The following is a 72089-nucleotide window of genomic DNA, read 5'->3' on the forward strand; positions in this document are numbered from 1 at the left end:
TCAAGTGCAGGTCAAGCACATGGGTGGCAAAGGTAGAAGTAGACATATTCTTAAATCTGGACTGATGTTTGCTTGGTGGAATCAGAGATGACTGTCCTCGGAATTTCTGTGCACTAACTCCCTATTTTACAGATTTTGTTCTCAATATGTATTGATTACAATCCTAATATCCTAATGTAAATTGATTGCAATCCTAATATCTTAATATAGAATTATACACTTCAACACTCCCCTTCAAGTTGGAGCATATAAGTCATGCACCAAGCTTGCTACAGATAAAATCAATGCGCGGACCCCTGAGAGATTTAGTGAGGATGTTTGTTAACTGGTCGTTGGAACTGACATGACTAGTGTTAATACATCCAGATAGAACTTTTTCCCGAATAAAATGACGATCAATTTCTATATAGAACTTTTTCCCGAATAAAATGACGGTCAATTTCTATGTGCTTAATCCTCTCATGAAATACTGGATTAGAGGCAATATGGAGAGCAACTTGATTATCACAGAGTAACTTTATTTGTGACACTTCTACAAATTTCAACTCTTGGATCAGTTGCTTTAACCAAATGAGCTCACAAGTAGCTAAGGCCATTGCACGATATTTAGCTTCTGCACTTGATTGAGCAACAACGACTTGCTTTTTACTTTTCCAAGACATTAGGTTTCCTCCAATAAGAACACAAAAACCCGAAGTAGAAGGTTTACTAGATGGAGACCCTGCCCAATCAACATCAGAATATCCAACAATATGTGAATTACCCCTGTTTTCATATAACAAGCCTTTGCCTTGTGCACCCTTTATATACCTTAAAATCTGAACAACTACATCCCACTGACTATTACATAGAGACTGTAGGAACTGACTTACAACACTAATAGAAAAGGAAATACCAGGTCGTGTGACAGTGAGATAATTAAGTTTATCAGCCAGTCTTTGGTATCTTCTAAGATCAGCCAGTGGCTCCCCTTGTCCAAGTGAGAGTTTTAAATTAGGATCCATATGAGAGTCTATTGGTCTGCAATATGACATTCCTGTCTCTTTAAGAATATCTAGTGCATACTTTCTCTAAGAGATAACCATACCAGATTTGGACTGAGCAACTTCTATACCAAAGAAGTATTTAAGAAGTCCTAAATCTTTGGTCTGAAAGTGTCTGAATAAATGCTTCTTCAATTGTTCAATACCATCTTGATCACTTCCTGTAATGGCAATATCATCAACACAGACAACCAGATAGATACATTGCCCTGGTGATGTATGTCTATAAAAGACAAAATGATCAGACTCGCAACGAATCATACCAAACTCTTGGATAACAGTACTGAATTGTCCAAACCAGACACGAGGAGACTATTTCAAATCATACAGAGAACGACGAAGTTTGCATACCAAGGTAGACTCCCCCTAAGCAACAAACCCAAGAGGTTGCTCCATATAAATATCTTCCTGAAGTTCACCATGAAAAAAGACATTCTTAATATCCAATTGATGTAGAGGCTAATGTTGAATAACAACCATTGCTAAGAATAAGCGGACATAAGATATCTTAGCAACCGGGGAAAAAGTATCAAAATAATCCATCCCATATATCTGAGTGTAGCCCTTGGCAACTAATCGGGCCTTTAAGCGATCAACTTGACCAGCAGGACCAACTTTGACTGTATAAATCCAGCAACACCTAATAGTCGAATGTCCTAGAGGTAATGGAACTAACTCCCATGTGTGATTATGATGCAAAGCAATCATCTCATCAAGCATTGCCTGACGCCATCCGAGATTAGAGAGTGCCTCATGAACATTTGAAGGGACAGAAACAAAACAAAGCGTGGACACAAATGCATAATATGATGAAGATAAACAATGATAACTTAAAAAATTATAGATCGGATGAGGGTTGCGAGTAGACCGCATACCTTTACAAATGGCAATAGGAGACTGATCATCAGGACAGAGGACCGTGGCATTGGAGGAATCAGGAGCAAGACTGCCATCGACAAGAGCCTCAAGGACGCTAGCTGGATAGTAGTACCTGTAAATGGAACAAGACTATGGTCTGTAATAGGAGACTCGGTAGTAGAAGGTTGTAGGGCTATGACAGACTTAGGAAGATTGGTAATGTACGGTATGGGAAGGACCGTGGTTATTGACTCACAATCTAAGGTAGAAGCAGAAAAGAATGGAGATGACTCGAAAAACGTAACATCAACATAGAGAAAATATCGATGTGTTGATGGAGAATAACACTTATATCCTTTCTGAAGACGTGATTACGCTAAGAAAGTACACTTAGTAAATTTGGTTACCAGTTTGTCTTGACTATGAGGGAAAAAATGGACAAAGCATGTGCACCCAAAGACACGAGGAGGGATAGAATACAACGATTGATTAGGAAATAAAATAGAATGAGGTACCTTGTCTTTGAGGATAGAAGAGGGCATCCAATTTATTAAGAAACAAGTAGTCAAAACATGGTCCACCCATGTCACGTCCCCATTCTGACCGTGGGGCCCGGCTGGACGATACCACTCTACGTGACTCATTAGGTACTATCCTTCCCTTAAGGGATTTCTGGTGAGTATCTAGTGAGTCACGTAGAGTGGTATCACCAAGCCGGGCCCCACGGTCAGAATGAGGACGTGACAACCCAAAAACGGAGAGGGACTCTATTATGTAAAAGCAGGGTATAGGCAGTTTTAATGAGATGTCTGTTTTTACACTCAGTAACCCCATTTTTTTGTGGGCTATAAGCACAAGAGGACTAATGAAGGATTTCTTGAGAAGACATGAATTTAGTAAAGGGATCAGAGAAATACTCGCGAGCATTATCACTGCGTAATACTCAAATAACAAAATTAAATTGAGTCTTAATTTCCGCACAAAAAGATTCAAAGATGGAAAATAACTCGAAACGAGTTTTCATTAGAAATAACCAACTACAGCGTGAGTAATCATCAATAAAGGTAACAAAGTACTAAAAACCTAAAACAAATGACACACGACAAGGTCCCCACATATCTGAATGAACTAACTCAAAAGGGAATGCAACCCATTTATTGACACGCTTTGGAAAGGTGTTACGAGAATGTTTTCCAAGCTAACATGACTCACAATTTAAAGACGATAAATTAGATAGACCAGGATGCATCTTTTTAAGCTTTACTAAACTAGGATGACTCAAATGATTATGAAGGAGTGCTGATGATTCAGAGACCATGCATGTTATAGATGGTAGATGGAGATGATAGAGGCTTTGTGACTCATGTCTTACGCCAATTATCCATCCCGTGCCTCGATCCTGTATAACAACAGAGTCAATATCAAAAGATATAGAACAATTTAAGAGTGGGTAAGTTTACTGACAGACACAAGATTAAATGGACAATTGGGAATATAGAGAACAAAGTCTAATTATGAGGATGGAAGTGGTTTGGCATGACTTATAGCTTTAACAACAGCTTTGGAGCCATTGGCTAAAGTAATAGATGTTAAAGATGCAACATTAGTTAAATGAGAAAGTAACTGAGGGTTACCAGAAATGTGATCAGAGGCACCCAAGTCAAGAACCCAAGGTCCAAGAGAAGAAGATTGAGTAAGGCATGCAACTAAATTACCCAATTGAGTGATATAGGCAATAGATGAAGAAGACTGTTTATTTGCCTAAAACTGGAGGTATTCTTCATAATCAACCCTAGTGAGAGTTAATGATGGTTGAGTGTGTCCTTCAGAAGAGTCAGAACGAAGGTCAACCTAAGCAACATTAGTGGTCCGAGTAGGGTGACCATGTAATTTGTAACATTTTTCCTTGGTATGTCCCCAACGATGACAATAACTACACTTAGGTCGTTTACTTCAACCACGATCTCCCTGCTCTCCTTCATAAGTAGTTTAAGACTGAGAAGCCAGAGCAGAAGAGTCAACAGCGATAGAACTGTGGACAGTACTTAGGGATGAAACCTGAAGTAATGTAGCAAATATTTCATCATGAGATGACACAGTAGCGTTAGCTAAAATCTGATCTTGTACAAGAGTGAGATCAGAACCAATATCAGCAAGGGTTAGAACCATGAAGAATTTGTCTCATTGTGCTAGATCTTCTGCAGCAGATTTACCAGCGAGTAGGAGAAGATTGTACTCTGCCTTGAGGGAGGTCATCTTAACAAGAAAATCTGACATACTCATATCCTATTTTTTTAGATGAGTGAGATTGGATACAACGAAATACAAGCATTGAATATTATTGGTATATTGTGGTTTAGCCTGACTCCATATCTCATAACATGTGCGGTATGTTTTGTAAATGGGATGCAGATTAGTGTCAATTGACTGTCATAATAGACTACACAATAAAGCATCAGTTTTGATCTAGGAAGACTTATTTGATGTGATTTTTGTAGCCTTTGTGGTCAAGTGATCTTGCAAACCTTGATTCGTACACCATAACTTGACAGAAGCAGCCTAAGAAGAATAATTCGTACTCCCAATCAACTTATCAGTGGTGATTAGTGGGAGTGACAAGAAGGAAAAACCATCGGAAGTGGAGCTTGAGCTGGAAGTAACCATGATAATGAGCAAATCTGACCGGAAACTAGAACCAGAGGTAACACTGATCAAACAAACATATTAAAGACATAACAAGCTGTCTAAAAAAAAATTAGCAGAAGATCCGACGAGGACAGCAGTGGAATCCGGTGAAGCTGTCGGAGTTTGACGTCGAAGGAAGTAGAACCTTAGTGGGTTTTGCTCGTCATTGTCTTCTGAACAAGCTAGTGCCGGTGGTGAGAACTGACACTCGTCGGAAGAGGAGATTTGAGTTGGATCTATCAAAAAGAAACACTGTGCATGCGGTGGTTGATGACATCGATCTTTGTGAGGTTTTGCCGACGAGATGGAGACGATGAGACGTGTATGGTCAAATGGAGGTTCTAACCACTGGAGAGAGATGCCCAATTGTCGCTAGAAAAAAAAATTTAAAATTTCTGACAACCTAGCTCTGATACCATGTGAAAATCAGAGAGAACTAATAGTGTGTTTTATTACTTGTGTATTGATAAAAAATAATACATCAATATATAGGAAAATAAAGAACTAATCTAAGAAACAAATAATCTAATCTAGGAAATGAATTATCTAACTTCCTATTTTACAAATTTTGTTTTCAATATATATCGATTACAATCCTAATATCCTAATATAGAATTATACACTTCAACACACTGTAACAAGTCGGCTCGGTCCACAATTTCCCTCCTTGAAAACTAAAGTGTGGCACTAGATTGAACTTGTGAAAGGCTGTAAATTTACTGAAGTTATCAATAAAAAGCATGTATTTTACATTTGAGAATATTGTGTATGCCCATACACATTCTGAAGTGCATTACCATCACTTACCCAAAACACATTTAAGTAAAAGACAACAAACATTTTAAATTGCACTAACCTGGCGAACTTGTTTGCTTTTAAGTAAGGTACTCATCTAGTTCAAATTCAAATTCACAACAATCTTGAGCTCCCAGGGTCCAAAATATCAACTCAGTCGACAATGTAGTTAATAACATATACACACAGTTTTCATCACCAGGATATTTTGCAAACATCAACTTATGACAATCGTTGTCAACATGAGGAAGAAGAATTTCAACGCCTGACAATAGATTCATCAAAAAGATTTGGATTTGCCATTGATAGTCAGGATTCAGTTTCACCATAATCAACCATCAAAAGATCCCATAAAACATCCTCTCGTAAGATTTGGGCATCTCCACGAGTTGCAGTTTATTTTCAAACATATTGAAGCAACTCCTTCTTGTGGTTTCATATTGGCCAAACATCACCAGCCATGGAAAACCTTTCAACGGCTTAGCAAAAATCGGTTGGATCACAATGCCTCTCCATGTCTTGCAAACATTACCAAAAGATACATAGTCACTTATAGCTAATTTATTTGAGGCCATCTTCTTAGAAGTTGTATGTGTCCCATATGATCAATTTAGTTGTGTTTGTGACTTTGTGTAGTGTTGTGTGGGCGAAAATTGGGTTTATAAATGAAGGGTAATTTTGTAATTATAAAACTATAACAAGGGCAAGTAGGTAATACACTGAATCCGGGGATATTTTGTAATTATTGAAGTAACAAAGGACAGAAAAATCTTTATCTTAAAATGATACTTGTACCATTCTTGAGAGACTTTATATCCAATTTTTCTAAGTTTCTTGTCAAATTATCAAATACACATAATTTTGATCATTTATTAAAAAAAACAATATTTCTTATCAAATGATAAATTATGTCTATTTAAGACATAATTTTTTTTAAGTCTCTTATCAAATTATCAAATAGAATTTAAGTTAAATTCTATATAAATAACTACAATTATGTTCGTAATAAACGGTATTTAAATAACATAATCATTTAATTCATTTTTCCTTCGGGCTATGACCACCTCCCGACTATTTTAGGGAATCCCCACCCCGTTCGAGCGAGGCGGGCCAAATGCCAATCCTAGACTAGAAAATGGAGAGTGACATCATCGATAAGGTCGGAGAAGCACGTGATTTGAAAGTTGTTGTCGCTACTATTAGTATTAGCATTGTCTTGCTTCATCAACTTTCATGCATTCAACGGAGCAAAGGACTTGATCTAAACCTAGAGCTTTATCCGCCGTTGAAGAGAAACTAAAGCAAAGTTGCTCGTCAAAGCTAATCTAAACAAATTGGGTTTTTAGGGGGTTTTTACTATCGTTGCGTTTTATTTTTCTTCAAGGCAACGCGACTTTATCAAGTTCGTAAGCAAATTTCTTTTATTTTTTTAAAATTTGTTTTACTTTAAAGTGCCCCTCTAGATGTGGCTAATTTAGCTCATACATATCAGAATGTATAAAGATAATTTAACACAGAATTACTATGAGATAACTTAGAAAGTAATGTACGACTTATGATTTTTCCATGTTTTTGTTTGTATTTGGATTTAATTTTTTAATTTTTATTTTTTACTTCATTTAAATTAGGAGCTTGAAATGAAATATAAATCAAACAATAATTTTATTTAAAGTATCTTAGTTTGATTCATTTAGATTTAATTAAATAGTTTATAAAATGAAATATTATACTTTGACGGTAAATATCATCCCCTTTGTTAGATATTATACATTTATATTTTAATAAATTTATTAGTCAAATACATTTAAAATTATTATACTAAAAGGTTAAAATTAATGAATTTACGATAATAAATGACTAATAAATTTATATTAAATTTAAAATAAAAAAAGAGAGAAAATGAACTCTTATTTATTTTGATTTACCTGCGAAAAAGGTATAATTCAAATTTAATATAAATTTGATTTACACGTATTTTGCAGGTAAATATTTACTGTATTTAATAAAAATGTAAATGTAAATTTAATATAAATTGGATTTACACGTATTTTGCAAAATAGGTAAATATTAAATTATACCTATTTTATACTAAATTTAATAGGTAAATATTTTAAAATTTGCACGTGTAAATTTGATATAAAATATTAAATATACAGTAAATAGGTAACTTGAAGATCAATATTAAATTTGCTGTATAGACTATTTAAAAAAAAAAAAAAAAGGAGTTGATTTTCTCTCTTTTTAAAAATAATAATAATAATATTCTTATACATTATTATAATAGTTTATGTTTAGTTCCAAAATTTTAGTATTTATATGTTTATGATGACACCTCTTTATACTAATTAATCAATGAAACCTGAAAATAGAAAACAAATCTTCTTTTGATTCACTAAAAAATAGTCTTTAGTTGAAAGATTAAATTGAAGTTTAATCAAGAATTGTTTTTCAAACTTGAAATGAGTACGGTTAGTGGGTGAATTTATAACCCTAAAGATATAGGAGTAATTAATAGTTGGCAGATAAGATGAGAAGGTTCTGATTTAAATTCTAATTCAAATACAAATTCTTACACAATACCAGGTAGCATCTTACTAGTCAATGAAAAGAAAGCCAGATCAAATACAAAGCTGTTATCATAATAGCCAATGAGAGAAGCCTAAAACAATGGTCAATGAAATTAAAAAATGTGGCAGCCCCACTACCCTCTACCTACTTCCATTGAAATTATTGCAAGAATTAACAAAATATTCATACTACTATCTGACTGATTCAAACCCATAAGGCTTCAAGGCTAAATTACTTTTCTCCATTTTCCATGATTTATTCTACCTTCTCTAAACTACTATTGCACTTATAAACAATTCACTCCTTCATTAATTCATAATTCTTTCAATTTTATACAAGCTCTAATAAGAAATAAATGTTACGTACCTATCTTTCAATTCCAATACAGGGAGATTAATCACCTCTATCAAAGCCTTCCTCCATGTTTCCACCTTTTCGATATTGTCCCTAAAAGCTTCTTCCTGCTTAGTAAGTGCTTCCTCAAAATTTCCCCTCTCTTCTCTTTCCACCGCTGGATCCACATCATAGAAAACCGGAATCACCATTTGTCCCAATCTGCTCTTACATTCAACGATCTTAATAAGTTCATCCAAGCACCAAGAAGACGAAGCATAATTTTTTGACAAAACAACAATTGAGATTCTTGATTTTTCGATTGCATCAAGGAGTTCCAATGAAAGGGGTTTTCCTATCTCAAGTTCTTTGTCATCCCGGAATACATTAATTCCTTTACAAGTCAAAGCAGTATAGAGATGACCTGTGAAACCCTTTCGAGTGTCTTCACCTCTGAAACTCAGGAAGACTTCATACTTCCAACCAGAGGAAGAAGAAGATCCATTTGATGAGACTCTTGGGATGCTCATGATGAACTTTCAATTGACTTTAATCAATTAGCAAGAGACTGAAAATTTGGAAAAAAAAAAAAAAAAAACAAATAAATTTAATTGCCAGAAAAAAAATATATATTTTTTCGACAAAAATACATCCAAGAGTACGATCAAACTCTGATCTTCTTTAGATCTGTGAAATTAAACAGAGATCCAAATATATTCGAGCTAGATTCCATAAGAACCTATTTTCAGTTGTATGATTAGTTTCACTAATTTTCTCTCTCTCAAACAAACCAATTAGATTTGCCAGATCCTTAAAATTAAAATGAAATCAGAAAATAAAAACCATAGATTTTAGGGAAGCCAAGAAAACTTACCGCTTTAGCCGAAAGATGAACTTTAATCCGATCCGTCAACGAACACTTCTGAGTAACACTAAAATGAAATCGGGAAGGCAGAGGTTTTTTCTGTGCTGTGAATTGAAAGAACTTGCATAGTTTCAGATCCAGAAGGACCAGAATTTCTCGTTTGGGGGATGATAAATTACATAGAAGTCCCTAATCTTTCAGTGGTAGCCAAAGCCCATGAGTTTTACAGAATTATTCGAAATACTCCAAATATTAATCTTTATCAATCTAAATTTTCTGTTACCGTCTTTGTCTAATAAAAGAAAATATATCGAATTTCCTACTTCTTAAAAGAAATTTACATAATTATAATATTAATTAAAACATATAAAAGTATTTTTGATATTTTTAATCAATACTTGTACATATTTCAAAAGGGTAATTTCCATGAACCCTTATTAAAGTAAACAATATTAGTAATGCATTGATATATCAAATTTCTATCCCAACTTTAGATCTCTTATTTATGTGTCCGTACCTCATTGACTAAAAAAATAACACATTTATCCTATTATCCTATAATAAGTGTTGTACTGACATATGAATATTCACATTACTTGAGATTTAAAGATGGATGATTGAATGTTTCGATAAGAACTCTTAAGTGTATTACTCCAAAGGTTTTAAGTTTGAGTCTTTCCTAATAAGGGTAACTATTGAAACTCTTAATTGGCTAGTAGTTTCAGAGTCCTAAAAGATTAATTAAAGTCAGTATAAACTGATCCAAACACTCTCCATCATAAAAATAAAAAAAATAAAAATAAAAAACCATATCTTTTCGAGAAAACAACTGAAATTCTTGATTCTTCAATTGCTCTTCTTACAAGTTCTGGTGAAACGGGTGATCCTCTCTCAATTTCTTTGTCACTTTTATATACTTTAAATCCTTCTTGATCCAAAGCAACATACAACTGATCTGTGAAATTCTTGCCAGTGCCTTCACCTTCCAAATTCATAAATACATCATATTTCCAACTACGGGAAGAAGAAGAAGAAGAAGAAGAACCATATGAAGGGGCTCTTCGAGTGCTCATGTTTGGGGCAAGTTACAATTTCTCCTGCCTGAAGAACAGAAAAGTTGAAAAATCAAAATATAAATCTAATTTCTCAAACATATTATTAAAGGAACTTTCCAGGAAAAGAAAAATCGTATTCTTAAACTCTGATCTTGTGTGGATCTATAAAATAAACTTATATCAACATATATTTAAGATAAATTTATTTGCAGATCCCATGTAGTTGAAAGATTAGTTCATTTATCTAAGATTAGCTTCTTCAAACTAAAATGGAAAAACCAGAAAACAAAAACATAGATTTAAAGAAACAAGAATGTTCGACAACTTACAGATTTGAAGGTGTTGCAACCAAGAGTTAAAAGATGAACTGATTGAAATCCGACAGATGAACTCTGAACCGATCAGTCAACAAAGCAAAAGCCGAAAGGTTTTCTGTGTTGTGACCTCAAGACGTTTGCTTGTTTGTTTTTACAACACCCCCAAGTTTTATGAACGAACTTTGACACCCCAAACTTTAATATCCATCCAAGTTCCCAACTATATATTTGAATTAAAATGAAAACTTATAATTATTTTTGATCAAATTATGCAAAACCCATATAATTTATTAATTTTTCGAGGGTAATTGTCATGGACTAGCTCTCAAGTTTGAGAAAACATCAGAACCCTAAATGTTTTGTAAAGTAAACCTCAAGGTCAAGAAAGAAAAAAAGTATATTTCTTAATTTTTATTTGTTAAAGTTAACGGTGTAATATGTATTATGATATTTTCGATAATAATAAGTAAAATGAAAAGACTAAAAATTAAGAATATAAATCATATTCCTTTTGCACCTTCTTGAGGAGCAACAATAGCAACATTTATCGTTAGTGAGTGGAATATGAATATTAAATTTAATGAAAATAAATTATATTTTAGCCTAACGAAATTTACTTGAAAAACAACTGACAGAACTATGGGGTGTTGTTTATAGTAATTTAAAACTTGTGAGAGTTAGAGGAATTTTACTAAATATGAACCTTCTTGGAAGCTGTCTATTGTTGACTTGACTTTTACTTTCACTTTTGCAATCCTTATATATGGGTCGTCGTGCGCTGGCAAAGCTGGGATGGCCATGGATCACAAATAGTGGTGAAAAAGCAACCCGTTCGGCCCGATTTGTAACGGGTTGGTAGTTTTGACGAGCCAGGTTAGGTCCGTCAACCCTAACTCGACGGGTTATGCTACGGGTCAGGCCAGGTTAACCTTATTTTTTAAATTTTATTTTTTCTTTTGTTTTATGTAATTGTTAATTGTTTTTAGTTAATTTTTTAAATATCAATAATTCAATTAAATTAAAATTTTTTTTGTTAACAATTTAACATTTCAAATATTAATTCAATTTTAATACAATAAAATTGTAATATAAGAAAAATTATATTTATTCATTTATCAAGTTACAATTTCCAAAACAATTAATTTGAGGGGTTGACTAGGACTTCCCTCATCCGTAACATCTATATTACAAAATTGAAATGATTCTATTAAAATATCGTCGACAACCTCGTATTGATCTTGATGGCGCGACCGTTCCCAATCTCAAAGACATGTGAGGAGTTCAATCATTTTTTGTGAAAGTTTAGTCCTCCTTTCATTTAAAGTATATTTCTTAATTTTTATTTGTTAAAGTTAACGATGTAATACTGTAATATGTATTATGATATTTTTGATAATAATAAATAAAATGAAAAACTAGGCTTCGTTTGGTTGCATTTTAGAAATACTACTTTTAGTATTCCTAAAAAAGTTAAACAGTAAAATACTCAAAAACTCCCAATATTATTCAACTTCTTTTAAACCCCCTAAATTTGTTAATTTAATTAAATACCCTTAAATATTTTTTAAAAAATTGTAAAAACACCCCAACAATCCACATTTACCAGATTCCGACCACCACTGCCGGAAAATGGCCGGAATCTGGTAGGATGGCGCACTACCGGCTGAATATGGCCGGTAGTACGCCGATCTAGCCTTTTTTGACCAAATCTTTGGCCGTAACTAGTCGGTAACGACGGCCAACAAATAGTCGTCATTGACCATCAACGATGATCGTTTGTTGGCCGTCGTTGAATAGCAAATACGGCCAGATCTAGCTGTAGATCTAGCATTTGCCGGCTAGATCCACCGTGGATATGGCCGGAAAAGGCCATATCGGTGCACGACCGGCAAGATCCAGTCGGTCATGCACTGATACGGCTACTCTGGCCACCCTCCGGCGGTGGTGGCCGGTTGTCCATATTTGAGGGTAAGTTATGGGTGTTTTTATTAACTTTTAATGTTTTATTATAGGGGGTATTTTGTAAAAAAATAAACATAGGGGGTAATTTTAAATTTTTAAATCTTACATCGTAATACCAGCCCAATTTAACTTTTTTTAAACTTTTTTCAAAAATCTTTTCCCGAAAACACAAAATTGTGAACCAAATGGAGCCCTAAATATTAAGAATATAAACCATATTCCCAAGATTTATCGTTAGTGAGTGGAATATGAATATTAAATTTAATGAGAATAAAATATATTTTAGCCTAACGAAATTTACTTTAAAAACAACTGGCAGAACTATGGGGTATTGTTTATAGTAATTTAAAACTTGTGAGAGTTAGAGGAATTTTACTAAATATGAACCTTCTTGGAAGCTGTCCATTGTTGACATGACTTTTACTTTCACTTTTGCAGTCCTTACGCGTAACTATACAGTGTATTGTTGCCTTATGCGGGTACATCATATAATATTTTATTATAGAGTATATTATATTAACGAAAAGAAAAATTATTTTGAAGATCATTGAGAATGTTTAGAATATGTATTTGATTGGTTCGAATAAATTGATGTATAATATGTTTGGTTGGGAGAATAAATTGGTGAGTATGTTATATAGATTACTAAATTGTCTTCCTTTTTTAAAATTATTTTATTATTATTATTAAAACTTTAATTTATAGCAAAATCACTCCCATCCAGCCACTTCCACCACCGCGATAGTTGATGGAATGGCGCATGACTGGTGTATATGGTCGGTCATGTGCCGATAAAGCTGGAAATGGCCATGGATTTGTGATCCATGGTCAAAAAACAGCCAGACAACTATAGAAACGCTAGATCTGGCCGTTTCTAGCCATGGTTGGAAAAGTCCTTATTGGTGCATGATCGGTTAGATCCTGTTGGTCGTGCACCATTACAGTGACTGAGGCTGGCGGCCAGCGATGGTGAATCACGACCCGCAATGGTCGTGTGTGGCTAAGGGTACTTTATTAACTTTTAAATTTTTTTTGTTGGTAAGGTGTTTTAACTAATTTTTTGAATGTAGAGGGGTTGGGTAATTGTTATTTAGTAGACATTTGAGGACAATTGTATTCGAAATGGTTCTTAATTAAGGGCAAAATGGGTGGAAAAATCATATTACCCCGATGTTTTAATAATAGCCCCTAATAAGGTAATAAGATTACCTTCCAAATTACCAACATCAAACACTATTTATAATAAAAAATTAAAATTACCGTAATATTTTATTATTTGTAAACCAAATGCAGAAATTTTACAAAATAAACGAAAATTACCCTTATTATCTTATATACCTCCTATCCAAACGGCCCCTATGGGTATTATAACTCTTTTGGATTTTATTTTCATATTTAAAAAAAAAAATTGTAATAGTATCTTTTGGACAATTGAGAATTTGAGATAAAGCTGTGAGAAAGTACATAGATTTAAGAACTCTCTTATGAGAAGTTTACGTGAAATAAGGATTTACAAATCGTTCATACAATATTTTTTGAGTGATAGAACTCTCTTATGCTAATCAAATTTGACATTCATAACACATTTATAAGTGTTAGGATATTGTGACTTACTTTCCTAATTGTTTCCTTATAAAGTTGTATCTCTTTTTGAAAAATTAATTTAAAAAGAAATAAAATTGTTATAAGGATGTGAAAACTATTAGGAATAGAAAAACGACTCTCCTATTAGTAATAAAAAATATTTTTATTAAGAGTAGAATATCTATTATGTTATCTATAAATATAGGAGTGAGAACCAATTCAACGTTATGAGAGAACGATGGATTACACAAGATATATGATGCAAAGAGTTGGTTAAACATTATTAATTAGGTATTAGATTAGGGATTGACAATGATTGTTTTCACTATGTTAATTATGTACTAGATTAGGTACTAGGTCAACCCCACTCTGTTAATTAGATACTAGGTTTATGGTGTGTGTTCTCTTATATATCGTGTTGAAGTTACCAGAGTGAATTTTTGTCTCATCCGTAGATATATTGGATTATACCGAACTACGGTAAATATAACATCTGTTTGTGTAGTGTTTTATATTTTTACCTATTAATCTCGATGTTTTCCATTTTACGATCTTCTAACAAAAAGCTATTCCTAGCTTTGAATTGTTTTAAACTTAGTAATTGTCAAAAGGTTTAGTAAATTATTTGCAATTTAAACATTCCCTTAGCTCAACATTTATTTCACGCTTACAAATAAATTTGTAACCAAGTTCAGCTGCACAAAGGACCTTGGAATTTTATTAATAATAAAAAGTAAGTACTTCTTTTCTATATTTTTTTCGGTGGTAATGTTTAACAGAAAAGAATATTGAAGTATTTTAAATTTAGAACATAAAATTGGTAATTTGAAATCCAAATTATGCAATATTCACTTACAATTATGAAAACCAATAACAAGTGGATATTTCATATTGTAAGTTTCATGGTAAATTCCAAGAACAGAATTTCATAAAGTTGAAGGAAATAGCTAAGAAAATTAAGAAAAATGGAATTAACAGACGGAGATAAAGAAACTAACCATTTAAAGATTTAATAAGAAGTCCTTTCTTCCTATCAAAGACATTATCCATCCAATTTTTAAATATTAAAAAATATTAATAAAAAAATGAAAATTTAACTTTTTATTGCTTTAAATATGGTCAATAAGTCTTCGTATACAAAAATGAGCAGGAAGTTAACCCGAAATTTCAGGACAAATTCAAGAAGGCAGCTAAGAAATTCATTAAAAATTCACTTCACAGGCCCAGAGAAAGAACCTAATTAACAATCACCAAGAAAATTCATCCCAGCTTCTAGGTATTTTCTCTTCCATTTGCTCTGTAGAATTCTTTGTAAAGCTCTTAAAAAGAAGCAATAACTTAATTGGAAACAGATCTAATCACTTAAAATCAGAGTTCTACAACACCCTCCTCAAAGCTGTAAACGTTTACACTTGAGGATTGACATAAAGTAGATGGGAGATGAAAACAATAATAGAGACATGAAATGAGACATGAAATGAGACAAGTAGAGCAAAACGTGGTCCCTATTTAAAAAAATCGTACAGTCACAAGATCGGAAGAAATTAATTATGGTAAGCAAATGACTCACATGTATCATGAATTAATCGTTTGTTAAAGAAGAGAACAAAACGCGTCTGGGTTGGAGCCCGGGGGCGACTCAAGGTAAACTCGTGACCTCAAATTCAAAATGTTAAATATTTTGCAATCCAAATTGTGGCACGTAATAGCAGTGACGGGGACCCCATTTTTTCGGTCTGCCTGTTGACTCTCTGTATTGAGCCATGCATATTTTAATAAAACGTATGATATTTGATTTCATTTTTTCATGTGACGGGGACTCTTCGACCGACTTGAACATGGCTTCTGCTCCCGCTAATTATTGTGTTTTGTCATCTGCTTACCCACCATTCATAATTATATGTTCAATTTTTCAGGTTCTTAAAGAGGAAGAAAGTGAAGGGTCTCTGAATTCCTCAAATGAAGAAATTCTTCTTTCTATTGCTTTGGTCCTTCTTCTTATTCTTCTCATTGTTGTTGTACTTCTTCACTCCTCAAATGAAGTATTTTTTCTTCATATTCTGCGGCTTCTTCTTCTTCCTCCTCGGCTTCTTTGTCCTCTTCTTCTTCTGCGCCCTGTTCTTCTTCTTTCTATTCTCAAATACAGTAAAAAGCGTTTCTTAGTTTCAGAGGTGATGATACTCGGCCGCTGCCATTTTCCAGCCAACATGAAGCTTTGTGGTGGAGAAATGCTGACAATAAATTTAACTATTTTATAAGAAGACTTCTGAAAATTCGTTAAGCCTAAGCTTAAAAAGGAAGGAATTGACATTGTAAAGAGCATAAAAGAAGAAAAAGATAATGAAGAGCTTATGAAGAAGCATATGTGGGATTTTGATTCTGAGATGTCTTTTTCTTCTGCATCAGCCTAATTTTTTTGTTTTTTTTTTTTTTTGTTTTGTTGATGTAATGATTTGATATTTAGTTCATATTTATGAAAGTACCTTTCATTATAATCTCTGCAGTTATTATTTTATAGAGGTTGTATGGCACTTTATAGTATAAGACACCACTATAATTCTAGGCACCACCGATGGAGTGTGTGTATTGGTTAGTGGTGGACTCAGAAATTTATGAGAGAAGAGGCACCATAGAAATTTTAAGATTCAACTGACATTACATATAGCATAGTTATTTCTAATTAATGCTATAAAAATATCATTTAAAAAAATACTAAAAAACATGAATTATTTAATTTATTTTTGTTCTAAGAAATTTAGACATATCGACAACTATTTCCATTTGTCTTAAGTAAGAAAGAAAAAATAATAAAGAAATGAAAGTGAAAACTACTAGAAACCAAGTGTCACGGGCCTAGAGTTTCTACACAGCATAACGGTCGTGAGGCACCCCAGACTTACCCTTGAGAGGAGTTAAGCCTACATGTTACAATCATTAGCTTGAGGTCTATTGGTTTCGTCCTGCAATGGACTCATCAGGGAAGTGACTACAGCTCCCGACCATTTTTTGCAAGGATGGCCTAGTCCATTGTTTATCGTCGAGTATGAAAAACAACTTCTAGGGTCATATCGACTTTTACACTCCCCTCTCATGGAGCACCTCTCTCCTAAAGAGTCTTATGATACATTGTCAATGTGTCAGGAAGAAAAACACTTGACGTTTCAACTATCACATCCCACTTGAGTGATTAGCGAAACCCCTCAACCTCGTATGATCTTCACACTTGTTGCGCTTGTCGCGATGTTGCGGAATAGGGTCTTGACATTTTCCCACACCCATTTGTATGCAAGCCTTCATGCACATCATTCTTGTAAATGCTCGCTAGACACAATCATCACATTTTTCGGCTCGTGGCAAAACCTAGTGGCTAAAGGGATGCCAATTACCTTTAGCCAAAACTCTGTCATCGTGGTGATGTACACTTCAGCCTATGGTAATTGAATACTCGCTCAAAGCTACCACAACGACACACGAGAGCTTTCACTTCCGTGTTGCGTTGTTGTCCATGCCCAATGTTGCACTTCCCAACATGCGTCTCACACATGCTTCTTCGACTTCACACGTTGTTTGCCCTCAGTGTCACTCATTGCACTTTTGCGTGTCAACTTTGCACTCCTCACAATACTTAATTTGCGTCTTAGCAGCCCCAGTGCATCTCGCAAGCACAAGGGAGAACTTTTTGGCAAGATCGTTTAAAGTGAACACCACAATGCTAATGTCTTCTTTCCTGCTATGACACAAATTGTCACGAACCTAGAGTTTCAACAGAGTGGAACGACTTATGCAGCTCCTCGAACTCACCCTTGAGCAAAGTTAAGCCTACACATTATGCTATTCATCGGCTTGAATTTATTGGTTTCGTCCTGCTATGGACACATCACGGAAGCGACTCTAGCTCCCAAATGATTTGTGTTGGGATGGCCTAATACCTTTTTCATTGTAAACTATGAAGAACAATTCCTATCGGCTCATGCACTCCCCTCTCATGGAGCACCCTCCTCTTAAAGAGTCTTATGAAGCATTTCTAATATGTTAGGAGAAAACATATATGATGTCTCAATTGTCATACACCACTTGAATGCTTCGCAAAACCCTTCAACCTCATACGCTCTCCACACCCATTGCTCTTATCACGACTTTGTGGAATAAGGTTCTGACACAAGGCATGCCAACACTATTGAAAATTCTCGTCAATGTCAAGGAACTCCAATGCTTAGTCAAATGTTAAACGTCACCTAGCTGTTGGACTAAGCTTGTAAAAGTTCTTTGATTTCAACAATTAAACATTTGTTGGTGGTGTGCATCAATATAGACATAATACACCATCAATGTACATCACATAATATAGGTATAAATGATACAATATTATATTTGATGAAAGTTTTGCACCTAGGGCATTAGCTGTCACCGTAAATAAGTTTTCAAGATATATTCATTATAATGTTTCAAGACCCAACTCGGCCCTTGACCCGGTCAAGGGCCGGGGTCCTGGGTTAACTGGGCTAATCAGTGGGTTAGACCGGTGTAACATCAGTGCCAGATCAATGAACTTAAAACATTTATAAACCCAATTTTTTTATTATCAATTTACCCCCATTCTCTTTCCATCTTCCCTTCCAAGCTTTCACCGCTTTCTCTCTCGCTTTCTCTGTGCTAGGGTTTGGATTTTTTTTTTTCTTTTGGGTAATCATGGTAATTGTATAAAAGAACCAACAACCTTTACACATCCTTTAAAAGAACCAGCAACCTAGCAAAACAAGAACACTACAAGACAAAAGCCAACCTCTCAAAACTTTGCCAACCATATCCCAACCCAAGCGGTGAGAAAAAAAAAAAAAAGACAAACATAACATGCGCCAGGAGGATCCCAAAAAAACAAGAACATAATCCTAAAGGAGCAAATACCAAGTGGCGATCTCTTGCAAAACCTGCACCAGACGCTACCACTCAACAGCACCTCCCAGGCCAGCAAAAAAAAAAGGGGGAAAAACTTTAAAGTGAGTTTGATTCTTTGTCACTATACAAACAAACTGTTTTTCCCCCCTCTTTTTGCTGGCCTGGGAGGTGCTGTTGAGAATCATTGCAATCCTGAAAAGAAAATACAACTAGCAACCATAAGCCATCTTCATATAATTCCTCCACACCTCCCTATCCAAAAGAAAACTTGCATGCAGCAGCAAACATAAACCTCCCACACATAACCGCTCCTGCAAATTGCACATTCCCCCAGCTCTTCCCCGTGATACCCAAGCATGTGATCAAACACCACCAGCACAGGAAAGTAACTCCTACAGAAGAAGCTTTGCATTTCCAAACAAAGTTAACAGAAAGACCCAAGGGTTAAGAGTGAAGAAATGAAGAAGTTAAGAGAGATGGAATGATGAGATCAACAGTGAAATGAAGAAATCGCAAAATAGGAGAGTGAAAATATGGGTTGGGGCTCAATGGAATGAAAATTTAGGGACAACTGGCGAAAAATTCAGATTTTAGTAATAAAAAGAGGGGTTTAATGGTTGACCTGGGTTTTCCTAGAAACCAGTTGGACCGACAGGTTGCTGCAATACCCCTGGTCCAACTGCGGGTTATTCCGAGTGAAATCACCCCTCGGGTTTTATGCCAATCCACTCTGCCTCACAAGCCGATTCCCGATCGAACCTGTTCAACCGATGGGGTTGGACTGGGTTTTAAAATATTGTTCATTCTACTAGTTAATGTCAAATAAAAATTAAATTGTGGGTTAAAAGATGTAGTCTACTATTTCCTTCATACTAGAATATTTAAAAAATTAATTAGTTAAAAAAAAAATGTTAATTAACTAAGGGAGATATAATGATCGTATAACACTTCCCAATGCTACGTATACCTAAGGGCATCTCCAACCCACGCCAAAATAGTATAAAAAACACCAATTGGCGTGGGTTGGTGCTCCAACCCACGCCAAACACTGCGCCATTTTGGCGTGGTGCTACAGTATTGCACCAAATTTGGCACGGTTGGCGTGGCACTGTAGCACCACACCAAAATAGCGTAACACTGTAGCAAATAAAATATATATATTTTTTAAAATTTTGCTTTTTTTTTTTTTTTTGTTTTAATTTTGTTAAATTAATTTGAGTATTAAATTTTACACTAAAAATCACACCAAATTTGAGTATTTGTATTTAATTTAATTTAATTATTATTTATAATATTGATATAATTTAAAAAATGATGAAAAATTAAAAATAGAACTTTATTCAGTGCAAATATTAAATTATAATAACTCAAAATAAAAATTAACACTAATTTAAAAACACTAAAATTAAAAGAAAATACAACATAAACTCAAATAACAATTTAATATTCCGGTAGATTAGTTCCGGATCCAGTAAGATCATCAAAATATTGAAAAGAACTAGAATTATTACAATAAAAGAAATAGATTAATTGTTATTTAATATTGAAAAGAACTAGAGTCATCAAAATAATTATTATTTAATAAAAATATCATTCCTAATATTTAATTAATATATACAAAAATAATAAGTGAAATAGATTAATTGTTGATTATTACAAATAAAAGAAAAAAAAAATATATTAAGAATATTCTAAGGAATATTCATTTTTGTGTAATATTTGGTGTGGTGGGTTGGAGATGGAATAGTGTTTTGCACCAAATTTACACCAATTTAGTGTAATTTTGCACCAAATTGGTGCAATGGTTGAGATGGTCAAGAAACAAAATGAAAAGTCTATATTAGAATTTTTATATAAAATTTGAAAAGTAAAAAGTATTTTATCAACGTTTAGAACAAAATAATTTAGTGAAATACTACCATTCTTGAATTCTTTGTGAAGCATAATTATTGATTAGGTTTTAATTTACTTTTAATTGTTAAGATAGGGAAGAAATAATTAGCTAAAAAAATTATTTACATATGAATTATTTATAAATAAAATATATATTAATAAGGAAAAATTACATATTAATATTATAAGGAAATTCCACAAACCCTTCTCTTTACTGGAAAACATCACCTACCAAACCTTTTTTAAACTCACAAAAACCTACTAAAATAAATAAGATCCGTTAATTAACGGTAGACGAATAAGGAAGTCTTTTGCACTGTCTACCTTCTAAGATAAGACCTCGAGGATTTCTTAAAGAGAATCCAAGACCTTTATTATAACAACTTTATTTTAACTTATTTCAATTGACTACTCTCTTCATTTAAAATACTTGTATGTATAGTAAATTGCAAAGTATAAAGATAAAAAATTAATACAATACAATAGATTAAGATAAAAAATTATTCCCATTAAATCCCTAAATGTCCTAATTTCTTGAAAATCCCCTAATTTATTTTAAATTGTTTGATATAAAGTCAGCACACTTTTTTTATATATAATCATGTAACAATTATGTCGCTTGAATTTGTATATTTTCTAATATATAATACATTAGTATATATACAATAGTCTATAAATCCGTGAAGAAAATTCAAATCAGTTAACTACCTCTAAGTAGTTTGGCGGTTCGCATGGGTTCTTGGGTGTATTACTCAAGAAGTTTTGAATTCAAATCCTCACGACTACTAATAGGATGGTCACTGGAAGCTTACTTGACCGTTAACTTCAGGCCCTGGGGGACTAATTAAGATATACACAAGTTAGTTTGGACACCATCAAATATAAAAAAAAAAAAAAAAAAAACGGAACAAGTTTCTAACTAGTGTCAACAATTTTTTCTAAATACTACCCTTGAATTAGAGAGAGTATTGATTTGTCAATGTGCTACAGCAGATTTGATTTTGGCATTTGAAATCTATTTTTATATAGGTTGATTAAAGAGGAATTAGTCATTAAAATTGTTAATTATAATTATTCAATCACATCTTAATTAGAAGCAAATCATATCCATATCTATTGTTCTGTAGGCCACTTTTTTGTAATACCTCTTAATTGCATTATGTTTAACTACAAACAAAGACAATTGTAAAAACATAATTTAAAGATATTAACGTATCAGATTTGATTAAGGAAACCTCATCCATGCACAACAAGGCTAATTCTCTTTGTTTGGTATGACACACTCTTAGTTTGTCCATCACTATGTGGTGTAATTTATGTGGTCCATCAAATATATAACACCATATCAATTTGTAAAAAAATTTAAATTTAAAATAATTATTCGCATTTGTTTGTTTTGTATGTCTATACGATCTATTTGACATCTCTACTGTCAAAATGTTTTATTTTCCTTTAAATTATGATGCTGTGTAATAGAAGATAGATATTAAAAATGCTCTAGTGTAGTAGCTCAAATCCACGAACAATGAATCTTGAATCCATAAGAAGTCGAAATTACGACTTAACAATTCGTAAAGGAACCAATTAAGAAATTTTATTGAAAAATCATTCTTTGTTTGTAACATAATAAACCTATTTATACTAAATTATTCCTAATGGTAATAAAAGAAATTCTAATGAAAAAGGGAAACAAATAAAAAAAAATTAAATAAGAAAATAAAGCTTACCTAAATAAAAACTTTCCTAAATAAACTAAATTTCAAATTAAAATAGAAAACTACTTAAATTATTAATATGAAATCTTAAATAAATAAGAAAATCAAATAAATAAAGGAAAACAAAATCAAATCACAATTTAACAATATTTCTCCTACATCAGATTATTTGTTATATTTATTTATATGTCTAGTCAAGCTACACTAGGAAGTATAATATTACACATTAACGGCAGTAATCTACACTTACCTAATGTAGAAAAATACTATAAATTTATGCCATTAATTATTTATTACCGTATCTCAAATTCTCAATATTGGTCATACTACATATACCATATCAATCATATAATTCCAAATTAATCTTGAGAAAAAGAAAATTTCCTTTTTGGGCCCATACTTTAGTACTAAGTAATCGGGATTTTCATAACAATGAGGAAATAATATATTTATTTTCTCTTAATATAACTAATATTCATAAATAAACCTTGTATCTCTCAATTCCTCACAACTATATATCGTTCTTACAGAGAATTAAAAGAAAACAAATGACGACGATAAAATCTTCCTTAAAGAAATTTTTGTCAAAAATGATGAATGAATCCTTAGACGAACGTATAGAAAAGCTTGAGAAGAAGATCGCCGAAGAACGACAAAAGGCTATTAAATTTAGTGAAGCTCAGAATTATAAAGCTGTCGGGAAATGCTCAACAAGAATCAGGGAATTAGAAGGTGAACTTGAAAAGCTTACCAAACAAAAAAGCTCTAAAATTTTAGAGCCAAGGCAGTCAATTTAAAGAGTCATAATTTCTTTTTTTTTTTTTTTTTGAAGTATTTAGTTTATTAATCCATGTAGGATTTTTTCATATGAATTATATAATTTATTTTTTGAATTTGTTATCATGAATGTTCTGTATGTTTGTTAAATTAATAGATATTAATTACAAACAATAATTGAAATTTTTATATTTAGATATTGCGAAATATATAGTTTTACATGCTGGTAGGAGAGCACACTGCACACCAAAACAAACAAGTTAAAATTTCTTATCCTGAGTTTGATTTTGACATAAGAAATTGAAGATGGTATTTTTCACCACATTTTAGTTCACTAGAAAAATCTTGAAACAGTATAAGTGGCAGAATTCCATTTTTGTCCTTGTTGTTTCGATAAATGATTATTTAAAAATACTCTGTTTTGAATACTATCGTTTTGTTCTTTTGAGTCAACGATAATAGATTCAAGATTTTACCTCAGTGGGGCAATCGAAAAAATTTCAAATATTATCGTCCATGAAAATTTGAGTTTTTAATTTATTCATTTTTGTTAATGAATTTTACTATACAAAATAATTTTGTATTTATTTTATGTATTTGATTGATGACAAAAGAAATAAATTAAAAATATATTTGATATTACATGTACAAAACAAAATAAAAGTTCTAATAATATTTGGATTTAGGCTATTTTGATTAAAAAAAAATATATAAAGGGTTGTTAACGTCAAAACATAGAGTATAACTAAAATTTTCCTAAGTTCAGTGGGGTCATGAGCCCCCCACTAACCCCTTAGTTGCTCCATCCACATAACTTTATTTAACCTAAAAATAATGAAAAATGTGTTATACAAATAAACAAACACGTTAGGCCCTAGTATTGTTTCTGTATAAATTTCAACCAATATTTGAAAAGAGTGTAACTGATATCACAAGAATGAAAACATAATTCTCTCCACTATAAGTTAATGAGTTAAAATATGAACAATTATATGACGAGATAATATTATTTTACTCATTCAAATTTCAAAGAGAATAAAAGTAGAAAACTACATTTTTTTATTTCATAAAAATAAAACTGTCCTCGAACGAGATTTCATTCAAAACCCAAATTGTTTAATAGTTAAAAGGGGTTAATCCATTCATGTAAGAAATTTTTTTTATTTTGCATACAATGATGTTATTGAAATATGAAGATTTTCGAAACAGGAAAATGATGCTGAAAATAATAATAATAATAATAATAATAATGACAAGGTATAATCTAAAAGTTTTAATTAAAAAGACTTACCAAGAAGTATTTACCAACTTTAGAAAAATAAATCGTATAAATAAAAAATAAAAAGGGTTGTTTTTATTCGCTCTAAATAGTTGAGTCTCGAACGTCTTAACAAGTTTTCAAAATGTTAGATGGCTTCCTAAAATTACCAAAAACCCCCAAAAATATCATAAAACCTTTTGAAAATGTCAAAAAGCCTTTACAAATATAAAAAGATAAACCTTCATAAGAGGTGTTTTTAATACTTTGCAAAAATCACTATGATTCTTTGACACCTAACTATTTCTTGAGGAAACGAATGAAATAAACAAACGACAAGAATTTAAATATTTTTTTAGAAAAAAAAATGTCTGGAAAAACATCTATTAACCAAGTATCTGCATAAAAAACCCTTAAAAAGCTTCTTCTTTTTTTAATTAATTTTTTTTTTCAATAAACCTTCTGTCAACTGTTTTTTTCTTCTGAATACCACTTAATATTAGAATATTCCTCTTTTATCGCTTGGAGGATTAGACTTTATCCACTTAAATTTATAGTCATTTTTCTATTACAATCTAATGGTCTAAAAATTGCCTGATTAGTATAACAAATAATCACCTATAACTTTTACAACCATTGAATTGCAATAGATCAAAGACTAAAAAATTTTATCAACATTTTAAACTACATATTTAAGTCGAAAGAACCTGACTACATTGTCCCATTTCTTTAAACAAAAAGCCATCATATTTCGCTCTAAGTTTTACAACAAAAAACCTTACAAAAATTCTAATCTCCTACTATTGCTCCTTGGCAAGACAGCCTCTTATAATCTTATCATTAACAATTTCCTACAGAGTAAACCAACTCAAAACTAAAAAGACTATACACTTTGATGTCATGTTCCTACATTTGCTCTGTCTATGCAGCTTCAATAATGGCTCATTTTAGGCAATGATCTAAGACAAAAAGTACAAATAAAATATGCTCTTGTTGTCTTTAGATCGATTCTGACAATACAACACATGCAACAACGGCAAATAGAAATAAAAACCATAGGGCATAGAAGGTTTAATCAGGCCAACAGTATAGCAATTTCAGTTTATAATCATGTGCTATTGATTGATACATTTCTATGGAAGGACATACCTTTTACACAATATACATGACTGTTTCGACATATAAATTTAAGTTTTTTACACGGATTCAAAAAGGATTAAGTTAAGACATAGAGAGTACAGAAATCTCATAATGTATCTGTAATAGCAAATACTAGTGATATAAACACCCAAACAAGAGCTTATAAAATTTGTGTATACATATGCATTAAAGATATGGAACTCTACACATAATTTCCTAAAACTTTCATGCCACCAGAAGCGTAGAATAACATAACTCCAGAATTAGATTTTTATAGCATGTTGTCGAGACTGATACGTTGATTCCATTCATTAACTTTCCACGGAATTTGTTCTTATAAACTATTATATGCAGTCTCTAGAGTGATTAAACCGAAAACTTACAACTTTGATTTCAATCATGAACGAATGCACCCAATACCTTTGCAGATCGACAACCAAATGAAAAATAGTACAAGACAAACAGCTGCATCAATTGCAAGAACAATTCGTACTTGACGCCACCATTTCTTTCGAACGTTTTGAGAGTTTGATCTCATCCTCATTGAACCCATATCCTTCTGCAATGATATTGAGGAACCAGCCCCATTTTGGTTATTAGAATCCAAAGTTCCCGAATCAACCTTGACTTTATCTGTAGATTTCCGGTGCTCCTCCAACTCAACATCTCTCACAGCAATTATATGATCCTTAGCCTTCTTTTTGTCTTGCTTGCTAGACTTTCCCAATAACGGGGCCTTTGTCGAATTAACAACTTCAACTTGTCCGTTAGCATTACTAGGTGATGGGGAGAGACTCATAGGATCCGACAAGGGAAGCTCACTGTTCCAAGCATTGCTGCTTTGAGAGACATTTTCCAATGAAGTTATCAATCTGTGGATAACAGGCACTAGTTGCTCTTGCACGCCAATGGCATTCATTCCCGAGAAGCTTCCTCTTGAACCCTTTTTAGCCGCCTTCTTGAACTCATCTCTCAGGTGCTCCAGAAACTGGAGTGCACCCAGCTTTCCTAATCCCTCATCCACAATCATGAAATAAACATACCCATCTTCCATCAAAAAACCATAAGTCCTTTTACCCATGGTCTCAAAATACCACTTATGGAACGCGGGAGTCCGTTCAAGACACAACGCAGCCAGATTCTCAAACTCATGATCTCCACTATGTGCATACAGAACCCGGTTACCCCTCGACACAGAACAATAATAAACAGTATTCTGAATCGAACCCATTTACTGACGCCAAAAACTAGTCTCAATCCACAACCAATCTACTGAAAAATCAAGTTCTTCACCACACAGTAAGCCATTTTAAACTATAAGTTCAGCACTTTAATATCAAGAATTGGCAAAATACAAACCCAATAAAATCCTCAACCAAAGACACCAAAACTAAACAAAATGCAATCACTTCTTCAGCAACAAAATCAAAAGCCCCAAATATATACCAACAAAGTCCTTCAGCTAAGTCTTCAAAGTCAAGAACAAAATCCCTCATTCCTCTCGAGGGTTGTCACAAATACCCATATAAACATAATCTCTGAAATTTATTAAAAAAAAAAAAAAATTTACACAAAAAAAAAAAAAAAAAAATTTACACAGAACCCATATTAGCATCTCAAAATCTAACACAACCCCATCAAAATTCATCAACTGAACTCCAAGTAAAGCTGAAAACTTTGAAATCAACCCAAAAACCCACATCAAATTACTGCCCAGAAATCAAAATAGTGAATAATACTCAAAGATCCAACCAAAACATTGAAACATTAGGGTTTTTAATTTATGATTAAATTTTCCATCATTTTTTCAGCAACCAAACAGATCATTAAAAGGGTATTCAGAAAAGGATTACCTGACCTCCATAGCTGTTCCTCAAAGCAAAAATACGAAAGAAACGTGGTGTTCTGAATCGGGGAAGTTGAAAACAAAACTGAAAAAATAAAAAATAAAAAAGATAGAAAAAGGTTGCAAAAGGAAGACTTTGAAATATGATTGAGACAGTAAAAGATAAATAAATAATTTCACTGGTTAAATTTTTCAGAAATTATTGAGTAAAATACTGTGATGATTATCTATAAGAGTTGACTTTTTGACTTCTTCCATTATTGTTTTATTTTCATTTTTTATTTTTTTTTTCTCTAAAAGGAACAAGACAAAAGCACTTTTTTTTTCTTCCATTTTGGAAATATAGATATGGGTAATGGGTTCAAGTGAAAAAAGATTTTTTTAAGGAAAATAAAATTAATTTTTTTATTTTTTAAAGTATTACTTTATTAAAATAATTAAAAATATTATTGTTTTCTTTTGAACAATATCTCGAGAGTTGTTTTTATTTTTATTTTAATAAATAAGTAATTAAAAGGATAAGCCATAAATTCTTTTATAAACCTTCTCATCCTGATATAAATATTATATGTTCAAATTGTTTTTATTTGTAAAATATTATACTATTTAAAATAAAAGCTTAAATAAATTAAAATTTAAATATTAGGTTAATGATCGATCAAAATTTTCTTTTATTTTGACTGTCTTGTATAAACTTATTATTTTTTACATTTTCTATAATATTTACTAATGGCTACTTATAATTAAAATACTGTTGAATTTTTATTAAAATGTCCTAGTCAGATATTGTTTTATTTATTATATTAAACTGATTTAATATTTTGTCTCAATACCTAACCCTCCTGAAGTTTGATTAAATAACAAAAACCTCCATAAAATTTTTGAAACAACAAAAATCTTGTAAAGAAATCTAGGTTTAATCAGCCATTTTGGTCATAGTAATCAAACAAGACCCCTTATGTAAAGAAATACACGATAGAAAATATTTGAATGAGTTCTGTATTGATTCAGATTACAAAGTCTTGAAGTTACAACAGTATATATAAAAACAGTTGTAATAGATTTCTTAAATATTTGCAACACGTGAACATAATTTAAATGTCTACACAGCTATACAATTATCTCTAAATATCAGCAAGAATCTCGTGGAATAATTGCTCTGTTATCTTCAGTTACATGTAGGTATAGCAGACTTGATTTTCTGGTCTTCGGCAGGATCTTCACTGGAATTATTCTCCTAATTTTCAGCAGTGATTTCAGATGAAATCACTTGATCTTCTACACGCCCCCTCAATCTGAAAGGGAGATCACGGACATTCAGATTGTTCTTGACATGTGTAAATTTCTTTGGTGATAGGGGCTTTGTGAGTGCATTTGTGAGCTGGTCACAGCTTGAAATGAACTTAACTTTTAACTGTTTCTGATTAACTTGATCTCAAACAAAATGGAAGTCGATCTCTGTGTGTTTTGTTCTGGCATGGAATACCAGATTAGATGTAAGATATGTAGCACCAATGTTGTCGCACCAAAGAGTAGGTGGTTGCCGAAGTGGAACTCCCAGCTCATGTAAAATTGATTTTAACCACATTAGCACAGCTGCAATGTTTGCTAAAGCTTTGTATTAAGCCTCAGTGCTGCTGCGTGCCACTATTGGCTGTTGCTTACATCTCCATGAGATCAAGTTTGGTCCTTGAAAAATGCAATGAGCTCCTACTGATCTTCTGTCATCGCGGTTTGCTGCCCAGTCCGAGTTGGAAAAAGCTTGAAGATCAAGATTTGCAGCTTTTGATATTGACAAGTCTGGTGAAACAATATATTTAAGATAGCAAAGTATGCGCTTGACAGCTTGCCAATGTGTTTCAAGAGGATTATGCATGAACTTGCTAACTTTGTGTAAGGCAAAGGCTAAGTCAGGCCTTGTAAAAGCAAGGTATTGCATACTTCCAACCATGCTTCTGTAAAGATTTGCATCGATGCATGGTTTGCCATCTAAGGCAGTGAGAGTGCAAGTTGAGGCCATCGGACTAGAGCATGGTTTGGCTTGATCCATTTTACTCTTTTTGAGCAAATTGACTATGTATTTCCTTTGCGTAAGGTAGATACCTTCCTGGAACCTGAGAGCTTTGACACCAAGAAAGTAATTAAGAGGCCCCAATTCTTTGACAGCAAAGTCTGTCTTCAAGCTTTGAACGACTCGGTTGATGACTGTTGAACTCGATCCGATTATCAACATATCATCGACATAAATTAAAACATAAACAGTGGTAGTTTTTGTTTTAAAAATGAACAATGATGTATCAGCTTTGCTTTCATGAAAATGTAGTGATTTGAGCTTGTCTGAGAGTTTAGAAAACCAAGCTCTTGGTGCTTGCCGCAATCCATATAGTGATTTATGCAACTTACATACATGATTTGGAAATTGGGTATGAATAAAACCTTGTGGTTGTGTCATGAAGACTTCCTTGTGTAGATCACCGTGCAAAAATGCATTTTGCACATCAATTTGTTGTATAGGCCAATCATGAGTGACCGCAATTGAGAGAACCAATCTAATTGTAGCATGCTTGATAACCGGACTGAAGGTTTCGGAAAAATCAATACCTTCTTGTTGGTGAAAACCTTTGGCGACTAGACGAGCTATATGACACTCTATAGTCCCATCAGCTTTCCTTTTGATTTGGTAAACCCACCGACAACCAACAATATTTGCATTTGGAGATTTTGGAACCAAGGACCAAGTTCCATTTTGAAGTAATGCATTGAATTCTTCGTTCATGGCTTCTCTCCAATGATTTGATTTGGATGCTTCTATAAAGTATCTTGGTTCTTTGGTTGTGGAACTTTCGATCAGCAATGCTCGGGGTAGAGGATGTCGAATAAATTCATTAGAGTGCTAGCGAGGTTTGTGAATATTGTTCTGGGATCGTGTTGTCATCGGATGATGATTAGAGATAGGAGGCACATCAGATGGTGAAGATGTTCTATTTTGTGGCAGATCCGAGAGCAAGTCTGTATGTTGTGGTGGAACCATGGCATCCTGGTTAGTGATAGCGACACCTAGACCTATAGGAAGAGACAAACAAGGTGCAGAAACATTTCTAATAAGACAATGGTTAGATTGCAAATCACTAGAACTAGGAGAAGGAGAGATATTGATGTTATGAGGCATTGGAACCGAATGATGTTGTGAGGATGGAGAAACGTTTTCTTTGCATAAGGGAAGAGATTTTCATCAAAGATTACGTGCCTTGAAACATAGATTTTACCAGTAGATAAATCAAGGCATTTGTAACCTTGATGACCAAGACTATAACCAATGAAGAGACATGTTTTAGAGTGAAAGTTCAGCTTGTTTGAATTGTAAAGGCACAGATTAGGCCAGCATGCACAACCAAAAACACGCATAAAGGAAAAATCGGGCATGCGCTTGTAAAGAATCTCAAAGGGAGACTTTTGCTTTAAAACAGGTGCAGATAGCCTATTTACGATGAAGGTTGCGGTTTGGAAGGCTTCTTCCCAGTAAAACATGGGTAAATTTGAGTGTGCTAACGTACTTAGGCCAACCTCGCCAATGTGACGGTGTTTGCGTTCTATAGAACCATTCTGTTGATGAGTGCATAGACATGCTAGTCTATGATTTATTTTGGTTTGTTGAAAATAATTGTGCAGACGTCGAAATTCACCTCCCCAATCAGATTGGACAGATTTAATTTTGAGTCAAAATGTTTTTCAACATACGCTTGAAATTGAAGAAATATAGATTCAACATCAGATTTGAGTTTCATTAGAAATAACCACACAAACTTGGAATAATCATCAAGAAAACTAACTTGGAATAATCATCAAGAAAACTAACATAATATTTAGCACCATTAGTAGAAACAACGGATGCTGGTCCCTACACACCAGTAAAAATTAAATCAAGAGGATAAGAAGAAACATTAGAAGAAGACTTAGATGGCAAGTCATGACTTTTTGCCATTTGACATTCAGGGCACACTGAATGCTTTTTATTAGACTCGACTAGAACATTAATGAATGAGAGGACTTTATTGACAACTGGTGTGGATGCATGTCCAAGACAACGATGCCAATCATGATGAGAAACACGAACAGTAGAGAAAGCTTGTAGACGGCAAGACTGAGATGTGAATTGGTAGAGTCCATTAATGAGATGGCTTTGATGATGGACCTTCCCCGAGTAATCCTTCACAAGAAAGAATTTGTTATGAAACTCAAAATAGACATAATTATCAATACAAAACTTTTGGACAGATAACACGTTCTTATGAATTTCAGGAACTAGAAGCACTTGATTAAGAACAAAAGTAGTATTGGACGTAGAAATTTTAGAGGAACCAGTTTTTTAGATTTGCAAACCTTGGCCATTGCCTACTTGAACCTGATCTGTACTCTGATAATCATCATTCCGAAGGTTCAGATTACTGAGATCACTAGTGACGTGATGCATGGCACCAGTGTTAGCATGCCAGTTGGTGTCCCAAGTGCCAGTAGGTGTAGCGACCATAACGTGTTTATTTTCTGGTTTTGGATCCTGGTAAGACAGATCAAACCGAAAATAGCATTTCCGAGCTGAGTGGCCCAATTTATTACAAACCTAACATATTACTGAATTGTGATCAATATTACGTGTGGTGTTGTTGTAACCAGCATGATTGGAACAAGCTTATCCCCTAGAACCGCCTCTGCCACGATTTGGAGATGAGTTGTATTGTCGTTGGGCAACATTGACAGAGGTAGGTTGAGTGGGAGATGACAACTGGTGGCAAGAAAGTCTGGCTTCAATGGTGAGCAAAAGTGAGTAAATTTCCTCTATTGTTACCTTGCCAGTGTGAGCCGAGATTGAGGCAACAAAGCTGTCATATTCGTGGCCTAATCCTACAAGAACATAGGTGATGGCATCTTGACAACTCATAGGTTGTCTTGCAATAGCTAATTCATTAGTGAGTTTCTTAATAAAAAGAAAATATTATGTGGCAGATTTGCTGCCTTTTGTTGCTGTTGCGAGTTGGGTTCGAATTTGCACAGTTCGTGCATGAGATCGGGATGAAAAAAATTTATCCAAGGCATGCCACACAGCAGATGAAGTAGTATGATTTACTACTTGAGCAAGCACTCATTCGATGAGAGAAGACATGAGAGTACTAAGGATAAGATTATCCTGGGGTAGCCATTGAGAATAGGCAGGGTTGTGTGTTTCAGAAGTGACATGAGTTTCTGGATGGGAAATAGAGACATATTTTTGAGGTTTGGGGATGGTACCATCAAGATATCCAAAAAGGTCTTGGCTAAGAAAATATTGCACCATTTGTGCCTTCCAAAGAATATAATTATCGGGGCTAAGTTTGACAGTGACTATGTTAAACATAGTGAGAATAAAGGGAGATTGAGAGCGTTGAATATTAACGATGGTAGAGGAATCAGGAGAAAAGGAAGACATGGCTTGTAGGCATTGGTCTTTTTTACTGCTAATCTGATACCATGTAAAGAAATACACGATAGAAAATATTTGAATGAATTCTATATTGATTCAGATTATAGAGTTTTGAAGTTACAGCACTATATATAAAAACAATTGTAACAGATTTCCTAAATATTTTCAACACGTGAACATAATTTAAATGTCTATACAACTATACAATTATCTCTAAAGATGGTGGAATAATTGCTCTGTTATCTTCAGTTATATGCAGGTATAGCAGACTTAATTTTCTGGTCTTCAGCAGGATCTTCACTGGAATTCTTCTTCTGATTTTCAGCAGTGAATTCAAATGAAATCACTTGATCTTCTACACCCTAGATTGAAAATAGTTAAAAACTTTATTAACTAGTTTCATTTTAAAGTGACGCAGGTAAGAAACTCCAAGCCCGAATATGCACTAGATGTATTTTGCATAGCTGTGAAATCAAAGAGACTTAGGTATCCTTTAGAGGGAATAAACAAGAAACCTACATGGAAACACACAAAAAAGCATTGGTAGTTGCTAGTGTAGAGGAATAGTTGGAGAGGAAATGTAGAGCGTGGGAAAAAAAAAAAAGGAAACAGGGAAGGGAAGAAGGGAAGGGTTGTAGGGTGCTCAATGAGTTCCGAAGATTAATTAAGATGCGTGCAAGCTGGTTTAGACATCTTAGTTATAAAAAATTAAAAAAATAAAAAGGGAAGGGTTTGATATTGTCTTCCTTATGAGGTTTGAAAGTTTAGAAGCTTGTGTACGAAGTTTGCAGGTCATGATGTTCAATGTATAATGAATCAAGAGTCAACTAATTACATAGCCATTTAGAGGACCATTCTATCATAAGTACTCCAACAATCTCTATACAAGACAACTATGCAGCACGTGAAGAAAGAATAATGAAAGAGAACTAAAATATGAAGAACATGAAGGTGGTGAGTTTGAAGACGAGACTAATCCAACATAATCGACTTATGAAGATCAAGGATTATTTTCCTTAGATGCAACATTTGATGTACACAGCCAAGGAGTTAGATACTCAACATCACAAACATCTTCAAAAATAGAGCACCGTCGATGAAAGGGTTTGTGATCTTATTATTGAGAAAGAAACTAATTAAAACATTATGGTTGTAAACCTCGTACAAATGGAGATGCTCATACATTGTTCACGGGTATGCAAAAATAGTCATCCCTTAGAGAATGAACGGGCTTAGGAATGGGATTGTTCCATGGGGAACAACTTACTGGAGTGAAACGAACGTTCCAAGTGGGCAGAACGATGTCGTTCATGCCTAGAATTACATGCCTAGGAGAGGAATGGGCGTTCAATTACATGGAACAGGCATTCCATGATTGGTCAAAAAAAGGGGTGCGATTGTCATTTTTTAAAGCATTAAATCAAGGATAAGTAAAAGATAAAAATTATAAGGGTAAAGTGATTACGGGAAGAAGGAGGAGGAGAGAGAAAAGAATGAAAAGAGAGAAAGGAGAAGGAAATGGGATTTTTAGCCAAAAGAAAGAGTGAGAGAGAGAGAGAAGAAGAAGAAGAAAAAAAAAAAAATGAGAAAAGGGGGAAAGGAAGGAAGAATTCAGCCAAGAGAAAAATTTGGGGGAGAAATCAGAAATTCTCACCTTGGGTAACTCAAACACGTAGATTTTTCCTCATTTTGCTTCTCAGTTTCTCTAATTTGAAGTTTCTAAGCTTTTCCCCCAATTTTGGCCAAATAGGAGGAGAATGGGAAATTCTTAGAGTAGTGCCACACCAATTGGGTTGAGCTTCAAATTTGTTGAGTGGAAGATTCTAAATAGTGCTGTTCAACGAGGCAAGTCGCTCGCAAGTCGGCTTAGCTCAATTCGAGTACAGCTCGTTAACAGCTCGTCTTGATTTGTGAGAGAGCACAAACCGAGTTTGAGCCTACCTCGGCTCAGCTCGTTAAGCTCACGAACCAAGCCAAGCTCAAATTATTAGGAGTGTTTTAGGGGTTTTATAAAGTATGGGGGATTAAACTAAAATTTTTAAAACAAAAAGTTTATAAAAATGACAAAGAACCCCAATTTTAAAATCCCTAAAAACGAAAGGAAGAGAGACATGAGCCATTAGAGAGAGAGAGAGAGAAAAGAAGAGAAAGCAAAAAGAGGAGGAAGATAGGTTAAAAATAAAAGAAAGGGGTTATGGGAAAGTTAAAAGAAAATAAGTTGAATTTTCTTTTCAATTTCGAACATGGGTTTTGTTACCAAGAGAGAGATCAGGAAGCAGAAGAAAATAAAAAACCCTAAATCAAAAGGCACTGAGAATACCGTCAGAGTTGGAGGAGAGAGCAAGGCAAAAATGAAAAAGAAAGAAAGAAAGAAAGAGAAACGGGAGCCACTAGAGAGAGTGAAAAGAAGAGAATGGAAATGAGTAATAAATGAGAGAGAGAGAGAGAGAAGATGAAAAAGGAAAGGTGTAATAAATTGGAGAGAGAAGAATCTGCTCATGATTTTCAAACAAAATTGCATTTTTTTTTTAATTAGCTCGTGAGCCAGACTCAAAAATTTTTCCTCTCTTCACGAGTCGATCCGGGCCAGAAAATCAGCAACTCGACTCGACTCGGCTCAAACTCAAATTCTCTTTCTATTTCATGAGCTGAGCTCGTTAAGCTAAAAATTCGACTCAGTTCAGCTTGAAAACAACCCTAATCCTAAACTCTTATTTTAGCAAGTTTATCTCAATTTCTTTCCAATTTTATTAGAAATGAAATGAATTGCAAAATGTGTTATTGTTCATTTTTGCCATAATTGTTAATTGATATATTGAAGATGAGCTTTATTACAATTGATGGTTGAATTGTGAAATTGTAAGGATAAAAGTGGGTTTTGATTATTTGGAAAAGTGTTTGCATGAGAGATGGAAACTTTGGGTTGAAATTGTCAATTTTGAAACATGTTTGCGAAACTTATATTTTTACCCCTGTCTTGATATAAGATATTTTAGTATAATGTATGTCTTACAAATGAAAGGAGGCATTTGTTTTATGATGAGAGGTTTTGAGAACATATTTGAAAGCTTGCATTTTCGTCCTTACAAGACGTGAGATGTTATGGGATTATTATGTACTTTTTGGAAATGATGAAATGCATAGAATTTATGAAAAGTATATGGTTATGAGAAAGATGGTTTGAGAATAATTTATGGCAATGTTTATTTCCAATGATGTTTCAAATTCCTTATAATTGTGCTATCAATAAAAGCATGATATTGATTTATTATTTCTTGAAAGTTTGGTTGATTGATCTTAGAAAAGAATTATGAAGTATGTTTCAATGATTTATGTTTGTCCTAGTATGCTTGGTATTGGTTGAATTTCATGTTTCGAAATGAGTTTTACTTCTAATTGGGCAAGTGGTTTGAATAAGGAAAAGATATGTATTGAGTTTGCTAATGTTGAGAATGGTTTGGGTGAATTACATGTTTACCCATTTTCATTTCATAAAATATTATGATTTTAAACATGTCTTTTATAAAGAAGGAAATAACAAGTTTTTGAGAAAGAGTATAAGGTTTTATGAGAAAAGTGATGATTGAGAAAGTAAAGTTAGAAGTGGTTTTCAAACCATCCCGCGAAGTACCTAGTCCCCTCATATCCAGTTTGGCTCTGCCTGAGCGATGCGAATTCCACTGGGTATGACAGATCATGATATTCTACCCGAACGATGCAAATTCTGTTGGGTATGATAGATTATAGTTTTCGGCCTGAGCGACTCAAATTCTGCTGGGTTTGACAGTTTCAGTGCTAGAGAGATGCGAATTCTGCTTGGCAGGATGGACTTAGTGGTTCCACCTGTGCGATGATAGATCTTGCCCGGTAAGATGGATTTATCATGGGTACTAGTGATGGTGAGAGTTTTCGCATGAGATTGAGAGATGGTTTAGATCTATATACCATATTATTGAAAGGAAACTTTATAAATGCAAATGTTTATTTGTATATAAAACGTTCTAAAAAATGTTTCAGTCTTACAATACCAGAACAGCTAGTATTGATTTATGCTAGCTCATGAGATGATTTAAGATTTTTGAAATATGATTATAGAAATGTTTCTAGAAAGCATGAGTTGTTATTACTTGCCTTGCATGAATGTTTATCGTTATATGATGTTTTCATAAAACGTTACACTCATTGAGTATTTCAGCTCACTTTTTTCAAATTGTTTTCTTCCCCCCACCAGGTGAACAGGAAGTTTGTGCTTCATTTTATTTCTCACACCTTTATTATTTCCATTGCAAAAGGAAGGTTTTATGATGTTTTAATTCAAAAATGGGTTTCACAGTTTTCCTACTTGACACGTCTCGATCACCCCAATCTCATGGGAGCGTCCAAACCCTATGGTATTGGGAGGATTCGGGACGGGTCATGTCAATGGTGTCCAAAATCATGGTTGATAAATTGCCTCTGAAGACATGAGCATTTTTCACTATATCGCATTGGGTGGATTGAGTAATACTACATGTACACCACTCTTTTACACCATATTCATTACATCATGATGTGACATATGCCACAACCACACAAATTTTTAATTATTTTGAATTTTTAATATTATAATAGAATTTGTGTGATTGTGATATATACCACATTATAATGTAATGAAAATGATGTAAAAAAATAGTGTAAATGTAACATTACTCGAGTGGATTAAGGATATTGGAGAGGCAAAAAAAACAAAAAAAAAAAGATATATTCAAATCCTTGTATGATATCTTCTAATTGTTATCAGCATTTTATTTTTTTTAAATAATTAAACAAATATATATTTCTATACTCTAAACTTCACTTGCATTTTAATTGACTTAACATTATTCAAGATAATTTGTAGCTGATTATAAAATGAAAAACATTGGAAACGCATTAAATAACTAGATTGGTAAGCAATAGAAATGAAAGAGAGCAAATGCCATCCAAATGTATAGTAAACTAATTGCAAACTGAGCTAATGAGTTGGTAGTGTAGAATAAATTCAAACATAACTTAAAATTGTTCATCAAATCATTGGCAACCAACGAAACAAGTGAAATCAACCATATACACAGAAGAGGCTTTACCGTGTCAATGAGCTATCTAGCATTAGAAGGATTTTTGAAAATTTCAATATCTTACGTACCTCTCTATCATTTGAACGATTTCTGAATATTTCATTTTCTTGGGTTCTGGTTCCTCTTCATCCTCACCAGAGTTAAGACTTGTATTGGTTTCGACATGACCATATAATAAATGGATACCACACTTTTTCACCTTGCAACTCCATTCATCATTACGAGCCTCAAATTCGATGTCTCTTAACTCAAAAGGTTCTTGATTTGATGCGCTGCACCTAACATGATGAAAACTGATGAACACGTGATCATGCTGTAGGGCTAAAGGCTCAAAAGTAGTAGAGGCTTCCCAAGCAAAGCTACGAAATTCGATCTGATCACCATCTCTGGTCTTGAAACAACACGAAATATATAAATGTTTGCTAGCCATATGATCTGGAAATTCTACAACAGCGCAAAAAGCCAAACCAATCAAGATTTTACGGTCCCAATATGGTGGAACTTCGATACTCATAGAAGACCCCATAACTGGAAAGCTAAACCACTCTGGAATTTCATTTCCCGTATAACAAATACAACTCTGATAAAATTCCTATACCAAGAAAATCATCACTTATAACATAATTTTAACATCTGAAATATTTAATAATAATAATAATAATTAAATAACATCAAAAAAGAGGAGAGAAAGTGAAGGAGAGACCTGTGGAGGGGCCGTCCATGGTTTCACTTCTTGAGCTCTTAGTAGATGACCTTTCAAACTGTCTTGCAGTGCATTCAGATCAAATTTGAAACAATTGGCGAGATTAAATCCAAATAGACCTGATAAAGGTGACAATTTTTCCAATGATACACAATTGTAAGCATCTACATTTTTTGTACCCCCTGGAAGCTCTGGTAAGGATTGAAGCCTTCCACAATTGTTTAAGCACAGGTAACTTAACTTGGAAAGCCATTTGATGTTTGCTGGTATACTCTCAAAATTGTTTCCACCAAGAAACAATCGTTGCAGTGAGTACAACTCACCAATACTGTCAGGTAACTTGATGATTCGACAGCCATTCAGATTTAGAAATGTCAAGGAGCTCAAACCTGATAAAGAAGGCAATACCAAACCCTTTAATGATTGAGTTTTTATGCACAAATGTTCAAGTTTGTTCAAACAGGTGATGGAAAATGGTACTTCTCTTATGGCAGTTCCATCAGCTTGAAGTTGCTTTAAAGCTTCCAAGTTTCCAAATTCATCGGGCAACCTTTCAAGTCTTGAGCAACCCGAGAGAGTAAGATATTTAAGAAATTTCAACTAACAAAAGCTACTGGGAAAACTCTCAAGCCTTGAACAGTTTTCCATATGCAATGTAAATAGTCTTGAAGGGTGTTCAATCAAGGGAAATTCTCTTATTGCTGTTCCGTCTAAATATAGAAGTATCATGTTACAAGGAAATGTCGGTGAAGTCAAGAGATTTGAGCAGCCAGAGAGAATAACCTTTACTAAAGATCTTGAATGAATGCTACTTGGAAGACTGACAAGGCTTTTGCAATCTCTTAGATTCAGGATAACTAGCTTATGAGATATTGGATAGACGAGGAAACCTCAACCAAACTTTCACAACATTCTAGACTCAATCTCTCAAGATTCGGGGCTAGTGAAAGATCCGGAATCCCTTTTAGATGCTTAAAGTAAATGACGTCAAGTTCTGTTAAGTTAACAAGATGCTGAGGAAAAAATTACTATCGAAAGATTGCCAAATAAATATAAAAATTTACCTGGACACCATCCCACAGATGTTCAACTTTGTTATGACACAACACAAGTGAAACAAGGAACTCTACGTGAAAATTTGTTTCGAGTGATTTCAACGGGCATCCAATCCAGTAAAGATACCTTAGCTCAGTTGAGCTACATTGGAGATATTGAGAAGCATGCACCTGTTTCGCTAAGCACCATGATGAGCTATAGAATTTGAGGAATCTCAATCGATGCATCTTTCTGAAAGCACAAGAATTTATGTGTATGTCTTTTGTTAATTTAGACATATCCAAGCTTATGCTTTCAATTCTTTTGGTTCCCTAATAATCATGTACAAATGATAAGTTAATATCACATTAATAAAAGCTAATAATAACCACTAAGTGGTCAATTAATTAAAAATCTCAAATGCATAGAATAGAGATAATAACTTAATTCCCTTTGGTCTCACCGTATTTTTTGTCAATACAGGAATGATATCTTCATGGTGCCACAACCGACTGCGTTTTCCAGGAAATTTAATTGATTCCTGACGAACAACTTCCTTGCCCATCTCTTGAAGCAAATCATGCATTTTAATCTTGTCATCTGATACACTTATTAGAGACTTATCAATTAGATCATCTATTCCAATCTCAGCAGAGAAGCCACAAGCATCCAAGAATTCTGTTGCAACATTTTTACCCTCCCCTTTAAGGAAACATGCAATATCTAAAAATATATCACGTTCTTGATCATCTAGTCCGTCATAACTTACTTTTAGTACATTTTGGATATCCTTAGGAAGAGTTCTTTCTAGTTTAACTAATGCACTTTGCCAATCTTGTAGTCTCCGACCAAATAGAAAGGAACCGGCTAATTTAAGCGCCAACGGAACACCTTTACAATATCTTGCTACCCTTATCGAAAACTCAATATAGTCTTTGGGGGGAGAGTTTTGTTTGAAGGCATACCGATTGAACAATTGAAGAGCATCACCTTCACATAATTCCTCAATATTAAATATATTAGCTTCATCTATACCACAGTTTTTAAGCACTCTCTTATCTCTTGTTGTTATAATGATTCGACTTCCAGGACACAAACATTTGTAATCTCTAATCAAATCTTCTATTTGTTTTAAATGTGTGACATCATCAAAAACAATAAGAACCTTCTTTGATTGAAGCCTTTCTTTGGTGAAGGTGAGTCTTGTGTTAGGATACTCCTCATCTAGTATAGTTGAAAGAAGTTCTTGCCGCAATCGAATAAGTTTATCTTTCTCTGATTCTTCTCTGACATTGTAAGCGAAATAAGAATCTTGAAATCGGCTTGAGATTTTGTTGAACACAGCTTCAGCAAGAGTTGTCTTACCTATACCGCCGATACCCCAAATACCTTGTCCAAAAACATCACTTGACCCACTGCATAACAGCGACTCAATTTTCTCGATGCTAGCTTTTACTCCAATCAAGTCATTATTATCACTTGGGGACATATGATTCAATCTCTTCAACACATCTTGGATTATTTTTTCTATAAGTTGTGATTCAGACCTAATAAATACCAACAGAAACAGAAACAAAAGCATAGATAAAAAGATAAAAGATAAAAGAAAAAGAAACAAAGTAAGTTAAATTCAGATAAGCCAGGTCGTCCACTTCTTTAACATGGGAAACTTCTCTAACATACAGATTAAGAAAAACGAACTCTCGAAATCAAGAAGATGCGAAAGAAGAAATAATCACAAAAAACGTATGCCCCTCAGGCTCAGTTTGGAGTTACTGTAAATTAAAAAATAATTATTTTTTTAAGCAAACAACTACAAAGTAATTATACGAAAGTTGATTATAGAATAATATGTTTTATAAAAAGTTTTTAAAAGTGGGATAGGATGACTCTTGAAAATCAAAAGTTGACTTTTGAAAGTTTAATTACCATAATAAACTAACAATCAATCTAAATTTTAAAAGTACTTTACAAAATAATCTTCAATTAAATAAATATTTTAGAACTTTAAATTGGTCAGTCTCCGACGGTGATGACGATTGTTGTCACCAACGACACATAATGTCATAGACACATAATGTCATAATCTATGCAATGGTGTTGGTGTTATGGCCACTAGCTGCAGTGCCAACTACGGTCAAACAATGCATATGGTGAACATTATACCAGCACCACCGTATAGATCACCTTACGGTAATTGCAATGGTGTCAACAGTACCCTGGAACCCACGCCGAACGTGGAGACCAGTTTCATTTTTAAATTTTATTAATATATTTTAGTAATTAAAAAAAGTTTATTAAAGAAAAATATCTATTTAGGGCAGTTTACATGTATCAAAGCTACTATTTTAAAAGTAAAAGCAATTTAATTAAGAATTAAACTTTAACATTGAGTTATAATTAAGTAAGACAAAAATTCAAACAATCTCACTCTGGACCACATCAGATCTCTCAAATGAACTTAAAAGCTCAAGTTTAAAAATGGAAGAATTGCTTTGCTCAAATTCTAGGAGAATAGATAGTAAGTTACCTGATGACATTTGAATCGAAGCCTGATAGATTTGCAGCTTCCGTCAAAGCATTCCTCCATTTTTGCAGCTTCTCTGAGTTATCCTTGAAACGCTCTTCATGCTTAGAAAATGCATCCCTGAATGTCCCGGTTTGATTCCTAACAACTGATGGATCTACATGATAGAAAACTGGTATTACGATCTGCCCGTACTTGTTCTTGCATTCAAGGATCTTTACAAGTTCTTCAAGGCACCATTTAGAACTTGCATAGCCTTCTGAAAAAACGACGACAGAAATCTTTGATTCTTGAATTGCATTCAAAAGAGAAAGCGAAATTTCATCTCCCCTAATAAGTTGGTTATCGATGAAAGTTTTTATCTTTCTTCGACATAAAGCCGCATTGAGATGGCTTATAAAGCTGTCACGAGTGTCTTCACCTCTGAAATTAAGAAAGACGTGATAAGTATAGGTGGAAGAAGAAGAAGAAGAAGCCATTGCAGTTGGTCTAATGAAAGACGCTTTGTTTTGGAGATTGGGTTTTACCACAATTCCGCTCTGCTAGATATGCTCTTAAAAGTAACACTTACCGCGTGAAGAAAGACATTATTTCTATGTCCCTTTCCTGGATGTTTCCTTAAGGCCGCGTTTAGAGATGGCAACGGGGCGGGGCCGGGAATCACAATCCCAGGCCCATCCCCTGTCTCTCAATCCCAGGCCCGTCCCCATTTTGAGGTTGGTGAGGAATCCCCGGCCTGGCCCGTCCGGTCTCGCCCCGCAAAAAAATTAATTTGTGTAGTTTAGTTTAAGATAAAGATTAGTGCTAGGGAAAAATGGGTTTATGTACGTTGGGTAATTATATAAACAGGGATAATTCATAAGTGATATTTTCTAAAAAAGGATAACTTTGTAACCCCTAAGGTATGATCTTATTTAAATGCAGCCAATGATTTTGAAAACTAAGAAACCAACCCATTTAAGGGGATTTTAAATAATTTGGGATCTAAATATTACAAAAATTTTGCAAACTTTAACTAAAGACATAATCTTCTCCTAATCACAGAAGGCAACTCATTAATGCTTAGATTCCTCTTCTGATAAATAAGCTTACTTCATTCATGAATCTGACCTTATTTTCTTTTCTTTTTTCTTTTTAATTTTCTTTTAAGGATCTTGATTCTATAGATTAATTAATTAAATTATTTAAACTTAGTTAATTTGATGACAGTAAGAATGTTCAGCTTTGTACAGTGGCTTGAGCTGTGGGATTGCATCCACTCATAAAGTTAAGTAAAAGTAAGAAAAATTAAAATTAACATTTGCATAACTTATGGCTACAGTGATTTCCATCTCAGCATTATCAGCTTTCTAGTTCCTTTGCATTTACTAATATTGTGCTTAAAAAGCCACACTGATGTCAACTCAACGAGTGTCTAAAAGATAAAGTGTACTAACTGTCAAACTCATACCGCCTCAAAGATATTTTATACTAACTCTATCTCATTTTAAAATAAGGATGAATGAGAGCTCTTCATGTGTCAAGGCAATTTGCAAAAACACTCATTACATTGACCTCAAAGGTGTATAAATGGGTACATTTGGAGGCTGGGCATATCAGAGTTAGACACATGAGAGTTTATTTTTCTCTATAAACAAAGTATTTCTCCATCTTTGCATGTCTTACAGGCAATATGATAGAAATAGTCAGAGAATAATAAAATAACAGTGGATGTAGGATTCGCTTTAAGCATCCGAACCACTATAAAAATCCCTCTTATCTATCTATTATTTATTTTTCTGCAAATATATATAATCTCAACGCCATATTCAAATCTCATGAATCCAACACATGTAATTTCTAAGTATGCTTTGCATTTTGCACGTGCGAATAATTAGTGTCAAAATCCAGCATCAACAACTAAAATATAAAATAAAATAAAATTCAACAGAAAAATGTTCAGCTTTCCAAATTCTATTATGGGTTTGGGATTGCAGCTTCTGACCTTAAAAAATAAATAATTTTATCTTTGCTTAAGAGAACCCATCTTCTGCTTACTCATCACATGCTTCACTTTATTTATTTATTAATTGAAAAATTATATTATTTAATAAATGGGCGAGGCGGGGCGGGGGAGGCTGTCCCCGGGCCGGCCCGGCCCGACCCTGAAGCCGGGGATTAAACCTTCCCCAACCCCATACCCAGAGAAAACAGGGAATCCTCGCCCTGTACAGGGCGAGACGAGGCAAGTCCCCGGAACCCAGGTCCATTTGCCATCCCCAGCCGCATTACACTTTTCCACAAGAAAACAGTTTGCTATCCATAGTTGGGGCTAAACGATTCTGTCACCCGAAGTTTATGGGTGAAATTTAGGGAATGTACATTTTCCACCCATAAACTTTGAAAATAACATTTTTTTACCCACAGTCAATCTCCATCAATAGAATATGTTACCTGATAGGGTCAAGTTACGAAAAAACTATAATACACTTTGCTATTTGACTTTTAACAAGCCTCAATGGCTAAACGATTCTGTCACCCAAAGTTTATGGGTGAAGTTTAGGGAATGGAATGTACATTTTCCACCCATAAACTTTGAAAATAACATTGGCTTCGTTTGGTTCACAATTGGGTGTTTTTGGAAAAAGTTTTTTGAAAAAAGTTAAAAAAAAGTTGAATTGGGGGGGTATTACGATGTAGAATTTATAAATTTTAAAATACCCCTTATATTTGTTTATTTACAAAACACCCCCTATAATAAAATCTTAAAAGTTAACAAAAACACCCCCAACCCAATGTCAAATACGGACAGCCGGCCACCACCGCCGGAGGGTGGTCGGGTTCACCGTATTGGCGCATGACCGGCTAGATCTTGCCGGTCATGCGCCGATATGGCCTTTGCCGGCCAAATCCACGGTAGATCTGGCCAACAAAGGCCAGATCTACGGCCAGATCTGGCCGTATTTGCTCGTCAACGACGACCAACAAACGGTCGTCGTTGATGGTCAACGACGACCGTTTGTTGGCCGTCGTTATAAACTGTTACGGCCAGATCTTTGGCTTTAGATTTGGCCTTTTCCGGCCAGATCCACCGTGGATCTGACTGGAAAAGGCTAGATCGGCGCACTACCGGCCAGATTCAGCCGGTAGTGCGCCATCCTAACAGATTCCGACTATTTTCCGGCAATGGTGGCCGGAATCTGGTAAATATGAATTACTGGGGTGTTTTTGTAATTTTTAAAAAAATATTTAGGGGTATTTAATTAAATTATCAAATTTAAGGGGTTTAAAAAAAGTTGAATAATATTGAGAGTAGTATTCCCAAAAATCAAAGTTTTTGGGTATTTTACTGTTTAACTTTTTTGGGAATACTAGAAGTAGTATTTTGAGAATTGAAACAAATGAAGCCATTTTTTTACCCATAGTCAATCTCCATCAATAGAATATGTTACCTGATAGGGTCAAGTTGCGAAAAAACTTTAATACACTTTACTATTTGACTCTATAATTTTTAACGAGACTCAATAATATTTTCCCACCCAGACTTTATTAAATGTATTTTTAGTTTTTTTTTTTTAGAAATTATTTGTTTTTACATAATTTCATAAAATAAATACAATTTTAATGAAATATTGTTTTTTAGTTTTATAAATATTTAATTGACATATATTATTATAATTTAAAAAAATACTACATATAATTTTAATTTTTTTAGAAACACACATACTTTAAAAGTGAAACATCTATTGTAATTATAGAAATTGAAGATAGGGGGTTTAAATGGGTAATTCCCAAGTTGGTGAAGGTAATTTTATGTGTTTTTAATTTACGAGTGTAAGTAACATTAATCATATAATATATATTGTGCAAACTGACAAGAATGCCCTTTTGTCGTTAAAACTAACGTCTGATTTTTTTATGATGGGTGGGAAAATGTATATTCACTAAACTTTGGATGAGAAAATGTCATTCAACCTCCATAGTTAGTCTCCGTCAATTTGAATTTAAGGTAGTCTATGGGAGTAGACTGCCGATAGAGGAAGTCGGAATGCAGCCATGCTGGTGGAGACAAATAGTGAAGTCAGTCAACTGCAAATAGATATCAATGGATGTGTCTGGCTTATTATTTCTGTCTATATTCTCAATTCTATTCTCCAAATAATGTTTGGCAGATTATTCTAGAAATATTACCCTATTTTTTTAATTACTTTTATACCCCATAAAGTTATTAATTTCATTAAATACCCCCTGAAGAAAAATTTAAAAACTAACAAAAACATCCCCGTCGACCCATACTTGCCAGATTCCGGCAACCACCGTCGGTGGTAGCCGGAATCTGTCAAAACGGTGAATTATTGACCGAAATTTGTCGGTAATTCACCGATCTGGCAGTCAATGACGGCCATATCTGACGGCCAAAGATGGCCTTCTTTGGCCTTTTTCGGCCGTGACGGCCACATATGGCAATACCGGCCAGATCCGGCCGGTATATGTCGTTACACAATTTTTCGGCCAGATTCCAACGGTGGTGGTCGGAATCTGGCACTACGGGTGGTGGGGGTCTTTTTGTCATTTCACAATAGTTTTATATATTGGGGTATTTATTAATTTAGCAAACTTAGGGGTTTTTTTATAAATTTTTAAATTTTACCTCGTAATACTCCCATATTCAATTATCCAATACTATCCCCAAAATCTTATCAAAAATAATAAATCAAACGCACCCAATAAGATCTATGCAGAGAAGAAGTCTAACGTTAGTCTCTGAAAATTTGGGGGGGGGGGGGGGGGGGGGGGGGGGGGGGGGGGTTGGGGTTTTGTAAGCCAAACCTCATGGGTTAAATTTAACTAACCCTATATATAAGTTACCGCCTTGGAAAAGGATATAGCCAAGTCTAATCGGCTCCGACTTAATTTCACAAATCCCATTTACCGGAACCTTTCTTAATATATAAAAGGCGGAACGACTTACACCTACCCAAAGTTTTGGTATTAACAAATTGGTACCTAAAAGGTTTGGAAATGACAAACAGGTAGTTTCCGTCATGTGTTGTTAGTAATTTTTGTTTGCTAACAATAAAAAGACTGAAATACCCTTAAAAGTTTGATATTTTAATTTTTTATTAATTTATAGCTAGTCAACTTAATCAATTAGGTAAATACCCACGTCATCATGGTGAATTACGATTATGTCATCAGTTAGTGAAATGACAAGTTTGTCCCTGAGTTTGTAAAAAATGAGACACAACAAATGACCAGTTTCTCTCTGTTTTGGTAGCAAATTTTTAAAGTGAATAACTGAATATAAGATATATACAAAGAAAGCAGCAGTATAAATATACTCATTTGTGGTTGAAAATTGAAATTTTTTCGGTACGCAAATCATTCATACAAAAGAACATAATTTGTAATGAAATTCAATATCAATTAATTCTTCATGGTTTAAACAGAAACCATAAATTCAATACAGCAAAATGTGATTATACGAAAAATATACAACTGAAACTTCAAATCGCGTTTAAAAAACTTAGTAGTTTCCATATGCACACCCTTAGCTGCAAAAACAGGCACAAAAATGTCTTGTTCTCCATCCTGCAAATCCACAAAATTAATTGATACCGAGTTAGAACCTATTTGAAAGAAACAGAAACTACACAAAATTTTCAGATGTGATATTTATGTCCTTTACCCATAATTTGATGCGTGTTTCAGTTTACTTATCTATTAGATTCCCATAATTCAACTGCTACTGTAATACCAATGCATGCAAATTTCACAGAACCTACTTACCTAAAGACAAACCAACCTTGGGCATTCCCGAGGGACAACACTATACAAAAAGAGAAAAGCTAAGCCGGGGACACTAAGGTCCAAGAGACCAGACAAAACCAAAAAAAACAGAGGAAACTGTCACGTCCACAAGTAGCCTGCAAAAGCCAATAAAAAAACTAGGCACTAGCATCTTGTCCCTCCAAAACAAAAGACAGAAGCTGATATATTAACAGATCTACACCTAAGCCAGCCCCTAACAGCCTGTACATAACGCCTATCCTTTATGGAAGAATTACCAAAGTAACAGCCCAAATAACCAACCTAATAACCTCCTACATCATTTACAAAACTCTTCCAAACGTCCCACAAAGCTTCTTATGCATTGCTGCAAAGTTTTCTGAATCAGCTTCATGGAAAATCTGTCAAACCATAAATCTGGAAGAGACACATCCATCCCAAATAATTTCACCCATCCAACCCAAACCCCATTGATTAAAGGATTTTACAAACACAAATCTTGCACATGAATTACAAAATGATGTCATGTTCAATTAAAATTACAAACTACATCATGTTACCTAAATTATATATAAATATATGTATTAAAAGATAAGATAAACACAGCAGATAATACATTAATGAACTAGATCAAATGAGTTAAAGAATGAAAGATCCTTTGGTGAGTTTTAGGAGCAATTATAAACCTAAAACAGTCGACTAAATCAAACACAAGGGAGGATAAATGGTCCTCTCTCGATCCAATAGGCTATGTCTGAACAAATTCTAAACAACAATCCATCCTCCAAATGAACTCACTTGCTGCCCAAAACCTCAAACAAGATCCAGGTTAATATATGCTACGCGGTATATAGACACTAATGGACACAAAACTTGACGGGAATTTCTTGTTTGATATGAAAGAACCTTCTGAAAACGATTTGTTAAAATCACATCCAACTGTAACTCTTAACTTAAAAATTTCTCCGAAAATGCATAATCAATATAATATATCACACATTATCAAAGACCAAGTTGCATTCACACTTATACCCAGAAAAATCAACAGAACATAATCCAAAACTTCCTGGATATTAGATATTAGTATTTAAGAGAAGTTATTGGTTAGTTATCCACAAATTAATCAAGGAGAAAAACACAGAACAAGGGAAAACAGGTACCAATTTCCCGGAAATTAAGGATGAGTTTACAAGAAATAGCCTATAATTAAGAGATAAAAAAATGATCTCTTCACATCAGAACAACACTTCAGATTACTATGTTAATTTTTTATTATTTTAACACTCACCAAACACAATTAAAAAAAGACTTCATTTTTGCATTGATTTGTATGAATCTACCACAACGTACAATAATTTAAGGTGAGGCCTGAAAAGATTCTTGTGAAATTGCATAGAAAAAACTTGAGCTCATCGGCCATCACATAACACGTTTTGTTGGAAACTCAAAACACGTTATCCAATTGAACCAGCAACAATCAGTTCAATTGTCTTAATCTGCAACTTGTAAAATTTTGCCAGGAAGCTCTGTTATAAACAAACCCTAAACACACCCCCCGCCCCCCCCCCCAAAAAAAATAAAATAAACCTCAAAATTAACCAAACATGCAAAAGGCACAAAAGCTTCAAATTCACAATTTACTTGTTACTTTTGTCCTTTAAAACTTAGTAGTGCACTGAAATAAGAAAAAACCAAGAACAAATAAGAAAAACCAAGAACAAACTTTCCCTCGGGAAATACTTTTCGGAAAACACTACAGACACACACATCTATAACAACCAGCGTACTCATACCCACTTAATGGTGCACTGAAATATGAAAAAAAAGGCTGATGAATATTACCTACCCCGTTAACCCCTTGGTTTCCGTTGTTGTTGTTGTCAACGATTTATATCGTTAATATTCGTCCTCCACCGTTAATAACGCCGGCATTAGCTCAGTCGTCCTCCACTTTCGTCGTTACCCCACGATTCTCTCCCTCAGATGTCGCCTATCGTCTTCGTATAGGATTCGTCGCCGTTCATTGAAACTCACTTTGCCACTGTCGCGGTTTTAACTCACCCTCTACTGTTGCCGGTTTCCATTTCACTGATTGTCGTCGATGGTTTCTCGTTCCCACGATCTTTCTCCAAACGATGGTAGCAGCTCAGTTCACAAACTCCTTCAGAGAGTCAGAGACAAACAACGAAAAGGCCAAAGATTTTTGGTTTATTTGGTTTTTTAGCGAAGTCAATATTAGGAGGACAGGTGTCAATCTCCGAAGCGAAATCTTCCAAAGAAGTTTCGCTCCATTAATCGAGTTTGGTTCATTATTTATCCATATTCCATCTCTGTTCCAAGTACAAATACGCTTTTGTTTTCTTATTTTAAAATGGATAAATCTATCCTTACAAAGAAGTTTACAAAGTAAAGAAAAAAAACAAAAAAGTTTACAAAGTAGCTTACAAAGTAAAGAAAAAACCAAAAGAAAAACAGAAAAAGAGAAAGAGAGAGAGAGAGAAAAATGATGAAGATGAAGGGTGGAGATTAACTTTATATGTCTACTTTGTAGACTTCTTTGTAAGAATAGCAATTCCCTTTTAAAATCCTATCATAAATTAAAAAACTACTTAAACCCTCCATAAGTTTTTAATTAACAAAACACCACCAATAAAAAAATTTATAAATTAACAAAAACACTCTCATCCATCCATAGTTATCAGATTTTAGCAACCACCATCCGTGGTAACTGGAATCTGTAACAATGACGTATTAACTATCAGAACTAGCTGATAATGCGTCGATTTGGCCTTTTCAGGCCAGATCCTTGGTGGATCTAGTCGAAAAAGGTCAGATCGACATATGACTGTTCTACGCTATAACACTAGATTCCGACTAGATTTCGACGATGATGGCCGGAATCTGGCACTGTGGGTAGGTGAGGGTACTTTTGTTATTTTACAAAATTATTATATATTAGGGTGTTTAGTCAAATTAGCAAACCTTGGGGTTTTTTTTATTAATTTTTAAATTTTATCTCGTAATAATCACCAAACTCTACCTACCATTGCTACCAATACTATTTTAAAAATCCTATCTAAAATAACAAAACAAACAAACCCTAAAATTTAAAAGTTTGGCGGTTGTAGATAAAATTACTATACTATCCTTTTGCAAACGAAAATCACCTACAACACATAATGGAAAGTACTAATTTATCGTTTCCAAACCTTTTAGATACCAATAGGCCAAACCTGGGTAGATATAAGTCTTTCGGCCTATATTAAATATAATTTCTCTCTTTATCATATTTATGGGCAGCTTTCTTCAACTTGAAATTGATAGCCACACAATAGGTCTAGTAAGGTAGGGCTAATATGGTCTTTTCAGACAAAAAAAAAAAAAAGAATCTGTTTAATGAATTGGCTCCATCCCTAAATTTGAAACCCCATCAATCCCTCTTCAAGACTTCAACCAACTCCAGGTGTGCTTCTCTCTCCCTTCAAGTTTTTTCTTTTTCTTAAAATTATTTTTGTTTGTTGTTAGTGTTCCATCATGGGTTTGCTTTACTTTGACTTGATTTTCTGATTGGGAATTTTTATTTCAAAGAAGGATGTTGTCACTGCTAATGGATTTGTATTCTCTCTTTATGGGATTACATTTTGGTTGAATATGCAAGATGGGATTATAACTTTTTTTATTAACGATTTCCAGCTAGAAACTAGAAGAAATATTTAGGATTTGTTGAGTGTAGCAGAGTGTTTTTAATGGCACATTTTTTTGAATGAATATTTTTGCTAAGCTTCTTTGGAATTTTCAGGTTTCTTAATATTTTTGTTATCTTTTGTAATATGTGTAGGTCACCTGCTTGCTTTCAATTGATGGCCTTTCCAGACGGACTCGCTGTTTCTGTTGAGGCCTAAGAAGTGGGAAAGGGTTGGTTTTACCGATGAGTTCTGGCACAAAATTAGCTTTGGATTTCTTATTTATAATTTTGAAACATTATGCAAGGCACATCAAAACTGTTTTCGCATTTTTCAATAAGACTTTAAGTAAGAATATTAGGATGGAAAATGAATCTTTAAAACTTTAATTTTGATTTTTGTTGACTATATGGAGTTGTTCATTTCTTGGTTCTGTAAAGAGTAAGGGATGCCTTGCACGGAAGAAAAAATAGTTTTATCTCTGTCATTAAGGGTGGATAAAATTCTTAGGTGCAAGGCCTTGAAACTTTTAATGTCTGGACTCTGGACGGATGATGACAAGTTGTTAGCTTTGATTAACATTTTGTTAAGCTAACGACTAGTCATCAGCTTGATTTAACATTTTGTCAAGCTAATGACTAGTCGTCAGTCCTTATTCCGCATGTTTAATTTATTTGGATATCTTTTTCACCCAAGAATAACTATAAGGTTGGTAATCATTCTCTTGATCATTATATTTTATTGTGATCCGAGTTACAACTTTTGTTGTTTCCTATCCCAGGAAGAAAGAAAACGTAGTTGTGTATATAATGAAACTGTGAGGAGGTCTACCTAAGCGATTACTGTTTTTGCTCTTTATCAAACAGTATGATAATTCAAGGTTTTATGAAAATTTTAATACAAATGGTGATTCGTTTTGTTATATAGGTTATGGCATACTCAGAACCTATGAGTGCAGAGAGGGAGACAATTCAAATGAATGCTGGTCCGAGGAAACCCCATATTTTACTTGCTGCAAGTGGAAGTGTAGCTGCTATACAGTTTGGGAATCTCTGCCATAGTTTTTCAGAGTGGGCAGAAGTGAGAGCAGTGGCCACAAAGTCCTCTCTACACTTCATTGATAGAGCATCACTTCCTAAGGAGGTGATTTTTTACACTGATGACGATGAATGGTCCAGCTGGAACAAAATAGGTGATAGTGTACTACACATTGAGCTCCGCCGCTGGGCTGATATAATGGTTATTGCCCCATTGTCAGCAAACACACTTGGCAAGGTAATTCCTTTTGTATCTTGGAATTCTTATTTCCCATATTATTGATTATGTTTTCATTGGTAGTCAGATGTGTTAGGAGAGCATGCACAATTGACAGAATGAGAAAGAAATAGATTCCTTGAAATAGATTTTGACAAAATAATCAGAAACAAATTCACTGTTTTGTTAGGTTGCTATGTGTTCATATTGAATGCATTGATTTCTATGTCTTATAGCTTGTATACTAGGAACCAATTTCTGCGTTCCTTTATGCACTCTGCTCAGAGCATATCAATGTCTTACAGCATGCTTTCTTATCACTAGATTGCTATTGTGGATGCTTATCTCGCTTCCAATTATTAAGTTGGCATTGTGATCTAAAACTTAAAATTAGAAGTATTTACCATGATTTTTCAAAATTTCTAGCAATGAATCCTGTGCAGATTTCTGCTGGCTCCTTCTGTTTAAGACATGGAGTGAAATCTGGAAGGTCTGTGCTTTTGCTGAGTAATAAAAAAGTGTCATATATAAGCAATGTTTTGTTTTGAGTATAATAGTGTGATTTTTAGGTCACTGTCCGATGTACCTGCTGTGAGTGGCTTCATTTGACTGTTTTTGTTCTCTATTTTTGCTTGTGTATTACAGATTGCTGGAGGACTCTGCGACAATCTGCTAACATGTGTTGTGCGAGCATGGGACTATAGCAGACCACTCTTTATTGCTCCTGCTATGAACACTTTCATGTGGAAAAATCCTTTCACAGAGCGGCACCTTATGTCAATTGATGAGCTTGGTATTTCTCTCATCCCACCTGTCACAAAAAAGCTGGCATGCGGGGATTATGGAAATGGCGCAATGGCTGAACCTTCTTTGATCTATCAAACTGTGAGACTCTTCTACGAGTCGAGGAATCAATCAGGTGATGGAAGAGTTGGTTAATTTTGTATGGGCATTGAATACTCGATCTGTTGGTGTGTTTAGTTATATCCTTATTTGGTGCACTGTTATTCTTACTCCTGTTTAAAACTGTGGATCCAGGCATCTAGCTTGTACATTTGGACAATACTCTCTTAAAAGTTGTACTGCTTATGCTTAATGCTCAAAAGTGCCACAGTTTCTTGCCTTCTGCTTCAGTGACATTAGAACATTCAAAGAGAAAGAAGTGGAATAACATCTCTTAGCTATCCCTATGCTTCCTTATTTAACATTTAAGTACTTTTTTTTTTCAAAATGGAAATCGCTTAATAGACTTCTATATTATAGAAAGTGCTTTCACATAAATTGATGATGTGTCATTGAGTATGAACAACCTGAGCTGAATCGAAGATCAGAAGTTTCAATAAATTTCAACTAGTTTCAATATTTACTCCAAATTTAACTATATATCTCAAATTACACTTTAAACTGCACATGTACAATGTACCCCCTATAAATAGAAGTTCCAAGCTAAGTACAAAAGAGCCTTATAATATATATTAAATTAAACAAAACATCATTAATAAGCCGTATCCATCCCAAAACATCCACTTTTGCTCTTTCCTTTCTCTCTGCTCACGGATTTTTCTTCGAAAATCCTTGTCGTTGACCAGTTCCTCGAGCCCGGGGTCACAACGGCGAGGAAGCATTAGTTGAACAATGATTTGTTCATTACATTTACCTGGCGAACGAGAATTTGTCATCTCAGAAGTTTCGTGCTACTCAACCGGTTTTGCCTGAATAATAGGTGTGCGTAATGGCATTAGGCTGCATCGTTGTGACTTCACTGTTATGGTGTGTGCATGGTATCCAGCTGTTCAAACGCGATCAAAATATGTCACCAACTATAGTACACTTTGATTTTATTTTTGCATAAATACGTCTGCATGCTTATAATAATTAAAAAAAAAAAAAAAAAGGAAGGCCTTCCCGGTTTACCACTGATCACAGAAAAATGAAAATCCAGCTTCTGGTTACTTTAATTTATATCAAATGAAAGTGCTTGTGGCTGGTTATAAGATTAAATTAATAACAAGAAATGATAAATTAGTAACTAAATCAATCAAGGTCTCCGTATGATGGTCTTTGCACAAATCAATTAGCAACTACAACTACTCTAATTTAGTATGCCCATTTTGGCTGAATTATACTTTAGTTCAATTAATTTAATAAAAAGAAAAAGAAACCATTCAGTTATTTTATATGTTCCCATTGAATCTTGAAGTTGAAGCATTCTGTATAGTTTAACATCTCAACATCATTCAGCTTCAGAATCAGTATAATTTATGTGCCTTAAGGCAGAATGCAGCACAGTCAAAACTAGTCAATTGAAGAAAATTGCACTTGTCACACAAATAAGTAAAAAATGAAATGGGCCTAATTATATCAACTAAGCAGGTTTGGAAGAAACTACAACTCACCCGTGATCTGTCTGCTATGATCATGCTCTTTACTTTCATCCCTTGTATCCCGAAACTCGCTTCCTTGGTCAACAAGTTGAGGACTTCTTTCCTCCTCTTCAGAATTGTTTTGGGCTGTTCCTGTATTTCCATCCCTCAACCCAGAATGTTCTGAAGCTTGAGTTTCTTCACAAGCCTCAGATGTTGGTTGATCAGATGCTCCATCACTATTCTCCATGGCAGAAGATTCTCGACTAGTTTCTTCTTGGATGTCAGGTGATTCATTAGGAGCTTTAGGAGAAGGAATGAGGGAAAGACGACAGAGTGGGCAAGTGGTGTGGGTGGCAAGCCAGTGGTCGATGCAATCCATGTGGAATGCATGGCCACATGCGGGTATCTGTTGAAGTTTATCTTCTGCTTGGTAGTCCGCAAGACAAACTGAACATCTGCAACAATAATAGCATGTCTATTTAGTAAAGGAATGCCGAAAGCTTGCAAGCTTCAATTTCCCTATTCATGTTTACTGATTCTACATATTGTACTCTTCACATATATAAAAAATATACACAGCAACTTCATTTCCTTTTTTCTATAAATCCATATCAGGAGATTCCATGCAAGCAACTATTTACTTTGTAGAATTATGTATGGAAAACTGGTCTGATTTCAGTATAATCTAATTGACATAAATGCAATCAGAACATAATAAATCGTTGTATGAGTAGGAATGGTATTTCAAAACGCAGTCAGCTTTTTCTTTGATGACACGTTTGAGTGAAGATGTGGCATATATAGTGTTCATCACAATTCTTCTTTCATTCTAAACAGTGAAGGCAATCTTTTTGGCCCATTTTTCCTTTTATTTTATCTCCACACTATTGAAGAAACGTCTAAGTCATAATGTATCAAACTAAAAAGCTGAAACAGCAATTATCCCATAAATCTTGAATATCAATAAGCATAGATCAACACGCACTTCAAATTTGGAATACTTTCATAAAATGTCTCAAGTGGCATGCGCATCATAATTAAGCCAAAACCGATTGGCACACGTTGCAGGGTTAGGGATAACCAGATATTTGATTCGGCCTTGTGGAAGAAAGAAAATGCTAATTTGATCTGTTACTCATTGCTATAGAGGGATACTACTCCAAGGTGCAGGCCAGAGGTTAATTACAGAACCATTCAGTCATGTTGGTCCCAGCATATAAAATGCTTACGGTATAAAAATGTTTTCAGGACCTCAAGGAAGATCACATTTTGTCTTAACAAACCTGCAGAAGTTATTCCTCTAAATAAAGTAATAACAACATAAATCTACTTCTTAAAATATTACGGAAGAAAAGTGCCTGATAAATCAATGGTGGTGGTGTGGGCCGGGATTAACTACCAACCCAGCTAAACAACCTACATAAAACGCCTTAACAAGTGCGATAATTAAAATCAACATAATTAGAGAAAGTTCACTCACTGTGTGTCTTTGATAGAGAAGCTCTCTTTATATATAATAATAGGCAACATCTCTCTCAATTCTTTCTTTAACCCCATTTCAGCCTGTCAATAACCAAAACAAAAACCAATCCAAACATAGGTATATACACAAAAATAATATAAATACTTGGAAGAAAAAAAATTCATTGCAAAATGATCAAATGCATACCCTTGAGAGGTCATTGTTTTGTAGAGAGCTTCGCATTCGAAGAGATGCCCAATCAACTCGCCTGCGGCGAAGATAGAACAAATAGAACAAAAAGAGGAGGATAAAAGTGAAGAAAATTGGAACAGAAAAAATAAAAGCTTGGTAAAGCTTCAGCTCAGCTGTAGCGGTTGAAGATGTTGATGAAGGGCAACAATTAGATGAGTCTGGATGGCTGTAATAAGACATAACAAATTGTTTCTATTTCCAACATAAAAAGATCACAAATCCGATAAAAATTGTGAAAAGAAATGCAAGTATTTATGAGTTGTGGAGAGAATCAAGATGTGGAAGTGAAGTTTAGAGATTGATTTGACTTGTAGAAGAAAATAGGCACAAATCAAGAGAAAGAAGCAAAGTAGTGAGGCCACATCAAGCTACAAGAAGCAGGATTTAAAGGTTAAGTATAAATCAAACGGAGTTTCTTCTGTGGCTTATTTGAGCAATAGTTTACACAAATGAAGCTGAAAGCAACAAGAAAAAGTTCAATAACGTAAGTTCAAGAGAATACCCAGAAGGGAAAAAGAGTGAAGAAGTTGAATTGTGGCTTAATAAGTAACAGCAAGTGGAGAAAAAGACAGGATCAGAAATCAAATGGATGTCCTTCAATGACTTATTTTAACACGAAATCATACAAATGAAGCTGAAATGAATCAGAAAAAACAAACATGGAAAATGCTAGTTTCGGAGGATATTCAGAAGGGGAAAGAGGGAAATAATTGATCTTTTAGTTTAGTAATCAATGGGTATCCTTCAATGGCCAAGTTAAACACACTTTTTTACACAAATGGAGCTCAAATGAACCATAAAAGAGTTTAAAAGGAAAGTTTAGAGGATACCCAGATGGGAAAGACAATGACGAACTTGAATTTGAAAGCTTTAACAAAAACTCAAGTGGGTATCCTTCAATGGCTTTATTTCAACAAGAATTCACACAAATGAAGCTGAAATGAACCAAGAAAAATTCAAAAAATGCAAGCTTTGGAGAATACCCAGATGGGAAAAACAAAGAAAAACTTAAAATAGAAGGCTTCAATATAAACTCAAACTTCAACTCAATGGCTTATTTCAACAAGAATTCACACAATAGCTGAAGTGAACCAAGAAAAGATTCAAAAAATGCGAGTTCTAGAAGATTCCCAGATGAGAAAAGCAAAGAAATACTTGAAATTGGAATCTTAAATAAAAACTAAACAACAACTAAACTTTGAAAAATGCAAGCTTTGGACGGGTAACAAAAACCAAACACTTGAAACTTGGTCAAAAAAAGTCAAGATTAGATAAACAAACACAACAGAAACACAAGGGGCAATGAGGAAGAGAGTGAGTAAGAGAAGTTTGAAGAGGAGAAAGAGACAGAAGATATGATTAAGTGGAGGATCAAAGGAAGATAAAAGGTGGAGGAAAGAGTTTAGATTTTAGCGGAAAAACTGGATAGACAAAAGAAGGCAAAGACAGAGTCACACAGAACATGAAGAGTCAGATGAAGATCAAGATGCCATCTTCTTCAGTTACTTTCCTTGTTTGTGATTTTTTTTTTTTTTTTTTTTAAATTTATGTGTTTTTATGGTTATTGTTATTTTATATTAAATCGAGTTTTAAGTTTTAACGAATCTTTCCCTAAAAATATTTCAAACGTGCTAACATCATATTAATAATTTATAATAATATACATTTGTTATCATATGAATTAGTATTTATGTAATGTTTGATATTTGGAACCGGATAATACTGGTTGTTAAGATTTGGAATCGCAAATATTGGTTGCAGTTCCTTAATCTCAAAAACTAATATTATACAGTTCTGATTCCAGTTCTTAAGATTGGAGTCGAGTATATAGACCCACTCATCCTTTAATATAACCCATTTCTAAATTAAATGATTGTTGTAGAATTAACATATTTCCTTCTTGATAAAATAATTGAAATAAAATTGAAAAATCTTTTATTGAAATATCATTAGTCATTATCATTATTTCTTTATTTTATCAATCATAATAATACATATATCATCTATTATAAAAATACCTAATCTAATATCTTTCGTTAACCTTCGTTTGACTCGACATGGTTTTTTTCTAAAACATATATTCTTTTTTAAGGAAATCAATAATTAATAATATAAGATAAAATAAATTCATTCATAACGCTATTTTTACTTAAATAACTATTATGATGCCTATTTTCTGAGTATATAATTTATTATTTATATAATTTTGACGAAAATGCCAATAGATTAATTTTAATTAAATATAAAATATAATGAAAACAAAAATATTTAATGATTAAATTAATCATATAATAATTACTTAGCAATTACTTATAACTATATGTATAAATAATTGGTTTATTTTAAGTCAATAATCTATATTTTTCCACTAAAATAACCATCTTTAAATTTACATATAGTTTTTAAGCTATAGGAGAACGGATAATATATTAAAATAGTTAATCTTAATTTATTGATTTAATTGAGAAAACAAAGTACGTTGTGAACTGCAAAATTGAAACGATGATCAATCAACACAAAACGACACACAAAAATAAATGCAGACATTGACTCGGGCACGTAACTTAGCATTAAGACAAAGAGGCTACTTGTAATTATGGACAAATAAATTATTTTCAGTCCCTATTTAATATTTATAGCATAAGGTTCGTTTAACCTTAGAGTTTCAGAAAGGCCGAATGACATTTTGCCTACCAACATTTGGCGAATAAAATTTTCACCCATAAACTTTGTGAAAAACGTTTTCCCACCCATCGTTAAAATTCAAAAATTAATTTTAATGGCAGAAGGGCATTCAAGTTTGCACAATATATATTATAGGTTCTTTACTTTAAAAAGTATTTTTCATATAAATAAAGAACATCTTCATTGATTTCTAAATATAAAAAAAAAAATTTATTTAAATCCAATAGAATCTTTAAATTTTAAGAAAAAAACTTAATAAGAGAGATAATTAATAAATAAAATATATAAAAACATGTAATTTATTAATTAAAATTATGATATAAAGTGAAATTTGACTCTCTAAATATGGAGAGAACTCACTCTTTTATTTATATTTAAATAATCTAAATATGGAGAGAACTCACTCTTTTATTTATATTTAAATAATAAATAGTCTATTTTTATGAATAAATTCTTTATAATAAAGAGTTTGATTCTTATAAATAATCATTTGGAGAGTTTTACACCCCTAAATTACAAATACATAACAATTACCTTTACTGACTTGGGAATTAGTCATTTAAACCCCTATTCTTCAACTTTTTATAAGTATTTTTTTTTTTTTTTTTTGTACCCAGGTACTTTTATTTTTTTTTTTTTTGACAATGGAGGTTTTGCTTTTGAAATACGCCTGTTTTAAAAAAAAAAAAAAAAAAAATTAAAAAAAATGTATATATTATTTTAAAATTATAAAAATATATACAAAATAATATTTCATTAAAATTGTATATATTTTATGAAATTGTAAAAATATGATTTCCAAAAAAGAAAACTAAAAATTTTAAAAAAGAAGAAAAAATCTAAAAAATAAAAAAATTATGAAAATTTGAAAAAAAAATTGAAAAACTAAAAAAAAAAAATCAATTAGCCATAATCGAACCCAATGATTCAATTGAATCGACAAGAAGTTGCTATTCCAACAGATTTGCACCTAGCCAAGTGTGAGTCGACAAAATCACACCAACTAGTGTGATTCAGTTGGAATCGCACTCGGCTAGGTGCGGTTCGGCTTGAATAGCAACCAACCTAGTGCCATTCTACGTGAGTTGCAACCAGCTTGGTGCAATTGGTCTAAGTCACACTTGGCCAGTGTGATTCAATCGATATCAAATCTATGTTAGTTTTGATTTGGCTGGTGGATTCACCTGATTGTTTTTTTTTTTTTTTTTTTTTTCAGTTTTGAGTTTTTATTTATTTTATTTTTCAGACTTTTTCATTTTTACATTTTGACTTTATTTTAATTTTTTAATTTATTAACCCTAAAATAACATAAACCAAACTAGGAGAGAAAAATAGATTTAATAAAGTTTGGGTGGGAAAATATATTCAATCTCATTAAAAATTATAAAGTCTAATAATAAAAGATATTATAGCCTTCTCATAATTTACCCTGTTACCCCTGTCCGGTAACAGGTTCCATTAATGAAGATTGTTAAGGGTGGGAAAAAGTTTTTTTTTCAAAGTTTTTTTTTTTTTTTTTTTTTTTTGTACATATTCTTTTTAAGGAAATCAACAATCAATAAATAAGATAAAAAAACTCATTCTGATGCTATTTGTACTTAAATAACTATTATGAAGCCTATTTTCTGAATATATTCATATAAAATTTAAGAATTAGGTTTAATCATTATTTTTATAATTTCGACGACAACACCAATAGATTAATTTTAATTAATATAAAATATATAGTGAAAACAAAAATATTTAATGATTAAATTAATCATATAATAATTACTTAGCAATTACTTATAACTATATGTATAAATAATTGGTTTATTTTAAGTCAATAATCTATATTTTTCTACTGAAATAACCATCTTTAAATTTAAATATAGTTTTTAAGCTATAGGAGAACGGATAATATATTAAAATAGTTAATCTTAATTTATTGATTTAATTGAGAAAACAAAATACGTTGTTACCTGCAAAGTTGAAACGATAATCAAACAACACAAAACGACACACAAAAATAAATGCATAAATTGACTCGGGCACGTAACTTAGCATTAAGACAAAGAGGCTAATCGTAATTATGGACAAATTTTTTTTCAGCCCCTATTTAATATTTATACCATAAGGTTAGTTTCAGAAAGGCCGAATAACATTTTGCCTTACCCAACGTTCGGTGAATGTAATTTTTCACCCATAAACTTTGTGAAAAACGTTTTCCCACCCCTCGTTAAAATTCAAAAGTTAGTTTTAATGGCAGAAGGGCATTCAAGTTTGCACAATATATATTATCGGTTTAATATTTAGCATCTTTAATAGTAATCTTTACTTTAAAGAGTATCTTTTGCATAAATAAAGAACATATTCATTAATTTCTAAATATAAAAAACAAAATTTTTATTCAAATCCAGTAAAATCTTTAAATTTCAAGAAAATAAACTTAATAGAAGAGATAATTAATAAATAAAATATATAGAAATTTATAATTTTTTAATTAAAATTAGGATAGACAGTGAAATTTGACACTTTAGATGTGGAGAGAACTTACTTTTTAATTTATATTTAAATAACAAAGAGTCTATTAGACTCTCGTTTTTATGAATAAATTCTTTATAATAAAGAGTTTGAGTTTTATAAAGAACCCTAAATTACAAACACATGACAATTACCTTTAGTAACTTGGGAATTAGCCATTTAAACCCCTATTCTTCAACTTTTATTATTACAATAGAGGTTTCACTTTTGAAGTATGCGTGTTTCTAAAAAAAATTAAAATTGTGTATATTATTTTTAAAAATTATAATAATATCTATCAATTAAATATCTATAAAACTACAAAACAATATTTCATTAAAATTGTATATATTTTATGAAATTGTATAAAAATATGATTTCCGAAAAAAGAAAACTAAACAATTTTTAAAAAGAAGAAAAAAAATCAAAAAAAATTATGAAAATTTGAAAAAAAAAAAAATCAACTAGCCAGTATCACACCCAACGATTTTGATCGAATCGCACCAGGCCGGTTGCTATTCCAACAAATTTGCACCTAGCCAAGTGTGATTCGACCGAAATCACACCCAACTAGGTGCGATTCAATTGGAATCGCACTCGGATAGGTGCAGTTCGGCTTGAATAGCAACCAACCTAGTGCCATTCTGCCTGAGTTGCAACTAACTTGGTGCGATTTGGCCCAAGTCACACCTGGTCAAGTGTGATTCAATCGATATTGAATCTAGTCAGGTTTGATTCGGTCGGTGCGATTTCGCCTGATTGTTTTTTTTTTTTTTCAGTTTTTGAGTTTTTTTTTAATTTAATTTAATTTTAGATTTCTTATTTATTTTATTATGAGTTTTTTTTTAATTTAATTTAATTTTAGATTTCTTATTTATTTTAATAACTGACTTTATTTTTAATTTTTTTAATTTATTAACCCTAAAATTAACATAAACCAAACTAGGAGAGAAAAATAGATTTAATAAAGTTTGGGTGGGAAAATATTATTCAATCTCATTAAAAATTATAAAGTCTAATAATAAAAGATATTGCAGTCCTTTCACAATTTTACCCTGTTACCCCTGTCTGGTAACAGATTCTATTAATGAAGATTGATTATGGGTGGGAAAAAGGGTTTTTTCTCAAAGTTTATGGTTAAGAAAATGGGCCTTCGCCAAACTTTGGGTGGGAAAATGACATTTAACCCTTCAGAAACTAAAAACATCTCACTTTCTTTGCTGATTTTAACGTCCTGACTTTGAAAATGAGATTGTCAAAGTCAAATAAGATTGCCATGAAATCATGATAAGGGGCAGAGATGTCATTTCCTCTTATGCTTAATTAAGTTTATAATAGTGACAAAATGTGTAAGACAAACTGATATAAAATAGAACAAATTGATTAAGTTGACCAATGTTACATCAAGTTAAAGCATCACACTTGATATGGTTTATGCTCGAGTGTGTAGGGGTGTTTGAAAAAAATACAAAAATCAAATCGAATGGGTAACCGAGTTAAAAAATCGGTTAACCAAAAATATAGTTCAATTATGATTCGAAAAATTTTAAAAATCAGATTTTTGGTTCGGTTACTGATTCATGAAAAAATAAAAAAAGGTTAACCGAAACAAGTTTTTTGAACCGGTTTTATATATATATATATATAATGTATTATTAGTAGTGGTCAATAAATATGTATGAATATTTAATTTTTATTTGGATATGTATTGTTTATATTTACAATTTAATTTAGGAAAAAAAAGTTCTATAAAAAAAAAAGAGAAAACCGATTAACCAAAACACTGGTTTTCCCTCTAAACTGGTTCAGTTTCCGTTTGAAAATTTGTCCGAACTGAAAAACTTGTTCAATTAAAAAAAAAATTAACCGTTTTTTAACACCCCTACTAGTGTGTACCATCAATTGAATGCTTAGTAGTTCGCATGTCAACAAAAAAGATTTAAATACTACTCCATATTTCAAATATGCATTTTGATTTAAAGATTTGGAATATAAATAGGATAGGAAAACAAACACACCATATTTCAAAAATACTACTCCAAATAACTAAACAAACGTATTTGTTTTTATATCATATTCTACAAATAAATATATTTTACATTTTTTAGAGCTAAGAGTTTATAAAGAATTAAAATTTTGTATTTAAAAAATTCTAAAGTGGAGATGTTCGCATTTTTTAATAGACTTTTATAAATGGGTTAGATATACCATTTTTCTTATAGTGCTAGTTCGAAACTAAATGGAGATTTATGGTTTCATTGAAAGTATCATAATGTATAAAGCATTTGACTTATATATATATATAAAATGTCGATATGTAATTTCATAATATAAAACAAATTCATTATTCAAAGGACATAATTATATTAAAATAAAAATATAAAACTCTTAATCCTAAAATAATTAAAAAAATAAACGAGTTTTTTCCTTTTTATTTATCATTTCTACATATTATTTTGGAAGATTCCTCCAAATGTTACACCTACCATAAGATAAGATAAGAATTAAACCTTGGAAGTTGAAATTACATAGAATAAGCCAAGGAACGTTTACAAAATCACAATCTTTTTTTATTTTTTAATTTTATTATATGTTTTGGGCAGTTTAAATTAATATATCGGTAATATGTCAATATGCCAAGCGTTGCATGAAAACTAACACTTACATTAATTATAACATAATGTTTGGATATTTAATCAATGAAGCCACCTACTTGTTATGCTGACATGATGAAATTATACCATAAGATTTTTAAGATTTTGTTTGTGTTTAAAAGCTAACTAATTACCCCATTAAACAATCAACCATCTTAATCAAATCCTGATTAGTAAGATAAATAGCTGGTTTTGGAAGTTGATAATATAATTTATGTTCTTAATAGCGACAGAATTGTACAATTCAAATATTTTATTCATTACATTTTAATTAATAACATAAATAATAAGCATATGCTGGTTTTCCAAATACAACCCTAATTTCTGTGGGTTTGACATTTTGTATAGTGAATACCTGTTGGTTTAAAAAATGCGACCCTAACCCTTGCATATTTGACCTTTTTTGTAGTGAGTAGACACTAATTTCGAGAATATTATCAATTAAACCTTCAAATTTATTAACAATTTCATCAATTTAACTTCTAAAAAATATATTAATTAACTCTTAACATTATTGACAAATTTTGGATGCTAGATTAATTAAATTTGGATGAATAATAAAATCAGCGGATGCTCACTACAAAAAAGGCCAAACGCTCCAAGGTTAGACTAGTATTTCTGAAACCAACGGGTGCTCACTATAAAAAGACAAAACATAGGAGGATTTATCTGCACATTATTGTATGATATTGTTTGTTTTGAGTTTAACTGATTATCATTTTTTATGGATCATTCTAAAATTAAAAAAAAAAAAATCTTATACTATTTAAGAAAAAAATTCTATATATGTAACTCATAACCGACCCTTACCAATAAGACGACATAAAATTTTGATAACTTATCTCATGTCGATTATTATTTTTTTAGGTCTTAAGAGTCTTAAATCTTCTATATAGCTTGTTAATCAAATTGACTTGATAATTTCATTAATCAAGAGTCCTTTTCTAATGTGCACTCTGTCGTTGTCTTTTTTTTTTTTTTTTAATTCTATCACATTTATTAGGTTAATTAACACTGAAAACTATAAAATTTTATCTTTCAATGTTCATCACACAAGTAATAAAAAAATATATATAGACATCTGCATTTGAGAATTTTTTCACTAACTATATCCCACTTTTAACTTTGTAGTTTTAAAAAATTATTATAAATGAAAGAGTTAATAATTAATGCCTTTGAGGTATGATATATTAAAAAAAAAAAATTCTATTAAGGTTTAAAAAATAATAAAAACCTTTTTATCCTTATTATATCATAGTTAGGAGATTAATGTCATTAACTCCAAATCAAATGTAATCTACTTTATTAATCAATGTAACTTATCTTCAAAACAAGTGTGAATCTAACATTCAATCTTGTGATTTTTTTTCTTTAAAAAAAATTGTTAATTAAAGTCAAAACCTACTTCATCTATCTAATTCGACTTCTTCTAAAATTTTGTCAAGTTTTCTTCCTTTCTCATAGTCTCTGATTTGTGCCAGATTAGTTGTTAATACGAATATGATCCCAAAAAAAAAAGAAATTCTAAAGCTTATAATTTATTTTGAATGTATAATTTCTTCATTTGACTATTCTAGTTATAAATTTTCAGAATTTGTATTGCATTTTAGGCTTTTTTTTCTTTCTTTTATCTCTATATATTATTTTTTCTCGAGAAGTAAGGCTCAATATGTCCCCTTTATTAGATACATGTTTTTTTTTTTTTTCTAGTTAATAAGTTTCCTTGTCCTAACACGGTTTACCAAAAGAAAAAAATAATAATTCAATATGTATAGATATTGGCCATTCTAGTTCAAGCTATAAATTTCCACAATTTGTATTGCATTTTAGGCTTTTTTTTTTTTTTTTTATTGATTTTTCTTGAGGTGTAAGGCTCAATAGGTCCCCTTTATATATATATATATATATTTTTTTTTCTAGTTAATAAATTCCCTTGTCCTAACAAGGTTTACCAAAACAGAAAAATAATAATTCAATTTTTACTAATAAGTTAATTGTCAATTAAAATATTAAATCTACCAAATCCAAAAGCACTTCTTGAGCTAATTCGGATTATTTTTAAATCCGAATTATCATTAACTAATAATGTTAAGAAATATTAAAAGACAAAGGCTTCGTTTGGTTCACGATTGGGTGTTTTTGGGAAAAGTTTTTTAAAAAAAGTTAAAAAAAAAGTTGAATTAGGCTGGTATTACGATGTAAGATTTATAAATTAATAAAATATCCCCTATGTTTGTTTATTTATAAAACACCCCCTATAATAAAACATTAAAAGTTAACAAAAACACCCCTAACCCACCTTCAAATACGGACAGCCGGCCACCACCGCCGGAGGGTGGTCGGATTCGCCGTATCGACGCATGACAGGCTGGATCTTGCCGATCGTGTGGATCTGGCCGTATTTGCTCGTCAACGACAGCCAACAAACGGTCGTCGTTGAAAGATCTGGCCATTCTTTGGCCTTAGATTTGACCTTTTCCAGCTAGCTTCACCGTTGATCTGACCGGAAAAAACTAAATCGGCACCGACCAGATTCAGTCAGTAGTGCACCATCCTAACAAATTCTGACCATTTTCCGACAATAATGGCTAGAATCTGGTAAATGTGGATTACTGGGGTATTTTTGTTATTTTAAAAAAATATTTAGAGGTATTTAATTAAATTATCAAATTTAAGGGGTTTAAAAGAAGTTGAATAATATTGAAAGTAATATTCTCAAAAATCAAAATTTTTAGATATTTTACTGTTTAACTTTTTTGAAAATAATAAAAGTAGTATTCCCAATATGCAACCAAACGGAAGCCAAAATTTTATAATTTTCAATAATAATAATAAAAAAAAGCTGACACTCTTAATAGACTTTTTTACCGTGTAGTGATAGATGACGCCAAAAAATCATTTACCGATGCTAACTAACAATATCGGGATCATAAAATAACTGTACATATCTACAGCGGAGCTGGCAGAGGTGAACTATATATATAGAGGTTGAGTTTGCTTCTGCACAAGTGCAGAGCATTGCTTCAAGAATAAACTAACAGAACCTTAAGAGTTTCAGCTGTGATAATCGTTCATTTTATGCAAAGCTGAGGAGACTTAGAAATAAAGTAAACAAATAGGAACCAGCCTCTACAAGTTATCTGGCTCTATTCAAGGCCATTGCCAAGTCTCCTTCTTGAAGAAGCAAAATTTGAAGCATTTAAAGATAAAAAGGCAGGAACTGAAATCTTGTTATCTGGTAACGGTATGATATGCGGAATGAGTTGTATAATCAATCTCTGAATTGAATGCCGAATGAGCCACATAACAAGGCTAGCTCTAAGAGCCATTGGTGCAATAGCTCAGGTGTTTCCAGCCATGCATTTCACTGCCCTTGCATCGGTCAATGGCTTAATAGTCATCATCAGTACCCATAGGGGAACTGCGAGTTGCGGTTCCAGAACCCATCAGAGAAGTCTGTAGCAAAAGATTTGAATGTGTAAATTTAGCTATTGTCAACACGGAACCACATCAACAATTGATGTTATCATCAATCTGATGAGTAATGTTCCAAAGAATGCACAATATCCATGATGCAGAAAATCGAAAAAACTTGCATCAGTTTGTTCCCAGGACAAAGACATATAGCGTTTCCATTTTCATTAATTCTTGTCTGAAATGACAACACCAGGAAATACAACAGGCTTATGAAGCATGGCACATATACACAGGCTTAGCTTGGTGAAGTTTTATGTACAAGGACTATTATAGAGTTAGAAATAAACAACACTACCGTTCCATGTAACCGGGATAACTGAAGCAAGTTTTCGACTATTACATAATTGTTCAAACATCCCTCACCTTGAGCTTGATTTCTGAGTGTGAAAGGAGTGGCTTCTTGGGGCTTAAAGGAACGGTGCTAAACTTCTGAAGCAGGAACTTGAAAACCGGCAAAAATATCATGTAGAGTGCTGCCAAAATGAAAGGTGAAGCAACTATCCATCCCATCACCTGCAAAGGTTGATAATAGAAATACTTTAAGTGTGAATATCACTAAATTTCAGCAGAAAGGAAATAGAAAAATATGAAAACAATATTTATAAGATTCCCAAGATAAAATTTGATGGTCAGCCTTCATAATCCCTGAAAAGTAGAAAAATGATCACAGTACATATAATTAAAATCGGTGAGTGTGCACTGATAGCTATGTTTCACAAGGAAACTGAAGATCCAAATCATAAGTATCACTGGCTCAGCATGGTGACAACGAATGCCGACACATCTGTGAGCCACTCAGGAACATGAGCTATTACGGATTAGGGATTCAGAAACATAAGCTATTAGATTCAAAGACTACTATTCCTTTTCCTAGAATAATTAGGATTATGATGGTCTCACCATGTCTTTCTAACTAGTACAAAAGTGGAGTCCTAATGGTTATTGAGCACATCACATTCTCTGCACTGCCATCCATTTGCTTAGTATAAAATTTCATGCAAAGATTGCCAATTCTAACCTTGATCTTTGTGAGATTATAAACATCTAAGACTGCCGACACATGATCAATCGGGAAATGATCTTAAATTTTTTTAGCATATACTATGTAAAAGATTATCTAATTGTATGTGACTGCATTTGTTTAGCTTCGTATGTGCACATCTCCAAGTGTTTAGATGGTTTAAGGGGCTTATGAATTTCACCGGGTAACAAATCCTCGATCTATATGTTCCATGAGAGTTAGAAGATACAATGTCGTTTCAAGTCATAATAATACTATTTTGCAATCAAACTTGGTTACATTCACGGTCATCTATACATGTAAATTGTTGGTTCAATGAAAGACAACTAATATACATGTACTATTTCTCACCTATAATCAATGTTTGTAAAATTCTACAATGCAAGCTACCAAAAAAAGAAGTGTACAGTAAGAACTATGCATCAGCTATATTTGAGTTGACTCAAAAGTAAAACTTATGACCCTCTTACTCACTCTCAGAAATTGATTGCAAATAAAGAAAGAAAAAATCCCAAATTATCACTGATAACAAGTTGTAAGGAATATTAAGACTTATGTCCTAAAGAAGATAGCTCTAGTTTTCATCCAAAAGATCAAAGATGTGAAGATGTTTCAAAGGTCCTCCGTTTGTATTAAAATAAATGATTGTTAGCAATTTTTTATTAATAAAAGTTGGGAAGAATACATTAACATTTGTATAGACTATTTGCTTCTACAGCAGAAACTTACCAATCAAGCCTAGACAGTTTAAGTATTAAGAACAAAGAGTTGCACCGATATACTACTTCTGATAGGTGTTCAATTGTTTGAATTTATTTTTGACCGGAGCATGCAACAGAGTTAAGCTCTAGAGTAAAATATTCGGCTATTTACCGCATGAGCAACACTGAATAGGACCTCCTGTGAAGCTTTGCCAGTCAAAACCCTCTTCAGCGCATCAGATGTTAATGGAAAATGAGGTCCACCAGTGAGAGCTTCACCAAATCGCAAGAAGGGAACCACCAGACTTAAAATAAAACATACCAATAGAAATCAGATTAAAATGATAAATGCACTGAAGCATACGGTACTAAAGTTGGTAGCACAAAAAAATTTAACAATTAAAAGAAGTTGATTTCTCTCAGAACTATGAATTCAACTCTTCATTGCGCTGACAAAAATCAGTCAATGAATCAGAAATTTTTTCGATCAAACTTGTCACATTTTTCTTTTTCTCGTTTTTTTTTAATTTTTATACCACAAATCTCTTGACCTTCCTTACATCTATCACCTATTTTTCTCTTCAGATAAGTGGAACTAATCCTCATTACCAAATGAAAACCATAAATGTAGAACTCATAGCTTAGGAAAACATATAAAATACCTCAATTCTATTGGAGTAGCAATAAAATTAGCAAGCATCATACTTGGAGCATGACAACGAGATTTAAGCACTGCGATAGCAATCCCACATAAAAACACTGTGACCCCTGTTCAAAAAACAATGGCATTTGTTCACTAGATTAGACTATCAAGCACTTACTCATATGAGCATCCAAGAAAAACAGAAGCTCGCATTCTCCATTTTATGTAATACTTCTATCACTGGCATCAAAATCCCAGTACAGTCACCGGGGTCAACAATTTTTTTTTGAAGAAAATTCATTTTTGTAACATAAAGCATATTGTTTGTCTATGTCAACGTTCTTATAAACAGACATACCACAGATGAAAACACTCCCAAGAACAACAAAAACAGCTATATCAAGTAGGGTAGTTGTGCTCAACATTGCAAACATTACCGGATTCAACAATTTTTGAACAAAATCAGTGTTAATAAACCCAAATAAAAATCATATCAGTAGCATACAATGAGTGATTTGTAGATTTTGACATCACTAAACACACTCTACATACCACAGATGAAAAACATTCCCAAGTTGAAAATCCCGGTAACCTTACTGTAAATCAAAGTTTTTTTTTTTTTTTTTTTTTTTTTTTTTTTTTTTTGCGTAATAACATACCGCAACTAAGATGACCAAATCCAATGCAAATCATAACAATAACACACAATTACCATATTATGGGAAACTCCCCCACAGTAAAATCCGGTAACAATACCGGACATCAACCGTTTTTCTTTTTCTAATTATAAAATACAACGCGTGATTCTTAATGTATAAAATGCTTATTTTCTTAAACAAAATACACATCCCACAATGGGAAAAACTCCCAAAGTGAGCCCAAGAGCAGTAGAAAACGCCAGTTTGCTTTGGCTCTGCACCTCTGAATAAAACCAAAAAAAAAAAAAAAAATTACCCAGATTCAAAAACAGCCAAAAACCCCAAAAGCATCATAAAAATAAAAAAAAAACTGATAAAGAGCGTACCTTTGGGGATTTGGAGAAGAGGGTCGATGACCTTCTTGTTAAACCAAGTTCCCACCACCATTTTCTGTTTTCTTTTTTCTTTTTTTTCTTTTTTCTTTTTGGGTTCTCAATTCTTCAAAATAAAACTCAGCAGAATGAATTTGAATGGAATTGAATCAAATTGAATTTGGGTGAATATCTTCTAATTACT

The 72089-nt window shown here is 33.0% G+C and overlaps 6 protein-coding genes across 7 annotated transcripts; 1 reads left to right on the plus strand and 5 right to left on the minus strand.

Annotated features, from left to right (window-relative positions):
* Positions 1-395: 395 nt before the first annotated feature.
* On the minus strand, positions 396-1034 carry LOC116146835 (secreted RxLR effector protein 161-like). Its single transcript, XM_031432293.1, has one exon. It carries the CDS (start codon positions 1032-1034, stop codon positions 396-398), a length of 639 nt encoding a protein of 212 aa, XP_031288153.1.
* Positions 1035-25674: 24640 nt separating this feature from the next.
* Positions 25675-27742, minus strand: LOC116146967 (phytolongin Phyl1.1-like). 2 transcript variants are annotated; one of them, XM_031432397.1, is made up of 2 exons: positions 27603-27742; positions 25675-27282 (listed from the first exon to the last, which is right to left on the minus strand). In XM_031432397.1, the coding sequence occupies exon 2, from the start codon at positions 26973-26975 to the stop codon at positions 26142-26144; it is 834 nt and encodes a 277-aa protein (XP_031288257.1). In that variant the 5' UTR covers positions 26976-27282; positions 27603-27742; the 3' UTR covers positions 25675-26141. The 2 variants fall into 2 exon arrangements, with proteins under 2 accessions (XP_031288257.1, XP_031288252.1); XM_031432392.1 differs by having other exon boundaries at positions 27598-27741.
* Positions 27743-33290: 5548 nt separating this feature from the next.
* On the minus strand, positions 33291-42885 carry LOC116146853 (disease resistance-like protein DSC1). The gene is made up of 6 exons (XM_031432303.1): positions 42410-42885; positions 40343-41426; positions 39909-40211; positions 38845-39444; positions 38206-38733; positions 33291-33407 (listed from the first exon to the last, which is right to left on the minus strand). The coding sequence occupies exons 1-6, from the start codon at positions 42883-42885 to the stop codon at positions 33291-33293; spliced, it is 3108 nt and encodes a 1035-aa protein (XP_031288163.1).
* Positions 42886-51610: 8725 nt separating this feature from the next.
* LOC116146982 (phosphopantothenoylcysteine decarboxylase-like) lies at positions 51611-54175 on the plus strand. Its single transcript, XM_031432408.1, has 4 exons — positions 51611-51638; positions 52014-52090; positions 52786-53133; positions 53758-54175. The coding sequence occupies exons 3-4, from the start codon at positions 52789-52791 to the stop codon at positions 54049-54051; spliced, it is 639 nt and encodes a 212-aa protein (XP_031288268.1). The 5' UTR covers positions 51611-51638; positions 52014-52090; positions 52786-52788; the 3' UTR covers positions 54052-54175.
* Positions 54176-54446: 271 nt separating this feature from the next.
* Positions 54447-58706, minus strand: LOC116146730 (RING-H2 finger protein ATL7-like). The gene is made up of 4 exons (XM_031432154.1): positions 57148-58706; positions 56959-57041; positions 55509-55933; positions 54447-54901 (listed from the first exon to the last, which is right to left on the minus strand). Exons 1-4 carry the CDS (start codon positions 57370-57372, stop codon positions 54807-54809), a joined length of 828 nt encoding a protein of 275 aa, XP_031288014.1. The 5' UTR covers positions 57373-58706; the 3' UTR covers positions 54447-54806.
* A 9184-nt stretch (positions 58707-67890) lies between these two features.
* LOC116146861 lies at positions 67891-71960 on the minus strand. Its single transcript, XM_031432311.1, has 6 exons — positions 71900-71960; positions 71722-71796; positions 70895-71000; positions 70405-70537; positions 68874-69023; positions 67891-68489 (listed from the first exon to the last, which is right to left on the minus strand). The coding sequence occupies exons 1-6, from the start codon at positions 71958-71960 to the stop codon at positions 68424-68426; spliced, it is 591 nt and encodes a 196-aa protein (XP_031288171.1). The 3' UTR covers positions 67891-68423.
* Positions 71961-72089: the final 129 nt, after the last annotated feature.

Source organism: Pistacia vera, unplaced genomic scaffold, assembly GCF_008641045.1.
Source record: "Pistacia vera cultivar Batoury unplaced genomic scaffold, PisVer_v2 Contig1152, whole genome shotgun sequence".
NCBI classification, from domain to species: Eukaryota; Viridiplantae; Streptophyta; class Magnoliopsida; order Sapindales; family Anacardiaceae; genus Pistacia; species Pistacia vera.

Bases quoted from the DNA above. Each gene is read 5' to 3' on its own strand.
- LOC116146982 (XM_031432408.1), top strand. From the start codon at position 52,789: ATGGCATACTCAGAACCTATGAGTGCAGAGAGGGAGACAATTCAAATG. The intron at 53,134-53,757 runs GTAATTCCTTTT...TGTGTATTACAG, and splicing joins CAGCAAACACACTTGGCAAG to ATTGCTGGAGGACTCTGCGA.
- LOC116146835 (XM_031432293.1), bottom strand. From the start codon at position 1,034: ATGTCATATTGCAGACCAATAGACTCTCATATGGATCCTAATTTAAAA.
- LOC116146861 (XM_031432311.1), bottom strand. From the start codon at position 71,960: ATGGTGGTGGGAACTTGGTTTAACAAGAAGGTCATCGACCCTCTTCTC. The intron at 70,538-70,894 runs GTATTTTATATG...TTTTATTTTAAG, and splicing joins GCTACTCCAATAGAATTGAG to TCTGGTGGTTCCCTTCTTGC. The intron at 69,024-70,404 runs GTAAATAGCCGA...CAACCTTTGCAG, and splicing joins TATTCAGTGTTGCTCATGCG to GTGATGGGATGGATAGTTGC.
- LOC116146967 (XM_031432397.1), bottom strand. From the start codon at position 26,975: ATGGGTTCGATTCAGAATACTGTTTATTATTGTTCTGTGTCGAGGGGT.
- LOC116146730 (XM_031432154.1), bottom strand. From the start codon at position 57,372: ATGTCTTATTACAGCCATCCAGACTCATCTAATTGTTGCCCTTCATCA. The intron at 57,042-57,147 runs GTATGCATTTGA...GGTTATTGACAG, and splicing joins AAAACAATGACCTCTCAAGG to GCTGAAATGGGGTTAAAGAA. The intron at 55,934-56,958 runs GTGAGTGAACTT...TTATTGTTGCAG, and splicing joins TTCTCTATCAAAGACACACA to ATGTTCAGTTTGTCTTGCGG.
- LOC116146853 (XM_031432303.1), bottom strand. From the start codon at position 42,885: ATGGCTTCTTCTTCTTCTTCTTCCACCTATACTTATCACGTCTTTCTT. The intron at 41,427-42,409 runs GTAACTTACTAT...GGTATTTATTAG, and splicing joins TTCGATTCAAATGTCATCAG to GTCTGAATCACAACTTATAG. The intron at 38,734-38,844 runs GTCTCTCCTTCA...TTCTTGGTATAG, and splicing joins CATGGACGGCCCCTCCACAG to GAATTTTATCAGAGTTGTAT.